The 72,089-nt window shown below is 44.9% G+C and overlaps 1 protein-coding gene across 1 annotated transcript; it reads right to left on the bottom strand.

The window, feature by feature from the left end:
- Positions 1–23,748: 23,748 nt before the first annotated feature.
- ANKDD1A (ankyrin repeat and death domain containing 1A) lies at positions 23,749–59,074 on the bottom strand (the record flags this gene model as incomplete). Its single annotated transcript, XM_082648445.1, is given in 17 exon segments — positions 23,749–23,810; positions 24,793–24,864; positions 24,867–24,896; positions 26,861–26,960; positions 26,964–27,065; positions 29,804–29,899; positions 30,971–31,062; positions 32,483–32,581; positions 35,920–36,022; positions 38,897–38,995; positions 39,537–39,635; positions 42,987–43,085; positions 43,758–43,862; positions 48,641–48,757; positions 53,010–53,081; positions 55,511–55,614; positions 59,041–59,074. Coding segments are annotated over 17 exon segments (1,485 nt in total).
- Positions 59,075–72,089: the final 13,015 nt, after the last annotated feature.

Raw genomic sequence — 72,089 nt, 5'->3', positions numbered from 1 at the left:
TGCCTGAAATACTCCAGTAGCCTCCTAACTGGTCTCTCTGATTCTATTCCAGTCCCGCCTGCAAGTTTATTTCCTACAAAACAGCCAGAGTGGTCTCTCTCTTTTTCTTTTAGTTAAAAAATACTTGATTGTTAAAAAGTGCTAGCCATCATTAAAAAAAAAAAAAAAAAGAAAATCTACAAACGACAAATGCTGGGGAGGGTATGGAGAAAAGGAAACCCTCTTGCACTGTTGGTGGGAATGTAAATGGATACAGCCACTATGGAGAACAGCATGGAGGTTCCTTAAAAAACTAAAAATAGAATTACCATACGACCCAGCAATCCCACTACTGGGCATATACCCTAAGAAAACCATAATTCAAAAAGACATATGCACCCCAATGTTCATTGCAGGACTATTTACAATAGCCAGGTTATGGAAGCAACCTAAATGTCCATCGACAGACAAATAGATAAAGACATGTGGTACATATATACAATGGAATATTACTCAGCCATTAAAAGGAATGAAATTGGGTCATTTGTAGAGATGTGGATAGAGCTAGAGATGGTTATACAGAGTGAAGTAAGTCAGAAAGAGAAAAACAAATATCGTATATTAATGCATATATGTGGAATCTAGAAAAATGGTACAGATGAACCGGTTTGCAAGGCAGAAATAGACACAGATGTAGAGAACAAACGTATGGACACCAAGGGGGTAAAGCCGGGGGGTGATGGGATGCATTGGGAGATGGAGATTGACATATATACACTAATATGTATAAAATAGATAACTAATAAGAACCTGCTGTATAAAAAAATAAAATAAAATTCGAAAGAAAAAACAAGAACAGGGCAATGTGAAAAAATAAAAATAAATGGTCCTGGGAAAACCAGGCAGCTTCATGTAAAAGAATGAAATTAGAGCATTGTCTAACACCATACACAAAAATACACTCAAAATGGATTAAAGACCTAAATGTAAGGCAGGAGGCTATAAAACTCCTAGAAGAAAACATAGGCAGAACACTCTTTGACATAAACCGTAGCAATATTTTTTTGGATCTGTCCCCTACAGCAAAGGGAAAAAAAGCAAAAACAGGGCTTCCCTGGTGGCACAGTGGTTGAGAGTCCGCCTGCTGATGCAGGGAACACGGGTTCGTGCCCCGGTCCGGGAGGATCCCACATGCCGCAGAGCAGCTAGGCCCGTGAGCCATGGCTGCTGAGCTTGTGCGTCCGGAGCCTGTGCTCTGCAATGGGAGAGGCCACAACAGTAAGAGGCCCGCGTACCACAAAAAAAAAAAAAAAAAACAGCCTACTTAATGGGACAAAATATTTGCAAACCATGCAACTGATAAGGGCTTAATATCCAAAATATTTATACAGCTCAGACAGCCCAGCATCAAAAAACCACCAACCAGATTGAAAAATGGGCAGAAGACCTGAATAGACATTTTTCCAAAGAGGACATGCAGATGGCCAACAGACACAGGAAAAGATGCTCAAGATCATTAATTATCAGAGAAATGCAAATCAAAACCACAATGATGTATCACACTTCACTCCTGTTAGAATGGCTATCATCAAAAAGAACACAAATAACAAATGTTGGTGAGGAAGTGGAGAAAAGGGAACCCTAATACACTGTTGGTGGGAATGTAAATTGGTGCAGCCACTGTAGGAAACAACACTGAAGTTTCTCAAAAAACTAAAAATAGAACTACCATATGATCCAGCAATTTCACTACTGGGTATCTACCTGAAAACACAAAAACATTAATTCGAAAAGATACATACACACCATGTTCATAGCAGCATTATTTACAATTGCTAAGATATGGAAGCAACCTAAATGTCCATCAACAGAAAAATGGATAAAGAAAATATACACACAATGGAACACCACTCAGCCATGAAAAAAAGATTGAATTTTGCCATTTGCAGCAACATGGATGGACTTGCAGGGAATTATGCTTAATGAAATGAGTCAAAGAAAGAAAAATACTGTATGATATCACTTACATGTGGAATCTAAAAACTAAAACCACCTACTAAATATAACATAAAAGAAAGAGACTCACAGATATAGAGAACAAACTAGTGGTTACCAGTGGGAAGGGGAAGGGCCAAGATAGGGGTAGGGGATTAACAGGTACAAACTACTATACATAAAAATAAATAAGTTATAAGAATATACTGCAATAGAATTAGAAATGAAAAAGGAGAAGTAACAACTGACACTGCGGAAATACAAAAGATCATGAGAGATTACTACAAGCAACTCTATGCCAATAAAATGGACAAGCTGGAAGAAATGGACACATTCTTAGAAATGCACAACCTGCCAAGACTGAATCAGGAAGAAACAGAAAATATGAACAGACCCATCACAAGCACTGAAATTGAAACTGTGATTAAAAATCTTCCAACAAAGAAAAGCCCAGGACCAGATGCCTTCACAGGTGAATTCTATCAAACATTTAAAGAAGAGCTAACACCTATCCTTCTCAAACTCTTCCAAAATATAGCAGAGGGAGGACCATTCCCAAATTCATTCGATGAGGCCACCATCACCTTGATACCAAAACCAGAAAAGGATGTCACAAAGAAAGAAAACTACAGGCCAATATCACTGATGAACATAGATGCAAAAATCCTCAACAAAATACTAGCAAACAGAATCCAACAGCACATTAAAAGGATCATACACCATGATCAAGTGGGGTTTAGTCCAGGAATGCAAGGATTCTTCAATATATGCAAATCAATCAATGTGATACACCATATTAACAAATTGAAGGAGAAAAACCATATGATCATCTCAATAGATGCAAAGAAAGCTTTTGACAAAACTCAACACCGATTTATGATAAAAACCCTGCAGAAAGTAGGCATAGAGGGACATTTCCTCAACATAATACAGGCCATATATGACAAACCCACAGCCAATATCATCCTCAATAGTGAAAAACTGAAAGCATTTCCACTAAGATCAGGAAAAAGACAAGGTTGCCCACTCTCAACACTCTTATTCAACATAGTTTTGGAAGTTTTAGCCACGGCAATCAGAGAAGAAAAGGAAATAAAAGGAATCCAAATCGGAAAAGAAGAAGTAAAGCTGTCACTGTTTAAAGATGACATGATACTATACATAGAGAATCCTAAAGATGCTACCAGAAAACTACTAGAGCTTATCAATGACTCTGGTAAAGTAGCAGGATACAAAATTAATGCACAGAAATCTCTGGCATTTCTATACACTAATGATGAAAACCCTGAAAGTGAAATCAAGAAAACACTCCCATTTACCACTGCAACAAAAAGAATGAAATATCTAGGAATAAACCTACCTAAGGAGACAAAAGACCTGTATGCAGAAAATTATGACACTGATGAAAGAAATTAAAGATGATACAAATAGGTGGAGAGATATACCATGTTCTTGGATTGGAAGAATCAACATTGTGAAAATGACTCTACTACCCAAAGCTATCTACAGACTCAATGCAATCCCTATCAAACTACCACTGGCATTTTTCACAGAACTACAACAAAAAATTTCACACTTTGTATGGAAACACAAAAGACCGCGAATAGCCAAAGCAATCTTGACAACGAAAAATGGAGCTGGAGGAATCAGGCTCCCTGACCTCAGACTATACTACAAAGCTACAGTAATCAAGACAGTATGGTACTGGCACAAAAACAGAAAGATAGATCAATGGAACAGGATAGAAAGCCCAGAGATAAACCCACGCACATATGGTCACCTTATCTTGGATAAAGGAGGCAGGAATGTACAGTGGAGAAAGGACAGCCTCTTCAATAAGTGGTGCTGGGAAAACTGGACAGGTACATGTAAAAGTATGAGATTAGCTCACTCCCTAACACCATACACAAAAATAAGCTCAAAAGGGATTAAAGACCTAAATGTAAGGCCAGAAACTATCAAACTCTTAGAGGAAAACATAGGCAGAACACTCTATGACATAAATCACAGCAAGATCCTTTCTGACCCACCTCCTAGAGAGATGGAAATTAAAACAAAAATAAACAAATGGGACCTAATGAAACTTCAAAGCTTTTGCACATCAAAGGAAACCATAAACAAGACCAAAAGACAACCCTCAGAATGGGAGAAAATATTTGCAAATGAAGCAAGTGACAAAGGATTAATTTCCAAAATTTACAAGCAGCTCATGCAGCTCAATAACAAAGAAACAAACAACCCAATCCAACAATGGGCAGAAGACCTAAACAGATATTTCTCCAAAGAAGATATACAGACTGCCAACAAACACATGAAAGAATGCTCAACATCATTAATCATTAGAGAAATGCAAATCAAAACTACAATGAGATATCATCTCACACCAGTCAGAATGGCCATCATCAAAAAATCTACAAACAATAAATGCTGGAGAGGGTGTGGAGAAAAGGGAACACTCCTGCACTGCTGGTGGGAATGTGAATTGGTTCAGCCACTATGGAGAACAGTATGGAGGTTCCTTAAAAAGCTACAAATAGAACTACCATATGACCCAGCAATCCCACTACTGGGCATATACCCTGAGAAAACCGAAATTCAAAAAGAGTCAAGTACCAAAATGTTCATTGCAGCTCTATTTACAATAGCCTAGAGATGGAAACAACCTAAGTGCCCATCATCGGATGAATGGATAAAGAAGATGTGGCACATATATACAATGGAATATTACTCAGCCATAAAAAGAAACGAAATTGAGCTATTTGTAATGAGGTGGATAGACCTAGAGTCTGTCATACAGAGTGAAGTAAGTCAGAAAGAAAAAGACAAATACCGTATGCTAACACATATATATGGAATTTAAGGGAAAAAAATGTCATGAAGAGCCTGGGGGTAAGACAGGAATAAACACACGGACCTCCTAGAGAACGGACTTGAGATTATGGGGAGGGGGAAGGGTGAGCTGTGACAGGGCGAGAGAGAGGCATGGACATATACACACTAACAAACGTAGTAAGGTAGATAGCTAGTGGGAAGCAGCCGAATGGCACAGGGATATTGGCTTGGTGCTTTGTGACAGCCTGGAGGGGTGGGATAGGGAGGGTGAGAGGGAGGGAGACGCAAGAGGGAAGACATATGGGAACATATGTTTATGTATGACTGATTCACTTTGTTATAAAGCAAAAACTAACACACCATTGTAAAGCAATTATACCCCAATAAAGATGTTAAAAAAAACAGAATATACTGTACAGCACAGGCAATATAGCCAATATGTTATAATAAGTATAAATGGAGTATATCTTTTAAAAATTGTGAATCTTTGGGCTTCCCTGGTGGCACAGTGGTTGAGAATCCGCCTGCCGATGCAGGGGACACGGGTTCGTGTCCCGGTCCGGGAAAATCCCACATGCCGCGGAGCGGCTGGGCCCGTGAGCCATGGCCACTGAGCCTGCACGTCTGGAGCCTGTGCTCTGCAACGGAAGAGGCCACAACAGTGAGAGGCCTGCGTACCACAGAAAAAAAAATTGTGAATCATTATATGTACACCTAAAAGTTATATAATATTGTACATCAACAATACTTCAACTAAAAAAAGTTACCTCAGCTCTGTGCTGTCAGTGCCTCCACCTCCCTCCTCAGAGACAGAAAGGAGGATCAAGATGGCAGAGTAGGAGGACATAGAGCTCACCTCCCCCCCCCCAACAAACACATCAAAAATACATCTACATGTGTAACAATTCTTGTAGAAAACCAACTGGAAACTGGCAGAAGAACGCCTATATAACCAAACCTGCGAGAAAGATTTCCATGTAACTGGGTAAGACAGGTAAAAAAGCCATTGGATTGGGACCCTCGCCCTGGAGAGCAAGCAAGTTGAGCCACAATCTGGGTATCCCAGTCCTGGGGGTCTTGCATGGAGGACACAAGCCCACTTGCCTGCTGGGAAATCCACTGGGATAGACAGAAGGGCTGGAGAAGCCTAGACTCCACTCAAAAGGAGTATGCTCACGCTGGCTCACTAACAATCAGGGCAGAGAGAGCCTTGCACTGGCTGCTGCCACCTCACCACACTTCCCAATCCAAAGGGGTCAACACCTCAGCTCTGCCCACTCCACACCACAGCTTAGCGCTGGATCTGGCAGACGTGTCCTGAGAGAAGTCTGCCACAGAGGCAGCCCAGATCTCTGGTGGGCAGTGCAGCCACCTCAGTTCCTGCAGCCACACATCACAGCCCCCAGCCTCAGCCTGCTCCACAGCATAGCCTTGCAGTAGATCTGATACAAACACAACTGAGGAAGGGACACGACTTTGGGCTACTTCTGAGCAGAACTGTGGATGCATACACAGGTAGCACATAGGTCCCCTGTGACTGCATGGGCCTCACTTGCTCCAGCAACTACCTCATTTGCAGCAGGGCACGTGCCCAAAGGCAACAGAGCCTGACTGAACCCAACCCTCAGGGCTTCTACTTCAACAACTGAGGAGCAGACCCCACCCCTGACAGAGCTGTGACAGCCGCGGAGCAGAGGGGAAGTCCTGCCTCACACCCTGCACAGGCTTTAGATACTCCAACACCAACCACACACCCCTATCAAGGGGATAATGGCCAGCACTTCCTGAGGGAAGATGTGGCTGTCATCCATACCGAACCATCCCTCTCACTAAAAACACTGGACACACACGGTCTACACACAGACACTCCCACAAAAAAATGCCTCTTCAAGACCACAGTAGATAACTGTTTCTCCTAAATTCATAGAGACAGAGAATGTTAAGTCAAATAAATGAAAAGGCAGAGGAATGAATCCCAATTAAAAGAGCAAGAGATATCCTCTGAAATAATAATGAAACAGAGCTCACCAGTCTACTAGACACCGAGTTCAAAAAGGTAATAAAAATGCTAACTGAATTAAGAAAGATTATCATTAGAAACACAGATCACTGTAACAAGGAACTAGAAGCTACAAAGATGAACCAATCAAAAATAGACGATTCAGGGACTTCCTTGGTGGTGCACTGGTTAAGAATCCGCCTGCCAATGCAGGGGACACAGGTTCAAGTCCTGGTCTGGGAAGATCCCACATGCCACAGAGCAACTAAGTCTGTGCACCACAACTACTGAGCCTACGCTCTAGAGCCTGCGTGCCACAATTACGGAAGCCCACGCACCTAGAGCCCATACTCCGCAACAAGAGAAGCCACTGCAATGAGGAGCCTGTGCACCGCAAAGAAGAGTAGCCCCTTCTCACCACAACTAGAGAAAGCCCGCATGCAGCAATGAAGACCCAACACAGCCAAAAAATAAATAAATAAAATTTTAAAAAACAGACAATTCAATCGCCAATATGAAAACCAATGTTGAAGCAATCAATAATCAACTAACTGACACAGAAGAATGAATAAGTGATTCGGAAGACAGAATAATGGAAATCACCCAATCAGAAGAGCAGACAGAAAGACAAATGAAAAAAAAAATGAAAGCGACATACAAGCCTTATATAATGTAAAACATGCCAACCTACACATAATAGGGGTTCCAGAAGGAGAAGAGAGAGAGAAGGGGATCAAAAATGCGTTTGAAGTAATTAAGGCTGGAAACTTCCCAAACCTAAAGAAGGAAACAGATATCCAGGTACAGGAAGCACAGAGGCTCCCAAATAAAGATAAACCCAAAGAGACCCAGACCAAAACATATTATAATTAAAATAGCAAAATTTAAAGAGCAGATTCTAAAGGCAGCAAGAGAAAAACAAAGAGTCAGTTAAAGGGACCCCCCACCACATAAGGCTCAGTTGATTTCCCTGCACAAACTTTGCAGGCCAGAAGCGCGTAGCATGAATGTAGTCAAAGTACTGAAAGGGAAAAACTTGCAACCTAGGATACTCTACCCAGCAAGAGTATCATTTAGAATAGAAGGAGAGAGAAAGAATTTCTCAGACAAACATAAACTAAAAGAACTCAGCAATACTAACCCTACCCTAAAAGAAATATTGAAGGGTCTTCTCTAATAGAGGAAAGACAAAAGTCTACAGGAAAGGGAAAATCATAATAGGAAAGGCAAATATATAAAAAGATTGAAGATCACTTAAATAAGCCAGTACATAGATTAAAAAACAACTTAAAAAACTGTAAAAGTGACTTTAGGGCTTCCCTGGTGGCACAGGGAAGCGAATCCGCCTGCCAACGCAGGGGACGTGGGTTTGAGCCCTGGTCCGGGAGGATCCCACGTGCCGTGGAGCGGCTGAGCCTGTGCACCACAACTACTGAGCCTGCGCTCTAGAGTCCACGAGCCACAACTGCTGACTCTGCGAGCCATAACTGCTGAGCCTGCGTGCCACAATTACTGAAGCCCACGTCCCTAGAGCCTGTGCTCCACAACGAGAGGCCACCGCGATGAGCCCGTGCACCACAGCGAAGGGTGGCCCCCGCTCACCGCAACTAGAGAGGGTCCCGTGCAGCAGTGAAGACCCAATGCAGCCAAAAATAAATTAATTCATTAGTTTTTTTAAAAAGTGACTTTAACTATCAATACAATAAACAGTAAAAGGATAAGCATGAAGATGTAAAATAGGACATCAAAATCACAAAATGTGGGTAAGGGGAGTATAAAAATGTAGATCTTTTAGAGTGTGTTTGAACTTGAACGGCTATCAGTTTAAAGCAAGTAGATTTAGTTATGGGTCAACATACTTGACCCCATGGTAACCACAAATCAAAAACATACAACAGGGGCTTCCCTGGTGGCGCAGTGATTGAGAGTCCACCTGCCGATGCAGGGGACACGGGTTTGTGCCTCGGTCTGGGAAGATCCCACATGCCGTGGAGCAGCTGGGCCCGTGAGCCATGGCCACTGAGCCTGTGCGTCTGGAGCCTGTGCTCCGCAACGGGAGAGGCCACAACAGTGAGAGGCCCGCGTACCGCAAAAAAAAAAAAAAAATACAACAGATTCACACAAACCAAAAAGAAAGGAACTCAAACATACTACAAAAGAAAATCATCAAACCACAAAAGGAAAAACAAACAAAAAGAAATGAACAAAGAAGAGCTACAAAAACAACTGGAAAACAAGGATTAAAATTCCCCGCAAACAGAAGTCCAGAACTGGACGGCTTCACTGGGGAATACTACCAAACATATAAAGAACATATACCGAACCTTCTCAAACTATTCCAAAAAACTGAAAAGGAGGGAACACTCCCAAATTCATTCTATGAGGCCACCATCACCCTGATACCAAAACCAGACAAAGATACTACAAAAAATGAAAATGACAGGCCAATGTCTTTCATGAATATAGATGCGAAAATACTCAACAAAATATTGGCAAACTGAATCCAACAATACATAAAAGGGATCATATACCATGATCAAGTTGGATTCACTCCAGAGTTGCAAGGATGGCTCAACACATGCAGATCAATCAATGTGATGCACCACATCAACAAAAGAAAACACAAAAACCATGATCATCTCAATAGATGCAGAAAAAGCATTTGACAAATTCAACATCCATTCATGACAAAAACTCTCATCAAAGTGGATATAGTGAGAACATATCTCAACATAATAAAGGCCATTTACAACAAACCCACAGCTGACATAATACTCAATGGTGAAAAGCTGAAAGTCTTCCCAATAAATTCAGGAACAAGGCAAATATACCCACTCTCACCACTGTTATTCAACATATTATTGGAAGTTCTAGCCACAAAGTCAGACAAGAAAAAGAAATAAAATGTATCCAAATTGGAAGGGAAGAGGTAAAACTGTCACTATTTGCAGATGACAAGATACTCTATATAGAGAACCCCAAAGCCTCCACACAAAGACTACCAGAACTAATAAATGAATTCAGCAAGGTAGCAGGATAGAAGATTAATATACAGAAATTTGTTGCATTTCTTTATATGAACAATGAAATATCAGAAAGTTTTAAAAACTCCCATTTAAAATCATGTAAAAAAATACCTGGGTATAAACTTAACCAAGGAGTAAAAAGACCTATATGATGAAAACTACAGGATACTGATAAAGGAGACTGAAGATGATTCAAAGAAATGGAAAGATATTCCATGTCCTTGGATTGGAAGAATTAATATTGTTAAAATGGCCATACTACCCAAGGCAATCTACAGATTTAATGTGATCCCTATCGAACTGTCCCATGACAGTTTTCACAGAACTAGAACAAATAATCCTAAAATTTATATGGAACCACAAAAGACCCAGAACTGCCAAAGCAATCATGAGGAAAAAGAAAAAAGCCGGATGTATAACCCTTCCAGGCTTCAGACAATACTATAAAGCTACAGTTAAGAAAACAGCCTGGTATTGGCACAAAAACAGACATATAGATCAATGGAACAGAATAGAGAGCCTAGAACTAAACCCACACACCCATGGCCAATTAATTTATGCAAAAGAGGCAAGAATATACAATGGAGAAAAGATGGTCTCTTTAACAAGTGGTGTTGGGAAAGCTGGACGGCTACATGTATATCAACTGAAATTAGAACACTCCCTCACACCATACAAAAAATAAACTCAAAATGGTTTAAAGACCTAAATGTAAGACATGACAGCATAGAACTCCTAGAAAAGAACATGGGTGAAATACACTTTGACATAAATCATAGCAATATTTTCTTACATCAGCCTCTCAAGACAAAAGAAATAACAGCAAAAATAAACAAATGGGACCTAATCAAACTTAAAAGCTTTTGCAGAGCAAAGGAAACGATCGAGAGGAACCAAGATGGCGGAGTAGAAGGACATGCTCTCACTCCCTCTTGTGAGAACACCAAAATCACAACTAGCTGCTGGACAATCATCGACAGGAAGACACTGGAACTCACCAAAAAAGATGCCCCACATCCAAGACAAAGGAGAAGCCACAATGAGAGGGTAGGAGGGGCACAATCACAGTAAAATCAAATCCCATAACTGCTGGGTGGGTGACTCTCAAACTGGAGAACACTTATACCACATAAGTCCACCCACTGAAGGTTCTGAGCCCCACGTCAGGCTTCCCAACCTGGGGGTCCAGCAATGGGAGGAGGAATTCCTAGAGAATCAGACTTTGAAGCCTAGTGGGAATTGATTGCAGGACTTCGACAGGACTGGGGGAAACAGAGACTCCACTCTTGGAGGGCACACACAAAGTAGTGTGTGCATCGGGACCCAGGGAAAGGAGCAGTGACCCCATAGGAGACTGACCCAGACCTACCTGCTAGTGTTGGAGGGTCTCCTGCAGAGGCGGGGGTGGCTGTGTGGCTGTGGCTCACCATGGGGACAAGGACACTGGCAGCAGAAGTTCTGGGAAGTACTCCTTGGCGTGAGCCCTCCCAGAGTCTGTCATTAGCCCCACCAAAGAGTCCAGGTAGGCTCCAGTGTTGGGTTGCCTCAGGCAAAACAACCAGCAGGGAGGGAACCAAGCCCCACCCATCAACAGTCAAATGGATTAAAGTTGTACTGAGCTCTGTCCACCAGAGCAACAGTCAGCTCTACCCACCACAAGTCTCTCCCATCAGGAAACTTACACAAGCCTCTTAGATAGCCTCATCCACCAGAGAGCAGACAGCAGAAGCAAGAACAACTACAATCCTGCAGCCTGTAGAACAAAAACCACATTCGCAGAAAGATAGACAAGATGAAAAGGCAGAGGGCTATGTACCAGATGAAGGAACAAGATAAAACCTCAGAAAAACAACTAAATGAAGCGGAGATAGGCAACCTTCCAGAAAAAGAATTCAGAATAATGATAGTGAAAATGATACAGGACCTTAAAAAAAGAATGGAGGCAAACATCGAGAAGATGCAAGAAACGTTTAACAAAGACTTAGAAGAATTAAAGAACAAACAGATTAACAATACAATAACTGAAATGAAACCTACACTGGAAGGAACCAACAGCAGAAAAACTGAGGCAGAAGAACGGATAAGTGACCTGGAAGACAGAATGGTGGAATTCACTGCTGTGGAACAGAATAAAGAAAAAAGAATGAAAAGAAATGAAGACAGCCTAAGAGAACTCTGGGACAACATTAAACGCAACAACATTCACATTCAGAACAACATTCATCATAGGGGTCCCAGAAGGAGGAGAGAGAGAAAAAGGACCCGAGAAGGTATTTGAAGAGATTATAGTCAAAAACGTCCCTAACATGGGAAAGGAAATAGCCACCCAAGTTCAGGAAGTGCAGAGAGTCCCATACAGAATAAACCCAAGGAGAAACATGCCGAGACACATAGTAACCAAATTGGCAAAAATTAAAGACAAAGAAAAATGATTGAAAGCAGCAAGGGAAAAACGAAAAATAACATACAAGGAACTCCCTTAAGGTTAACAGCTGATTTCTCAGCAGAAACTCTACAAGGCAAAAGGGAGTGGCATGATATACTCAAAGTGATGAAAGGGAAAAACTTACAACCAAGATTACTCTAGCAAGGCAAGGAACTCATTCAGATTCCATGAAGAAATCAAAAGCTTTACAGACAAGCAAAAGCTAAGAGAATTCAGCACCACCAAACCAGCTCTACAACAAATGCTAAAGGAATTTCTCTAACTGGGAAACACAAGAGAAGAAAAGGATCTACAACAACAAACCCAAAACAATTAAGAAAATGGTCATAGGAACATACCTATTGATAATTATCTTAAACATAAATGGATTAAATGCTCCAACCAAAAGACACAGGCTTGCTGAATGGATACAAAAACAAGACCCATATATATGCTGTCTACAAGAGACCCACTTCAGAACTAGGGACACATACAGACTGAAAGTGAGGGGATAGAAAAAGATATTCCATGCAAAGGGAAATCAAAAGAAAGCTGGAGTAGCTATACTCATATCAGATAAAATAGACTTTAAAATAAAGAATGTTACAAGAGACAAGGAAGGACACTACATAATGATCAAGGGATCAATCCAAGAAGAAGATATAACAATTATAAATATATATGCACCCAACATAGGAGCACCTCAATACATAAGGCAACTGCTAACAGCTATAAAAGAGGAAATCGACAGTAACACAGTCATAGTAGGGGACTTTAACACCTCACTTACCAATGGACCAATGGACAGATCATCCAAAATGAAAATAAATAAGAGAAGCTTTAAATGACACAATAGACCGATAGATTTAATGGATATTTATACGACATTCCATCCAAAACCAGCAGATTACATGTCTTCTCAAGTGCGCACAGAACATTCTCCAGGATGGATCACATCTTGGGTCACAAATCAAGCCTCAGTAAATTTAAGAAAATCGAAATCATATGAAGCATCTTTTCTGACCACAACGCTATGAGATTAGAAATGAATTAGAGAAAAAAACGTAAAAAACACAAATACATGGAGGCTAAACGATACGTTACTAAACAACCAAGATTCACTGAAGAAATCAAAGAGGAAATCAAAAACTACCTAGAGACAAATGACAATGAAAACACGATGATCCAAAACCTATGGGTTACAGCAAAAGCAGTTCTAAGAGGGAAGTTTATAGCTATACAAGCCTACCTGAAGAAACAAGAAAAATCTCAAGTAAACAATCTAACCTTACACCTAAAGGAACTAGAGAAGGAAGAACAAACAAAACCCAAAGTTAGCAGAAGGAAAGAAATCAAAGATCAGAGCAGAAATAAATGAAATAGAAACAAAGAAAACAACAAAGATCAATAAAACTAAAAGCTGGTTCTTTGAGAAGATAAACAAAATTGATAAATCATTAGCAAGACTCATCAAGAAAAAGAGGGAGAGGACTCAAATCAATAAAATTAGAAATGAAAAAGGAGAGGTTACAACAGACACCACGGAAATGCAAAGCATCCTAAGAGACTACTACAGGCAACTCTATGCCAATAAAATGGACAACCTGGAAGAAATGGGTAAATTCTTAAAAAGGTATAACCTTCCAACACTGAACCAGGAAGAAACAGAAAATATGAACAGACCAATCACAAGCACTGAAATTGAAACTGTGATTTAAAATCTCCCAACAAACAAAAGTCCAGGACCCGATGGCTTCACAGGTGATTTCTATCAAACATTTAGAGAAGAGCTAACACCCATCCTTCTCAAACTCTTCCAAAAAATTGCAGAGGAAGGAATACTCCCAAGCTCATTCTATGAGGCCACCATCACCCTGATACCAAAACCAGACAAAGACACTACAAAAAAAGAAAATTACAGACCAATATCACTGATGAATATAGATGCAAAAAAACTCAACAAAATACTAGCAAACAGAATCCAACAACACATTAAAAGGATCATACACCATGACCAAGTGGGATTTATCCCAGGGATGCAAGGATTCTTCAATATATGCAAATCAATCAATGTGACACACATTAACAAACTGAAGAAGAAAAACCGTATGATCATCTCAATAGATGCAGAGAAAGCTTTTGACAAAATTCAACACCCATTTATGATAAAAACCCTGCAGAAAGTAGGCATAGAGGGACCTTTCCTCAACATAATAAAGGCCATATATGACAAGTCCACAGCCAACATCATCCTCAATGGTGAAAAACTGAAAGCATTTCCACTAAGATCAGGAACAAGACAAGGTTGCCCACTCTCACCACTCTTATTCAACATAGTTTTGGAAGATTTAACCACAGGAATCAGAGCAGAAAAGGAAATAAAAGGAATCCAAATCGGAAAAGAAGAAGTAAAGCTGTCACTGTTTGCAGATGACATGATACTATACATAGAGAATCCTAAAGATGTCACCAGAAAACTACTAGAGCTAATCAATGAATTTGGTAAAGTAGCAGGATACAAAATTAATGCACAGAAATCTCTGGCATTCCTATATACTAATGATGAAAAATCTGAAAGTGAAATCAAGAAAACACTCCCATTTACCACTGCAACAAAAAGAATAAAATATCTAGGAATAAACCTACCTAAGGAGACAAAAGACCTGTATGCAGAAAATTATAAGACACTGATGAAAGAAATTAAAGATGGTACAAATAGATGGAGAGATATACCATGTTCTTGGATTGGAAGAATCAACATTGTGAAAATGACTCTACTACCCAAAGCAATCTACAGATTCAATGCAATCCCTATCAAACTACCACTGGCATTTTTCACAGAACTACAACAAAAAATTTCACAATCTGTATGGAAACACAAAAGACCCCGAATAGCCAAAGCAATCTTGAGAACGAAAAACGGAGCTGGAGGAATCAGGCTCCCTGACTTCAGACTATACTACAAAGCTACAGTAATCAAGACAGTATGGTACTGGCACAAAAACAGAAATATAGATCAATGGAACAGGATAGAAAGCCCAGAGATAAACCCACGCACATATGGTCACCTTATCTTTGATAAAGGAGGTAGGAATGTACAGTGGAGAAAGGACAGCCTCTTCAATAAGTGGTGCTGGGAAAACTGGACAGGTACATGTAAAAGTATGAGATTAGCTCACTCCCTAACACCATACACAAAAATAAGCTCAAAATGGATTAAAGACCTAAATGTAAGGCCAGAAACTATCAAACTCTTAGAGGAAAACATAGGCAGAACACTCTATGACATAAATCACAGCAAGATCCTTTTTGACCCACTTCCTAGAGAAATGGAAATAAAAACAAAAATAAACAAATAGGACCTAATGAAACTTCAAAGCTTTTGCACAGCAAAGGAAACCATAAACAAGACCAAAAGACAACCGTCAGAATGGGAGAAAATATTTGCAAATGAAGCAAGTGACAAAGGATTAATTTCCAAAATTTACAAGCAGCTCATGCAGCTCAATAACAAACAAACAACCCAATCCAAAAATGGGCAGAAGACCTAAAGATATTTCTCCAAAGAAGATATACAGACTGCCAACAAACACATGAAAGAATGCTCAACATCATTAATCATTAGAGAAATGCAAATCAAAACTACAATGAGGTATCATCTCACACCAGTCAGAATGGACATCATCAAAAAATCTAGAAACAATAAATGCTGGAGAGGGTGTGGAGAAAAGGGAACACTCTTGCACTGCTGGTGGGAATGTGAATTGTTCCAGCCACTATGGAGAACAGTATGGAGGTTCCTTAAAAAACTACAAATAGAACTACCATATGACCCAGCAATCCCACTACTGGGCATATACCCTGAGAAAACCAAAATTCAAAAAGAGTCATGCACCAAAATGTTCATTGCAGCTCTATTTACAATAGTCCGGAGATGGAAACAACCTAAGTGCCCATCATCGGATGAATGGATAAAGAAGATGTGGCACATATATATAATGGAATATTACTCAGCCATAAAAGGAAACGAAATTGAGCTATTTGTAATGAGGTGGATAGACCTAGAGTCTGTGATACAGAGTGAAGTAAGTCAGAAAGAGAACGACAAATACCGTATGCTAACACATATATATGGAATTTAAGAAAAAAAAATGTCATGGAGAACCTAGGGGTAAGACAGGAATAAAGACACAGACCTACTGGAGAACGGACTTGAGGATATGGGGAGGGGGAACGGTGAGCTGTGACAGGGCGAGAGAGAGGCATGGACATATACACACTAACAAACGTAAGGTAGATAGCTAGTGGGAAGCAGCTGCATGCCACAGGGATATCGGCTCGGTGCTTTGTGACTGCCTGGAGGGGTGGGATAGGGAGTGTGGGAGGTAGGGAGAGGCAAGAGATATGGGAACATATGTATATGTATAACTGATTCACTTTGTTATAAAGCAGACACTAACACACCACTGTAAAGCAATTATACCCCAATAAAGATGTTAAAAAAAAAAGGATCATACACCATGATCAAGTGGGATTTATCCCAGGGATGCAAGGATTCTTCAATATATGCAAATCAATCAATGTGACACACCATATTAACAAACTGAAGAAGAAAAACCATATGATCATCTCAGTAGATGCAGAAAAAGCTTTTGACAAAATTCAACACCCATTTATTATAAAAACTCTCCAGAAAGGTGGGCATAGAGCAAACCTACCTCAACATAATAAAGGCCATATACGACAAACCCACACAAACATCATTCTCAATGGTGAAAAACTGAAGGATTCCCTCTAAAATCAGGAACGAGAGAAGGATGTCCACTCTCACCACTATTATTCAAGATAGTTTTGGAAGTCCTAGCCCTGTCAATCAGAGAAGAAAAAGAAATAAAAGGAATACAAACTGGAAAAGAAGTAAAACTGTCACTGTTTGCAGATGACATGATACTATACTTAGAGAATCCTAAAGATGCCACCAGAAAACTACTAGAGCTAATCAATGAATGTGGTAAAGTTGCAGGATACAAAATTAATGCACAGAAATCTCCTGCATTCTTATACACTAATGATGAAAAATCTGAAGGAGAAATTATGAAAACATTCCCATTTACCACTGCAACAAAAAGAATAAAATACCTAGGAATAACCCTACCTAGGGAGACAAAAGACCTGTATGCAGAAAACTATAAGACTGATGAAAGAAATTAAAGATGATACCAACAGATGGAGAGATATACCATGTTCTTGGATTGGAAGAATCAATATTGTGAAAATGACTATACTACCCAAAGCAATCTACAGATTCAGTGCAATCCCTATCAAACTACCAATGGCATTTTTTACGTAACTAGAACTAATCATCTTAAAATTTGTATGGAGACACAAAAGACCCCGAATAGCCAAAGCAGTCTTGAGGGAAAAAAATGGAGCTGGAGGAATCAGACTCCCTGACTTCAGACTACATACAAACCTAGAGTCATCAAGACAATACGGTACTGGCACAAAAACAGAAATATAGACCAATGGAACAGGATAGAAAGCCCAGAGATAAACTCACACACCTATGGTCAACTAATCTATGACAAAGGAGGCAAAGATATACAGTCGAGAAAGGACAGCCTCTTCAATAAGTGGTGCTGGGAAAACTGGACAGCTACATGTAAAAGAATGAAATTAGAACACTCCCTAACACCATACACAAAAATAAACTTAAAATGTATTACAGACCTAAATGTAAGACCAGACACTATAAAACTCTAGAGAAAAACATAGGAAGAACACTCTTTGACATAAATCACAGCAAAATCTTTTTTGATCCACCTCCTAGAGTAATGGAAATAAAAACAAAAATAAACAAATGGGACCTAGTGAAACTTCAAAGCTTTTGCACAGCAAAGGAAACCATGAACAAGACGAAAAGATAACCCTCAGAATGGGAGAAAATATTTGCAAACGAATCAACAAATGATTAATCTCCAAAATATAGAAACAGCTCATGCAGCTCAAAATTAAAGAAACCAACAACCCAATCCAAAAATGGGCATAAGACCTAAATAGACATTTCTCCAAAGAAGACATACAGATGGACAATAAGCACATGAAAAGCTGCTCAACATCACTAATTATTAGAGAAATGCAAGTCAAAACTACAGTGAGGTATCACCTCACACCAGTAAGAATGGGCATCATCAAAAAATCTACAAGCAGGGGCTTCCCTGGTGGTGCAGTGGTTGAGAGTCTGCCTGCCGATGCAGGGGACATGGGTTCGTGCCCAGGTCCGGGAAGATCCCACATGCCGCGGAGCGGCTGGGCCCGTGAGCCATGGCCGCTGAGCCTGCGCGTCCGGAGCTTGTGCTCCGCAATGGGAGAGGCCACAACAGTGAGAGGCCCAAGTACAGCAAAAAAAAAAAAAAAAAATCTACAAGCAACAAATGCTGGAGAGGGTGTGGAGAAAAGGGAACTCTCTTGCACTGTTGGTGGGAATGTAAATTGATACAGCCACTATGGAGAACAGTATGGAGGTTCCTTAAAAAACTAAAAATAGAATTACCATATGATCCAGCAATCCCACTACTGGGCATATACCCAGAGAAAATCATAATTCAAAAAGACACATGCAGCCCAACGTTCACTGCAGGACTATTTACAATAGCCAGGTCATGGAAGCAACCTAAATGCCCATCGACAGACAAATGGATAAAGAAGTTGTGGTACATATATACAATGGAATATTACTCACCCATAAAATGGAACGAAATTGAGTCATTTGTTGAGACGTGGGTGGACCTCGAGACTGTCATACAGAGTGAAGTAAGTCAGAAAGAGAAAAACAAATATCGTATATTAACGCATGTATGTGGAACCTAGAAAAATGGTACAGATGAACCGGTTTGCAGGGCAGAAGTTGAGACACAGATGTAGAGAACAAACTTATGGACACTAAGGGGGGAAAACCACGGTGGGGTGGGGATAGTGGTGTGCTGAATTGGGCGATTGGGATTGACATGTCTACACCGATGTGTATAAAATTGATGACTAATAAGAACCTGCAATATAAAAAACCAACCAAAAAAACTAATACTAAACTTTCTTTGGTTTATTTGTATGGAAATTTGTTAATATGAATGTTTCAGGCATTACATGAAATTTCTAAAAATCTTATATGTTCTAGTATAATGTTATAAGTCATAATTCTAGTTATTACCTTAAAAAGTGTATCTCAGAAATAACTAAATTACCTTGTCATTTGCATTATTATGGACTTTCATCAAATCTTTAACCGTGGTCATTTTTATGTCTTTTGTCATTTATAGACAGTTCTGGGTGTACTCTGATGCTTCTGCAAAAATGTTCCTATAAAAGGGTTTCATCTTCAAGGAATTCATGGAAAAGACTCTGACAAGTACAGGTTTCTGGTAACTGACTATACTGCTGAACTGAATGAATAAGCATTTTCAGAACTCTAATGGAAAAGTGATGAATTCATAAAAGTGCTAACAAAAGATCAAGATGAAAAAAAATTTATTACATGGGACTGAGTGAACTGATGAGGATGATTATAATTTTTGTGACTTTGTTTGAATAAAAAAAAAATCCCACAAGGACTCAGAGGCAAAAAATATACAAATCAATTTTCACTGCAAAGTAAAGGAGCTGTTACAGTGGAGGATTACTGGACTGAATGTCAATATTATGACATAGTATGAGCGTGTTTCGTGTTTGGTAATTGCAATCATTGTTGCTTTTGTTGTGATCATCCATTTACAATGCTTGGTGTCCATTTACTTATCTCTTGTAAAAATAAAATACAGTGTGTGTGTGTGTGAGAGAGAGAGAAAAAAATAGGAAACCATCAACAAAACAAAAAGACAACCTACGGAATGGGAGAAAATATTTGCAAATGATGCAACATACAAGGGGTTAATATCCAAAATATACAAACAGGTCATTCAACTCAACATCAAAAAACAAACAACCCAATCAGAAAACGGGCAGAAGATCTAAATAGACATTTCTCCAAAGAAGACATACAGACGACCAATAGGCACATGAAAAGATGCCCAACATCATTAATGATTAGAGAAATGCAAATCAAAAGCACAATGAGATATCACCTTACACCTGTTATAATAGCTATCATCAAAAAGTCCACAAATAGCAAATGTTGGAGAGGATGTGGAGAAAAGTGTACCCTAATACACTGTTGGGAATGTAAACTGTTCAGCCACTATGGCAAACAGTATGGAGGTTCCTTAAAAAACTAAAAATAGGGACTTCCCTGGTGGTCCAGTGGTGAAGACTCTGGGCTCCCAAGGCAGGGGGCCTGGGTTCAATCCCTGGTCAGGGAATTAGATCCTGCATGCTGCAGCTAAGATCCCTGGCACAGCCCAAATAAATAAAAATAAACAAATAAATAAATATTTTTTAGAAACTAAAAACAGAGCAGCTATATGATCCAGCAATCCACTCCTGAGTATGTATCCAGAAAAGACGAAAATTGTAATTCAAAAAAACACATGCACTATGAATAGTGCTGTTCACAGCAGCACTATTTACAATAGCCAGGACATGGAAATAACCCAAATGTCCATCAACAGGTGAGCAGCTTAAGAAGATGTGGTATATATATACAATGGAGTCTTACTCAGCCATAAAAAATAATGAAATATTGCCATTTGCAGCAACATGGATAGACCTAGAGAATATTATATTTAGTGAAGTAAGTCAAACAGAGAAATACTATATATCACTTATATGTGGAATCTAAAAAATAGTACAAATGAACTTATTTACAAAACAGAAACAGACTTACAGACAAAGAAAAAAACCCTATGGTTACCAAAGGAGTGAGGGAGGTGGGGAGGGACAAATTAGAAATATGGGATTAACATGTATAAAGTACTATACATAAAATAGATAAGCAACAAGGGTTTACTGTATAGCACAGGGAACTACATTTAGTATCTAATAAATACCTATAATAGAATATAATCAGAAAACTGAATCACTATGATGTACACTTGAAGCTAACACAATATTGTAAATCAACTATAATTCAATAAAAAATTATTGATCTAAATATTTTTAAAAGTTAAAAAAAAATTTTTTAAGTTTAAAAAAATTGTTTACAGGTTGATTGAGTAGGCAACAAGAGATCATTCATGAGAACCCTATAAATCAATCTTGTAAATCCTGTTTAAAAAAAAAAATCCACAATAGCTTGTTTGAAATTTTGCTATTGATTTCCCAAACAAAAGAAATAAGTATTGAACTTGAGAGATATATTTCAACGTTTAAACTTTATTTATGGACTTGCTTTTTTATCTCAAAAAACAAACAACAGGGCTTCCCTGGTGGCGCAGTGGTTAAGAATCTGCCTGCCAATGCAGAGGACATGGGTTCAAGCCCTGGCCCGGGAAGATCCCACATGCCACAGAGCACCTAAGCCTGTGCACCACAACTACTGAGCCTGTGCTCTAGAGCCCATGAGCCACAACTACTGAGCCTGCGTGCCACAACTACTGAAGCCCTTGTGCCTAGAGCCTGTGCTCTGCAACGAGAGAAGCCACCACAATGAGAAGCCCATGCACTGCAACAAAGAGCAGCCCCCACTCGCCGCAACTAGAGAAAGCCCGTGTGCAGCAACAAAGACCGAATGCAGCCAAAACCAAATAAAAAATAAAACAAAAAACAAAATTCATCCAGGTAAGTGATCCAAGTCCCATGTGGTATGAAATACCTTTCTCATATGGAATAGATGGTAGAAGAAGGTTCTCCATCTCAACACAGCATGTGCAGATGAAGGGTGCCACAATGGCAGGGAGGCTGTGTGCTGTGCTGGGGACTGAATCCCACCGCAAACTGTGAGGCCTCAGGCCAGACACACCTCTCAAATCATCAACCTGATGGGTTGGTTTCAAAGCCTCATTTTCTTTTTGTAAGTTTTAGTTTCAGTTATTTTTAAAAATAGACTATTTTTTTTAAAAACGGTTAAAGAAAACTGAGCAGATAGTACACAGTTCCCATACATCCATCTCACAGCATAGTTTCACCTTTGTTCACTTGCATGTGTGTTAGTATTATATAATGTTTGCAGGTTTCTCTGTAGGATAAATGCCTAGATGTGGGACTGCTACGTCAAAGGGTAAATGTATTTGTAGTTTCGTGGATAATGCCAAATTGCCTTTCAGAGGATTGTACCACTGTGAACTCCCACCAGCCATGTGTGAGAACTGGAGCCCCTTTCAGCTCTAGCAGTTTTTATTCTGTCTTCTTCCCAGGACGCAGGCCCAAAGGCTAACTTTGTGGGGAGCTTTTCTAAGATATGGGCTCCGAAACTGGCCACAGCCAGCTGTGCCACATGCAGGAGAGCTCACATTAGACAGAAACAGCTTTCAGGCAGAACTTCCCGGCTCAAATGACAAAATTTGAATAAGGTGTGAAGGTGAGTTAATAGTATCCTAGCAGGCTTCCCTGGTGGTGCAGTGGTTGAGAATCTGCCTGCTAATGCAGGGGACACGGGTTCGAGCCCTGGTCTGGGAAGATCCCACATGCCGCGGAGCAACGAGGCCCGTGAGCCACAACTACTGAGCCTGCGCGTCTGGAGCCTGTGCTCCGCAACAAGAGAGGCCGCGATAGTGAGAGGCCCGCGCACCGCGATGAAGAGTGGCCCCCACTTGCCACTAGAGAAAGCCCTCGCACAGAAACGAAGACCCAACACAGCAAAAATTAATTAATAAACTCCTACCCCCAACATCTAAAAAACAAAAAGGTTTAAAAAAAATAGTATCCTAGCAGTGTTAATTTCCTGGTTATGTAAGATGTTAACATTTGGGGAAGCTGAGTGAAGAGTATTTGGAAATTCTTTGAACTATTTCTGCAGCTTTTTCGTAAGTCTGAAATGATTTTAAAATTAAGAGTTTAAAACTTTAAAAGGTATTTTGAAAAAGAGGGAAAAAATGCGTGTGTGCCTCCTAGAACTGTCAAAATGTACAAATAAGCTGAGAATAGAAACAGTTGTGGAGTAAGCACAGCCTTCATAAAAGTCAGGGATTGAATTAAGGGCGGTCCTTCTCATAAGGGATGGATGGAGCCCTTCACCAGGTTGGGGAGACAGGAATGCTCAGTTTGGCCCCTGACCTCACCACCTGATGAGCTGCTTATCCACCCTGTGCCCAGAGTCCTCTCTGAAAAGACATCCCTTGCACCACAGAGGGCTGCTGTGAGGCTCCAGTGAGATGCAGGAGATGAAAGTAAACTGAGAGCTGCAAACGACGATACCTCTGGGAAGGGATTACCTGCAAAACCTGAGACAGGCCTCCATGAAAAAGATCACAAACACTTGCCTGCTGGTCCTAATATGGGTTTCAGTGGAAGCAGCTGGAAGTCTGTTTACAGTAATTGCTTTTTAAGCCCTTAAACGGTGGTCCTCCTCTGTTCAGTGGCCCCCACTCTGAGGTTCCATGCTCCTGAATGTCCAGTCCCTCCAGTTACATGGCTGTGCACCTCCTTGGGGCGCTAGAGTCATCGTTTGCTTTCTTCCTGATGCTTTCTGCCAAAGACAAGAATCCTGTTGCCTCTTGTTGCCTGAGCGCTGCCTCACAAGGCTAGTTTGATGTTTTAATTGCCTGCAAGAGTTTGTGTTAAAAGAAGATGCAGAGTAGTATTTAAGAACATGCTGGAAGAAGAACCAAGTCATCCCTAATTCCTCCCCTCTGAAGTGACTGTTTTCTCACCTTGTGTGTGGCAGCTGGGGGAGATCGACCACACAGGGGACTTTCCTCTTGCTCCTTGATAACGTGCTATCGACGCTTTTCCTTGCTGCCAAGTGACTGATGTACCTTCATTACTATGGAAGGCTGCCTAGTACCCCATCCTGTGGTTGCCCTGTAATGCACCATGGCAATGGAGGTTACAGAGTTTAAGCCTTTTTCATCATGAGCCAATTTTGTTTTTAATGAGGGATCATTACTAGAACCTGTTACTCCGCTTACCTGATGGTTCTACATGGTGCCCTGAATCGCAAATCCCAAAAAACGCTTTTGGGATTGACAGACTCAAATAGGTTGTGACGGCCTCAGAAATTTTATTTGACCAGATCTTACTGGTTCAACTCATCTTAAGCCAGTTTTGGCCCATAGGTCTTAATGTTTGTGAAAAACAAGCCTGCAGGCTGTTCCCACCCTACTCCAAACTGGAGAAAAAAACAAATCAATGTAGTATAGAGAGCTGGATAGGAAGAGATTGTAGCTTCAGTGGCGTTGGGGCTGTGAAGGTGATAGGGATCGTCTGGGTCACCCTCACGGCACAGATGGGGAGACTGGGGCCAGGAGGTACTGTGAGTTGCCCAAGGCTCCGTCTGGGTTCCAGGAGGAGGCAGGGCTAGGACCATCAATCTGAAAGGTTCAGAGCCAGCGCCACAGCGCCGTGGTCTGAGCAGCCTTGGAGGGCCCTGCTGCATTCCAGCGGGGCCATGCAACTCTGACTCGCACCCGGGGCTGCCCTGAGCAGCAGGCGGGCGGGGGGACACTTACCAGCCAGGTCCCTCCTGCCAATGGCGACGAGGCCTTTGAAGAGCACTCTGCTGGGGTTCTCACTGGCTGTGACCGGTGCCCGTGCTCCCGGTAGCTCTCGGTGCCTGAGTATCACGAGGGGAGAAAGAGAGAGAGAAGGCGCCAACCCCGCCTGCCTTACCAGAGCCAGGCCTGAGCACACCCCTTACCGCCACCAGAACATCAGACCCTCCTCTAAGCGCTAGCAGAACTCAGCCCATATATGGGGAGGGCATGGGAGGAAGGGGAGGAGCAGCCTCAGATGGGATGGGGGTGGAGTTTCGTGTCAGGGACACCTGGATCTCCCCAGTGCCAGGCTTTCCCCTGAGCATCCACCATCTATCCTATTGGTGTCACTGGGAAGAGAGAAAGAATTGGCATTCACTGTGGTACCACGATGCACACACGACTGTACAGTTCATCTCTCTGGCGGCTCACAATAACCTGTGACTTGCAAGCTAGCGGCCCTGTTCTTTCCCCCGAACCAGTGGTTCTCAGCCATAAGTGCTCACTGGAGACACCTGGGAGGCTTTAGCAAACACTGACACCTGGGTCCCCCTCCCCGTTCTGAGATTCCTAGTACTTGGGTCTGGGTGTGGCCTAGGCAACAGATCAGTGTTAAGCCTTCCCAGGTGATTACAATGTTTAGAAAATAAGTGCCCATGCTCTTCAGTGCTGGTGGTGGGGTTAGCTTGTTATTCAACTGTGACCAGGGCAGCTCTCCCAGCTAGGGACAGATGGGCTGGCTCAGCCATGGGGGCACAGCCATCAGGTCCAAGTCAGTCAGCCACTGCGTCCCTGATGTTCTGGTGTCCGTGGGCCCCCAGCAGGCACTTCCTCCTGGTGCTGCTCGTGATGTAGCAGTTTCATTTGACCCGTTTATTCACTACCCCTTGTCCCCAGCCCTGTAATTTACCAGTGCTCCTTTATCGTCTATGAAATCCGCATGGGTAATAGAGTTCACTTGTGGACTCCCCACTCTATTCCACTACCTGATTTGCCTATGTTTCTGTCAGGTATCTCTGTGTTAAATATTCTAGCTTTCTAACATTGAGTCTGGTTGAGTTAGACCCTCTTCGCTTTTTTCCTCCAGAATATTCATTTATATATTCCCTGTTTCTTCTTTCAGACGAACTGTAGAATCCTTTAGTCAAGTTTCAAAAACCTCCTATTTTGATTTGATTAAAATTGGATCAAAGCTTTAATACGGGGAAAATCAATATCTACATGACACTTCTTTTAGCTGGAAATACAGAATGTCATTCTACTTACCCAAGTCTTCTTTTATAGTTCAAATAATTTGTATTGTCTTACTCATATGTCATTCATATTTCTTCTTAGAAACACACACTATTGTAAATGGAGTATATTTTTACATACATTTTTAATATATATTATATATTTTTTTAAAAAATTTTTTAATATATTTAAAATATACATTTTTACATTTTTTTTTACATATATATACCTCTATATATTTTGCCCACTTATTGATGGTACAGAGGAATACTGTGGTGTTCGTGTATTTAATCATGTTTAGCCATTTCATTGAATTATTTTATTCTAAGAGTTTTTCCGTTGATTCTTCTGGACTTCCTGTGTGTGTGTGTGTGTGTGTGTGTGTGTGTGTGTGTGTGTGTATCTCATCTGAAATTAATAAATCTCTCTCTTCCTTTCCAGTATTTACACTCAATTTCTATTTCTGTCTCATGCCTTAATACCAGGGCCCGAATTTCCAAATAGATGTTAAATAATAGTGGCAACAGCAGCTCCTCTCCTTTTTACAGGGAGCACCTTTAGTTTCATGTGTGAATGATGGGTTTCAGCTCAAGCTGATTCGTGAAGAATGTGAAGTTCACAGGTCAATGTGGAGGGAGGGGCAGAGGGCCCAGTCTGTGTAAAGGCCTGGAGAGGGGAAGAGCACGTGATGTGTTGGAAGTGGCGTGTGGCTTGCTAAGGCTTTTCCCCCAGAAGCACAGAAAACTGAACACACCCCACGTGCCCCCACCCCTCCACCCGGTTGCTCTGGGGCACCAAGGCAAGGTGGTACCTGTCCACTGTTGCTCAATGGCGTGGACGTGGGCCTCGGTGAACTCCCAGCAATACGCCAGCTTCTTCCACTCGTGGGGCTGCAGGTACCTGGAGGCCAGTCACCACAGCACAGAGCGGAGCTGATGTGTTTCCTGCCGATGGTCCTGCTTAAAGGTCAAGCTCTTCCCAGAGGGGTCACAGAGGTCCCTGCATGACAGCTGGTCCTGTGGGGCAGATCCCAGAAGTGCAGCAGCTGTCTGGGGGAAATCCCTGCCAGGCTGTTCCTCGTGAGCCTGGACACAGAACTGGTGTCATCACAGGCCTGAGGCATAGTGTCCATTACTCTGGTTTCTGACTCTGTGCCTTGCTTTGAGTGTTGGAAACTGAGTTGCTTACACTGTTTCTTCATCCAGAATTCCTTTTCTCACCTCCCTGTCTCTCAATCCCATTGCCACAGTCAAAAGACCACCTGGGTGCCACCTCTTCCAGGAAGCCTTCCCATTTCTCTCTTTTCTTTGTGTTCATATAGCACGAGTGTCAGTAGAATGACTCAGCAGCTGTGGCTAAAACCAGGCAAGCCAAGAATCAGGCACGAACTAAACTTGCCAAATGACAACAAGTAGAGAAGGTCTGGATTACAGAATTCTTTCTATGCAAAGCAGGTGATAAAATGAGGTTACCAAAAATTATGTAATAACTTAAGTTAAACCCACAGAAGTATTACTCAGCCATAAAAAGAAACGAAATTGAGCTATTTGTAATGAGGTGGATGGACCTAGAGTCTTGTCGTACAGAGTGAGGTAAGTCAGAAAGAGAAAGACAAATACCATATGCTGACACATATATATGGAATTTAAGAAAAAAAAATGTCATGAAGAACCTAGGGGTAAAACAGGAATAAAGACACAGACCTACTAGAGAATGGACTTGAGGATATGGGGGGGGGGAAGGGTAAGCTGTGACAAAGGGAAAGAGTGGCATGGACATATATACACTACCAAACGTAAGGTAGATAGCTAGTGGGAAGCAGCCACATAGCACAGGGAGATCAGCTCGGTGCTTTGTGACCACCTAGAGGGGTGGGATAGGGAGGGTGTGAGGGAGGGAGACGCGAGAGGGAAGAGAGGTGGGAACATATGTGTATGTATAACTGATTCACTTTGTTATAAAGCAGAAACTAGCACACCATTGTAAAGCAGTTATACTCCAATAAAGATGTTAAAAAAAAAAAAAACCTGCTGTATAAAAAATAAATAAATAAATAAAATTCAAAAATTAAAAAAAAAAAAGCCACAAAAGCCCCTCGAAAGGATGTGGATGCAGACTTCTAGTTGTTAAAAAGCTCAGGTGACCACTGCAAAGTAAAGCAACTGTTACAGTGGAGGATTACTGGACGGAATGTCAATATTATGACATAGTATGAGTGTGTTTCGTGTTTATTAATTGCAATCATTTTTGCTTTTGTTGTGGTCATCCATTTACAATGCTTGGTGTCAGTTTATTTATCTCTTGTAAAAATAAAATACAGTGTGTGTGTGTGAAAAAAAAAAAGGTCAGGTGAGTTCTAGCATCTGCAGCTCTGAATCTTACATCCTGGTTAACTGTGTCTGGCCAGTCACCTGGGAGGTGACGACCGGGGAGCTTGGCTCTCTCCTTGGGTGGTAAAAACTGTTTCTTTCGAGCTGTGTTCTCAACTGCATCTTACATTGGGATCATCTGGGAGCTTTAAGAACCACAGAAGCTTGGCCCTTATCCCTTAGATTCTGATTGAATTGGTCTAGGGGTAGGAAGGAGGGATTTGTGATTCTAACTGCACCACTGCCTTAGTGTTGAAAACTTTTAAAGCCTGAGGTGGTTTAAAATTAAGCATAGAGATGAATCAGTTCATCAAACCGTTGGTATTAATATTTAGGAGTAATCTGTTGTATGTAAAGGGGTTGTAATATTTACGAGAATCCAGCACGTCAGTGAAAGAGAAAATCTTATGATTCCTATGGAAATTTATCAATTGATTGATTTCTGGACAGTGATTTTTTTGAGAAGTGTTAAGAGAAATTTACTAAATTTGTAAACAATATCAGAATGTTTATGATATTCGAGATTCACTTTATAGGTTTAATTTATTGGATTTAATGGGATAATTTAAAAATTTAGGAAGCATTTGAAGTGCTTGAAAAGAAAACCTATTATATTAAATTTATTCTTTCAGTTTAAAACCTTTAAGGTAGTTTAACTAAGCTTAAACATGGGACCAAACTTTAATCAAAAGGCTTCCTTGAAAGTGACTGTTTAAAATTTACTAGTTGTATAAATATAATAATAAGATTGTAAAAATAAATTTAAAAGTTTGAGGAAAAGTAGGATTTAAATTTTGTAAACAATTTAGTATTAATTTCTAAAACTGAAATAAATGCAAAAATTTATTTTCTGTGTATAAAAGCAACCATTAAGGACAACAAAAAATCTCTCAACCCACCCCCATTTGCTGACATGAAGCTGTAAATGCAGGACCTTACAACTGCCACTCCTCTTTCCCAAATCCACAGCAGATATCACTAATCAATCGCAGCACACTTTCCTTCTGGGCTCAGAAAGTTGCCTGAATAGAACACCCCAAGCCACAATTCCAATCACCTGGAGCTGACAGTGAGCTGGAAACAATTTGCCATTTCTTTATTCATGCATGAATGCATTCATCCATCAACCAGGAGCTGCAGCAGGGTCTACTAGTATCTCCACACTGGCACGGACCTCAGTCAGCCTTATTTCACTGTGGTTTGGGTGTTCACCCATCTCTGGATGCCCTCAAAGAACCCTAGTGTTAGGTAAGGCAGGGATTATCACTCGCTTGGAAACTGAGGGGCCCCTGAATTGGTCAGGGCTGGGGTTCAAAACCAACTCCACCTGAAGCCATGGCCACTCCCTTTCCAACATGGAGAGACCAAGCACCGGGTCTCAGTACCTTCTCCCATCTGTAGAAGCAATCGGCTTTTATGATCATTTCCACCAGGCTGACATGGTTGATGTGGGTGGCCACTGGCAAGGTGGTTTTTCCTTGCTGCGGGTAAGAAGGGAGAAGGGAATCCAGAGTTCCTATAAGAGGGTATAGGGTGGCCTCTAGCACTGACTACAGACCCTCCTACCCAAAGAAAGTGGTTTCCAGCAGTCTACACTGGAGAGCAGAAGGGTTTTCTGGCAGTAATTCTGGGTGTGGAAAAGTCACAGGTAGAATAAGGCAATAATTCCAGCAACCACCTCTTGTGTTCTTCTAGAATAGGAGGACTTAAAGCTTATAAAACTCAGCCTGCATAAGTCTTCAAGGTCACCTGTGAGATAGATGTTACCAGCCTCATGTCTCAGATGAAACCAGAACCCAGAGAAGGGGCTTGGACTCCTGTGTCAAGTTTGCTGCCTCCCCTCAGGTTTCCAGCCCTTTGCTCCAGGCCTCTGGCAGAGTGCTGGCCTCCACCACCTCCAGGGACCTGCGGGGAGATGGGAAGCTCCTCTTCAAGCTTGGCCAGCTGCCCCGGGCCCCAGCTTCCCTCCCAGGAAGCCGGAAGCCCTTCCCAGGTCCAGCCTCAGGGCCTGTTCCCTGCTCCCATCTCTTTCCCACACCATCCCAAGGGCTGGGCCACGTGTGCAAGGGCCCTTCCCCTCATGAGCCTGTGACCTCTTCAGCCTCATACTAAGCCTTCAGCTCTTCTCAAACTTCTGGCCACCTGAGGAGGTGGCCACCCCAGAAGCACCGTGACCCAGGAAGCTTCCCCCAACCCTGTTTCACACGTACGGAGTTGTGGGGTGGTGACATGCTATTCCTCTAGCTCTCTTCCCCTCTCCCCAGCAGATGACTCAAGGAGCTCAAAGTCTGATGTGGGCCATGAAACAGAAGACAAACATATCACAGGCAAGGACCAGGAGAGGGGTGGGCCAAGTGCTGAGGGACCTCAGAGGACACAGGGGAAGGTGATGGAGGGGCAGGAAGGCTTCCTGGAGGAGGTTGCCTTTGAGCTGATATATAACAGATGGGAAGCCTTGAACATTCTGGGAGCAGGAGGCATTTGCATCAGGATCTCTGGCAAAGAGGGAGTCATGAAAGCTTGCAAGGGAGGCTGGTTGTGAGCAGAGGTACCTTATCTCTCAGGTTTAAGTTAACCCCAGCAATGAGGAGAATACCCACTATGTCCTGCCAGGCGTGCTCAGCGGCAAGGTGAGGGGTGTCTACTGCCTCTGGAAAAGAAGCCAAGAGGACGGAGAGCAGAAAAGCATGTAGAGATGGTCTGTGGCTCAAAGCCAGGACAGGACCAAGGTGGGTACACTCCCAACTGGGCCTTAACAGAGTTTCTCTAAGAAGTTATGTGGGGCTTCCCCGGTGGCGCACTGGTTAAGAATCCACCTGCCAATGTAGGAGACACAGACAGGTTTGAGCCCTGGTCCAGGAAGATCCCACATGCTGCAGAGCAACTAAGCCCATGTGCCACAACTACTGAGCCTGTGCTCTAGAGCCCATGAGCCGCAACTACTGAAGCCCAGGTGCCTAGAGCCCATGCTCCCAACAAGAGAAGCCACCGCAATGAGAAGCCTGCGCACCACAACGAAGAGTAGCCCCCGCTTGGCACAACCAGAGAAAAGCCCACATGCAGCAACGAAGACCCAACGCAGTCAAAAATAAAAATAATAAAATAAATTTATATAAAAAAAAGAAGTTATGTGGGAGGGTAAACTGGATTTAATCATAAACATAATACTCAGCAAACTCAGTAAATAACAAAAAAGTAGAAAGAACAAAGAAAAAATACCACTCGCTATCCCACCTAAGTCAACCTTTGTTAACAGTCTTAGTACATTTCTTCTAGTATTTTCTTTAAGGCAGAATGTTTTTAGTTTTATGGTTTTACATATTTGAGATCATCCTGTATATACATTTTGCATCTGTATAACTTCCTGCATATTATAAACTCTATAAACACCATTTTTATATAACTCCATAAGAGCCTATCTATGCCTATACCATAATTTAACCGAGCACTTCTCTCTTATTAAGTATTTGGGGCCCTTTTTGAAATGAAAACTGATAGACTGCTACAACAAATATCTTGTTACATGAGCTCTTAATATATATCTTGAGGCTCAATTCTCAGACATGCAAATACTGACCATTTCAAAGGTATATGTTATATTCTGTCAAATTGCTTTCCACCACTAGTGGTTGTGTGTGGCGGCCCTGAGGATTGTATGGTTGGGGGGTGGATTGTGGGGATGGGGATTTTAAAACGCTCCTGATTGATCACAACTTCAGGACTCAGAGGCCTCTTGTTATACAAGATTAACCCAGTCACCCCTGCCCTGGGAATTTTCCCTAAGGGGGAAAAAAAAAAATCAATGAAAGGAAAAGGTTGCATGTAGCAAAATGTTTACCACAGTGTTCTATACATCATGACAGAAACTTGGAAATACTCAAATGTTCAAAATAGAGGAATGGTTGATAAAATAATGCTACCTTCAACAAATATTCAAACAACTTTTGACAAGCTGAAAGAGCGATTCCTCAATTCTGGGCCAGGCTAGTAGACCACAGTTAAGCCCTGCTAACCTGGGAGGGTGCCCAGAGGCTCCATGGGGCCCAGATGGTTTCTGCAGCCACTAACATTGTCAGCGGCGTCCAGGTCACTGCCGGTGTCGATAAGGAGCTGCACCAGGACGGGGAAGTTGTGCCTCACGGTGATGTGCACAGGAGAGGCGCCTGCTGGGGGCGGTGGAGAGGCACAGATCAGTTGATGGGCCCCTCCCAGGACTGCCCAGCTGCAGGCTGGTGCTAGAAGATGGGAGTTGGGAGGAGTACAGTAAGTTCCCTACGTACGAACCTTCAAGTTGCGAACTTTCAAAGATGCGAGCATGCGTGCGCGTGTCCGATCACATAAATTAATTCACATGTCTGGCGTACATTGTCACATGCGTGCATCCTCTACTAGTCGTGCTTTTGTGTACTTTACTGTACAGTACTGTTGCTGTGCAACACGAGGAGCTTACTGATGAAGACCTGATGGAACTGGAGGCTCAGAGAAAGGACAAAGAGACACAAGAGGAAGAAGAGGTAACTGAAGAAACGAAGTGATTCACGACGCAGGAAATGGCAAGGGGATTTTCTTCATTTGAGGAGGCACTGTCAGTTGTTTTTTTTTTTTTCATTTGACAACTTGTATCTTTTTTTTTTTTTTTTTTTTCGGTACGCGGGCCTCTCACTGTTGTGGCCTCTCCCGTTGCGGAGCACAGGCTCCGGACGTGCAGGCTCAGCGGCCATGGCTCACAGGCCCAGCCGCTCCACGGCATGTGGGATCTTCCCAGCCGGGGCACGAACCCGCGTCCCCTGTATCGGCAGGCGGACTCTCAACCACTGCGCCACCAGGGAAGCCCCACAGTTAGTTTTTGAGGCACAGGACCCGAACACAGAAAGGTACACGAAAGTTGCAGCAGCCGTTCAGAATGCAACCCAGTACTGCTATGTCATCTATGATGAGAAAAAAAGAGCTACTACCCAGACATCACTGAATCATTTTTTAAAGAGGGTAGATAGAATTGAATCCAGCAAGGAACCAGAACCTCTGCCGTCAAAGTCAGGCATGAGTGAAATTGCAGCTTGCCCTCCGTCTCTTATTGCTGACGATCCTTCAGCTCTACCATCTCCCACCTCCTCTCCCCTCTCCAGTCAGTGACTCTTCTTGCCTGTCCACTCAGTGCCAGCCCCTGTATGCCAGCTGTTGTACTGTACTACTGTACTTTTCAAGGTACTGTACTGTAAGATTTAAAATGTTTTATTTTGTGTGTTTGTTTTTTATGTATTATTTGTGTGAAAAGTATTATAAACATATTACAGTACAGTACTATATAGCCAATTGTGTTAGTTGGGTATCTAGGCAAACTTTGTTGGACTTATGAACAAACTGGACTTACAAATGTGCTCTCGGAACGGAACTGGTTCATGTGTAGGGGACTTACTGTATAGATAGTGCTTCTGAGTTTGGACCTTCTCACTTCTCGGATGACATGAGTGGCCTGAGGAATTTACAGCCCACAGCCTGAATCCCTTGGGCCACAATCGATCCTCATGGTGGGCGGGAGCCTGAAATCCCAAGTTTGAGAGCTTGCCATGCCAGGAACTCACTACGTGACTTTGGGCAAGTCATCTTCATCTGGCAAGTGATGCTTGCTGAGGTCCCTTCTAGCAACAGCACCTTAAGATTCTCTGCTATCTCATTTACTCCACACATGAACCTAGCAAGTATATAGGAATGGTATTCTTATTCGTACTTTCACCTTACAAATGAGAACACTTAATAAGTTCATAAAACTTACATGACACACCCAAGGACACGTAACTAACAGAGACCCTGTGTTACTGGACTTTCTACCCCCGGCATCTAGGTAGGTGCTCAACCACTATTTATGTATGAAATGAATGAATGAGAGAGCCAGCCGGGACCGGAACAGAGGTCTCACCCAAACCCAACATTTACCCAAGGCCTCACTCAAGGCTGGAGGATTCCATCTCCAGTGGTTCCCTGTGAGCACTGACTACATGACTAAGTGGAGATACTGCCACAGCAACCTTCTGTCTAGGTATATGGTGACACACATCTAGTAGAACAGTACAAAGCCAGAAAAATCAATGGGATAGATCTATACTTACTGTGGAAAAACACCCTCACATGTTGAGTACCAAAAGGTGACAGAACAGAACACGCACACATACAACAAAAATGCCCATGACTGCCATTACTAGTTTAGGCCAGAAAAAAACAGTTTACGGATATTGGAAAAGAAGATTTAAACTATATGATTACTTGTAGGCAACGTGACTGTATATCTACACAGGTCAAAATAGTTATTATACCCCCACCAAAAAAAAAAAAAAAACCTCTAGCAAAATCAATGAAAATCATATAGAAGATAAAAATACCAAAATCAGTAGCATTCCTGTATTGAATGCCCACAAGAAACGACATATTTTAAAAAGAGTCTATTTGCAATGACGGTCAAAATATATAAAGTACCTATGAAGAGTATAATTGGAAATGGCTATTACAAAGGCAAACAAAAACCATAGAACATCACTGAGGGATTCAAAAGAAGACATAAAGAAATGGCGAGACATGTTTGTAGTGAAAAAATAAAATATTACAAAGATGACCATTTTCTCTTATATTATTTACAGGCTCATGTAATCCCAAACCCAAATAGCAATAAATGACAAAAAGTATTCTGAAACACATCTAGAAAAAAATTTAAAAACCTAGGTAAAACTACCACAGGATTTCAGCAGTGTCCTCAGATCATTGCTAGATAACTGTGAAATCAAAATCAGGCCAAAAGAAGGTCTCCTGTGAGAGTGAATGGGCAGACACTGGAAACTGGTTCAAGTGCACAACGCGGATGAGCTAGGAAACTTATCAGAGCTCTAATGGTGGCTCTCCAGGAAGCAGCAGGCCACGGAGATAAAATAACCAAAGAGGCTGGATATGGCCTCCATCATCCTGGAAATAGGTCTGTGGGAATGTGGTAGGAAAGGGGAGTGGAAAGAGAGCAAGTACTGCTTTTCATTGGTTTACATTTTATTTATAGAAACCTAAAGAACCAGAAAGAACAAAAGGTATCTGGTGAAAAGCCTTCTTCCCACCCTCAACACCCGTCTGCTCTGTTCTCCCCACTCCAATGGTAACATCTTACAAAGCCACAGTACAATATCCCAACCAGAACACTGACATTGATAATACCCACCATCTTACTCAGATGTCCCCAGTTTCACTTGTAGTCATTTGTATACATGTGTGTTCTATGTAATTTTATCACACGTGTAGGTTCGTGTATCCCTTACATAGTCAAGATGCAGCACAGTTCCATCACCATAAGGGTCCCTTGTGTAGTCCTTTTATAACCACACCCTCCTCCCTTCTCTGCCCCCCGCCCCCACCCCTAGCCCCCCGCCACCACTAATCTGTTCTCCATTTCTATGTTGAGAAGTGAGGTCCTGGGAGACTCGGCAGTGTATCCCCTGCCTCCCCACCTTCCATCCAGGCCCCACACGTACGTGATCAGCCACGTTAGTGCTTCCTCCTGCATGGACGAGGGCCCAGGTCATGTCCTCAGAGCCACCGAGGGCTGTGTAGTGGAAGCAGCTCTGCTTTTTCTAGAGGGAAACAGGCATCAATGCAGCATCCTAAGGACCCCTCACAGCAGGGTTTACAAAGCACTTTGAGGTTCATTATCCCGTTCACAGCTCACAACCCCCATGGGACTATTATCCCCATTAAACCCTGAGGCAGGAGAAATCAATGACTTGCCTAGGCCTGGTGACTAGTAAAAGGAGTTCACTATGGTCTCTGGATTTTCCTCACCTCCAGTCACAGACTCCGGAACAAAGGCCAAAGCCTTCACAGTTCCTTAGCCAGTAAAGACACGTGGAGTATAGATGCTGAGGAGATGGTTTTCAAGGAGGGGGACCAATAAGATTTACCTGTACAGGGCAAATCCCACCCAGCATGTACTGTCCAGCTGGAGCTGGTCTAAGCACATCCACAGAGGAGCCTGGCAGGGCCAGAGGGAGGGCTTCCTCCTGGATGAGACTTCGTCTCAGGCAGGACCCACTAGGTAACCAACTGTCCCAGATTGCCTGGGACTGAATGTTCCCTGGATGTGAGACTTTGTTTTAAAATCAGGACAGTATGGGCAGACCAGGATGAGTTGGTCACCCTCCCAAAGTCGAGTCTGAGCAAGTTTACAGGGTGGGTGGGAATCCATCCACCTCCCCGTGGGAAATGCAATCACTTTGGGTTTGCCCCCTCCTCAGAGACCCTGCTGCACGACACTGCCAGAGGTGGGAGTGTCAGAATAGACCGTGGCCTCTGCCAGAAACCTCAAGTCAAGGCTGGAGCACGAGAGCCAGTGAGGTGGGCAGCTCCAAGCCACCAACGACCACCAGCTGGATCTAACCCCCTAAGTCTCTAAGCTCCTGTGCTGTTACTGCTGGGGAGGTGGCCATGGCATGACCTGTCTGTGCCCCCTCCCAGTGCCTAGTGCTGGGCACAGAGAAAGGGCCTTTCTGACTAAGGAGCAACACCTTGCTGATGGAAGTGAAACAGGAGTGAAGGGGGCAGGGCACAACCTTTAAAAGAATGACATATGGGCTTCCCTGGTGGCGCAGTGGTTGAGAGTCCGCCTGCCGATGCAGGGGACACGGGTTCGTGCCCCGGTCCGGGAGGATCCCGCATGCCGCGGAGTGGCTGGGCCCGTGAGCCATGGCCCCTGAGCCTGCGCGTCCGGAGCCTGCGCTCCGCAATGGGAGAGGCCACAACAGTGAGAGGCCCATGTACAGGAAAAAAAAAAAAAAAGAATGACATAGCCACAGTACATGATGAAAACTAATGAGAACCAACTAGGTCCAAGATGGCAGAAGATTCGACCTGCAGTAGACCTTGAGCCTCATTATATGCTCACTGTAATACCTTAGCATGCTAAATGACACACCCACCAGCGCCATGACAGTTCTGAGGCTAAAAAGTGGGCAGTGGCCCAATTTCTGGAAATCCCCGCCCCTTCCTCAAAATAGTTGGAATAATCCTCCCACTCATTAGCCTATGAAATTACTCAGTCCATAAAAACTAACCACGCCATATTTTGAAGCCTCTTGCCTCTTGCCTTCCGAGATAGTCCACACTCTGTCTGTGGAGTGTGTTTCTCTCTAAATAAATCTGATTCTTACCTATCACTTCATCTCCAAATTCTTTTGCAATGAAGAAAGAACCTTAAATTCACCAGCAACAGAAGGACACGGCTGGTGCCCTGGGACAGCTACTTTCCCCCTCTTGGCTGTAATGTCCCCCGCTATGTCCCTGGGGTAGTAGTCTCCACACCTTCCAGGGGAGCAAATTAAATGTTTTGTGGTTTATAAAGCATTATTCACATTTAAGGGAATTTACGATTTATATTATTATTATATTTACATTTGCCATTTTTCTTTTTCTTTTCTTTTCTTTTTTTTTTCCGGCTGAGCTGTGCAGCTTGTCAATCTTAGTTCCCCGACTCGGCAGTGAAAGTGCAAAGTCCTAACCACTGAACCACCAGGGAATTCCCTTTGCTATTTTTTTTCTGAATGTCTCTTGTTTTTTTTTGTTCTGTTTCCCCTTGACTGCCTTCTTTTGTGTTAAATATTTTTAGCATATCATTTTCATTCCTCTGTTTTTAAACTATTTTTGCTATTATTTATATTATTCACTATTAATATTATTTTTGCTACATTATTGAAATTTAGAAAAAGAGAATTCCAGACTCTGCAGCTGTTCAACCAGCCAAGAAAGAGTATTTGTCACTGATCTAAAAATAAAAAGCAAAACAAAACAAAAACACCAACCTCCTACCTAAGGAAAGGCCACAACCCCCTTTTCAAGGACACAGAGAATTTCTAATGGCCAACTCATAGAGTGCAATGGTAAGGGAGAAAGAGGCCTGTCCCAGAGTCACACCCAGGCTCCAGCTCTAATTGCGGTGTGGGCCTCATGTTGCGGACACGCCACCCCTACCCCCGCTGGGCAAGGCAAATGTTTCAGGCCATGAACTCTGGAGTCAGGGGAATAGGCTTTTCAGACTCAGCTTTGCTTCTTACCAACTTGTGACCTGGGGAAGTCACTGAACCTCTCTCATCTGTAAAATGGGGGGAATTTTTCTGAGGTAATAATTATGAAAGGGCTTTGTGAACTGTCACGTGCCCAGCAATAAGACACTAATGGGTACTGAGCTCCTATTATGTCCCAGGCAATATGCTAGGTATTTAGCCTTCATAGCAATATAAAATAGTAAGTATATATCACCTCCAATTTATAGTTGAGAAACGAGGCTCAGAGAGATTAAGTAACTTGCCCAAAGTCACAGAGCTCAACAGCTGAGCCTGTTCCCTCACAGCCTTGTTCACACAATGTTCAGGAATCATCGTGGCTCCTACAGTTGACACAGTCACGTCTCTGCAGGCAGCCGAGGGCACACACCAGTCGTGAGGAGGCCCGGCTACCTGGGTGAGGGCGTTCGCGCTACTCCCGGCCCCGAGGAGGAGTTGCACACAGTCGGGGTGGATCCCTTCAGCAGCTGCGTGCAGGGCAGTCAGACCTTCCTGAAACACGGGGGAGTGGTGTGAGGCTGGCAGGAGGCTGAGGCCAGAGCCCAAGACCGGAGGACACCCCTTCTGCCAGGGCTCCAGGGCTCTTTGAGCTCTCCCCTCCCTGCTACTGCAGACATGACCTGGTGATCTGTGGTTCCCTGAGCCCCGCCCCTGATTCTTACCTTGAGGGGCATATGGTGCATTCACTCCCTCCGCCACAGCTCTGCTCATGTTCTCCTTGCCCTCCAAGCCCCCTCATCCCCGCTCTGTCTATTCCCTCCTACTCCATCCTGGCCACAGTGACCTCTCCCTTCTTTGAACGCACACTGTGCGTATGACTGCTCCGTGATCCCTCAGGCCTGGTGCCCCTCCGAGCCTGGAGTTTTGTGCTCCTGCTCATCTTTTCCTCATAGGCTGTTTGAGAACACGTCCTCGCTCCTGGCTTCAGAGCCCCTACCAGGGGAAACCAGGCTGCACCATGGGCTGCGGGCTCCTGGAAGGCAGGGGGCAAGCTAGTGTCACACATCTCTGCATCCTCCAGGTGGTGACTCACCGCATTCCTCTCCTCCAGGTCCAGCCTGATGTCCATAAGCTGCTGCAGCACGGCCAGGTGGCCCCAGCGGGCGGCCGGGTGAAGGGCTGTGTTCCCCTCCTGCAGGGAGAAGGGCTCCTGAGGGGTCAGTGGAATCACAGACCCTTGCAGGCCCTGGGGACCCGCTGGAGCTGAGATCCAGAGAGGGGAGACATGTCCAGGGTTATAGAGCAAGTTGGTGACGAGCTGCAGCCCTGCACGCTGGGCCAATGCCACCCTGCTCTGAGAACTGTGCCAAAAACTACCAAAAACCAGGGGCACTTTCAAGGGCCAAGTTCTGGTCTCTTTTCGTACACTTTAAGACGGACATATTACTTAAAAAAAAATTTTTTTTAAATCCCTATTTTTCCATGCTCCAGTCTAAAGCCAGTCCCAACTCAGTGACCCCGGATACATCCCCTCTCTCTGCTCAGGCTACAGCCCCAGAGACTCTCCTTGTGCTCAGGCTGTGCCCAGCAGCCACACGGTCCAATCGCTCACCTCCTGTGCCTTTGCTCAAGATGTCAGCTTCTCATTGAATAGTGCAGCCCACCGTGACCACAATACTGAAAACCACAACTCCCACCTCCTGTTCTCCTGATCCCCTTACCCTGCTCCACTTTTCCTGTCCCCCCATAGCACCGACCACCTAACACCCTCTACAATCCACTTGTATACTATGCTTGTTGTTTATTGGCTGGAAATAAGCATCACAAGGGCAAGGATTTTTGTCCATTTTGTTCACTGAAATTTCCCCAAGTGCCTAGAATAGGGCCTGGGCACGTGACAGACACTCAGTAGATATTTGTTCAATGATAATACATAACGTGATGGAGAGCTTGACCTGTGTCTCCTGGAACTCGAGAACCAGAGGATTGGGAGCAGCCTCACCCTTGAGAAGTCTAAAGGTGACAGTGACAGAGCCAAGAGAGGTGGCTCCACTGGGCGGGCAAAGGGCACAGTGTTCTTTGTGTTGGAAGTGGTCCTACAGAGGGCAGCCTATCTGGGATCGTCTTTAAAGGGAACTTGCTGCAGGAGGGTAAGGGGCTCCAGGGAGGAAGAGGCAGCTGGACATGGCCAGCCCAAGAAAAGGTATGTCCCTACAGAGGAACCACAGATGGGGGACCAGGACAAGGACCCTGGAGGGACCCACAAAAGCACCCAGAAGGGAGGACCCAGCTTCAGCCATGTATCATGCCCAGAAGGCCATGGGGACGATCGAGCTGAACCAGTGCTTTCCTCTGCCCTGGCCTGTCTCAGTACCTTCCCTGTGTGTTTAGGCACAGATATCTATAAAGGGCCCAATGAGGATGTGAACACATACAGAAGCCAAAGCAGTACTTAAAGTAGTTAAAAATATACCCCGCCCCCATGATAGATAAACACATACACATAAACAGCTATAACTATCTTACAGGGTCAAGGAGGAAACATCTACATTTCCTTTATGGTCATCATTATATTATATTAATAAATAAAATTAAGTTTAAAAAATCCCCTCAACAGCTTTTTTCGGCTCTTCTCCCACCCGCTCCGTGGTCGGCTCGCCACAGCAGGCAAGGGTCAGGCTGTGGGCGGTGTAGCCACAGTCTGAAGTCTCTGTGTTCAAAGAGACCGGAAGGAAGTGTGTGAACATTGGGGTTTGGCACGTGCCCCCAGTTAGCAGAGCTGTGGAAACAGGGCAGGGCTTCCCTCTTCCTTCTGGATTATAAATATCTACTTCCTACCCTTTGAAGCTGCAGATGGCATGGACCCCCTGCCCAGGGTCCTCACACTCTGCCCAGGCAGGACAGGGGGCTGGGTGGAAGGAGGCCTTGGCCTTGGGCCTGGCCTCTCCCCTCCACCCGTGGGGACATCCAGCCTCTCCACCTCTGTGGGGCCCTGTCAGCCTCTCCTTGACATTTCCGGAGGAATTAATCACTCTCTCCAGGCTCTCAATGCCTCCCTACCACAGCACCTGCAGCGTGAGGTATGTTGTCATCTGTTCTGACAGGTCTGTCCCCCTACACGGGCTGGCGGGTCCTAGCACGAGTCAGGCCTTCAGTGGCCCAAAGCCTTGAAAAGCGTGCTGTGCCCTCTCCCCAAATGAAATTCAAAATGAAAACATTCCTCATTGGAAAATACAACACTTAACAGGGACATGTAATTTTAAAAGCTGCTTCCTAGCATTTCTGATTGCAAGGTTCTGGGTGAGTTCACCAAAGCTGAACTTTTCTTGCTTTCTAGTTTGGTGCTTCTGCTCTCTTGGGGCCCTGAGTACATCATTTTTTTTTTTTTTTGCCTCCTGGGTAGATGTGTCCTGGTGAGGGTCATTCTTTACCCCTGTCCGTACTCCCAGTTCCTGGCTCAGGGCCTGGCACAGAGCACAACCTGCTCTGCCCATGTTTCTGAAATGAAGGAAATCAGCCTGATCTGAATCTCAGAACCTAACTTAGCCTTTTCATCCTGAAAGGCTGAGTGTGGGTGGACAGATTTGGTGCAGACCCCCAGGGCTCAGGGCCGCAGGAGGCAGCCTGATGAAGGAGGAGCACAGCGGGGCATCAGGATGCTGGCTCCAAACCCAGCTCGACCTTTGTCTTGCTGTGTGACCTTGGCTACAGTATCCCCTTCTCTGGGCCTGAGCTTCCACATCTGTAAAACGAGAAGGTTGAACTGGCCCTTGATCTAAGATCCTGTGATTCATTGGTCTGTGAGCTCTGTCACTAGCTTTGTAAACAGAACTCCTTGTATCCTAGCCAAGCATATTAATCAGAAAATTAACAGTGGAATTCTTCCCTTTGTTGGAAGCACTGTTTAGAATTTGCTGCAACACATTTGCCTAATGATTCGCAATGGTCCATTGATACAAGTCATTTGTAGGGTAGTCCCCTTGGGTCCCAACCCCTCATCTATTCTCAGATAGGTGAATTCCTGCTTATAAGCTCTCCACCCTGAATGAACTGCTCCCTCCTCAGCGGTCTCATCCTACTTTTGCCATAATCATAGTAGATTACTAAAACACAAAGAAAGCAAATAACCAGCAGGCATATGGCTATCGTCCCCCAACTCCTCCCCATTCCCCCCAGCAACAGACATCCCCAGTGGAATCACAGCCCCACTCAAACCCACTCCAGGCATCACTACCAACCAATCAGATTTGCCATCCTGGCTCCCCACAATGGCTCACAGCTCTCTCCTAGGATTGTGGTTGAATTCCTTGATTAAGAAACTGTGTCTTGGGCATCTTTGTGCTCTTCACCCATAGCACACGGCTGGCCCATAGTGTGTGCCCAAAAAATGCCTGCTGCATGAGCATCAGACACACGCTGGTCTTTGGGCCACCAGCCCCTCTAGCACGCTGCAGTTGGCAGTAGACACAGGTGAGCTGCCCGTGACCACCCCGGTCAGGAGCCCAGAGCCCGGCCCTCCCCCTGGGACCCATGGTTACAGTACCTTGTCTTTGACACTGTGGTCACAGCCAGAGCCCACAAGGAAGTCCAGAGAATCCAGCTGCCCGTGCTCTGCAGCCCGATGAAATGCTGTACTTCCCAGCTGGCGGGGGAGGAGAAGAAAGTGAATCTTCCTCGCCCTGCCCACCTGGCCTCAGTTTCCCAACCACCCTGGGCTTGCAGTGCTCCAGACACTCTCCCCCACCTTGCCTTATACACCCTGCCTGGAAAGTCCAGACCGTCTTCCCAACAAGACCCCACTTGGTGGGTCCCTCCCCCACTGAAATCCTCCTGTGGCTCCTGAATAAAGGACCCATTTCTGAGGCTGCGGGTTGAGATCTCCATGAAGGCCCTTAACAACCTCTCAGGCCTTCATTCCCAAGATTCTAACCCATCTGAACTCACACACCAAAAGCCCTTTTCCTCTAAAGCTCTAGCAATTGTCTCTCCTCCATCTGGAATGCCCCTTGCTTTCTAATCTTACTGATGAAATCTATTCATTTACCAAATTCCACCTCCTCCAGGAAGCAGAAAGCACTGTCTCCCTTCTCTAACCTGTCTAGTCCATATCAGAGTCTCTCTGAGGGAACTGACCATGTGCTGCTGGCGTCCTGCTCATTTGTGCCTAATGCCCCTTCTAGACCAGCAACTCCCTGAGGTGGGGTCCAGTCTGCACTACCCATGGCTCAAGGGATGCACTCAAGGAATGTACAGGAGAGGCCCCAGGAATCCCAAGCCCGATGGGAAGGACACACAGCCTTGAGGCCACACTCACCTTGTCAGCGTGGTCCAGGGCCACGTCCTCCAGGTCCTCTGTTATGAACGCCAGCACTGGCACATGGCCTTTTGGGGCTGCGCAGTGCAGTAAGGTCAGGCTGTCCTGGAAACAAGCCCAGGGTGGTCCCTGCAGTCTGCGAAGGGAGGCCTTGCTCACACACTGGCTGTCTCCCAGACAATGAGTGTTTGTGATCAGAACAGCTTTCCAAAGGAAACCACACTGAAAATGGGGATAGGCCCCTGGGACATCCACAGGACCCACTTAGCCTCACGGGGGCTGGTGGGACTCAGGATGCCAGAGTTCAAATCCCAGCTCCAGCATTTATCAGCTCTGGGGTCTTCGGCAAGTTACCTATACCTCTGTGAGCGCCCATTTCCTCATAGGTCAAGTTAGGATAATACAGGCTTATTGTGCTTCGCTTTATTGAAGGTCTCTTAGCCCCAGAAGCAATATTTAAGTGAGGGAGGTTTGCAAATCCTATGTTTATAGTCCAGAGCTTCTACCCTGGCCTTGCATTACAGCTAGATTATTTGGAGTACTTTTCTAAATAGATTGTAACCATCAATGGGTCATAAAAATCAATGGAACAGTCTTCTACATCTTGACAGTGGTTTGGGTTACAGAGGAGTAGCACTTGTCAAATTTCAGTGTGTAGGGACTTCCCTGGTGGTGTAGTGGATAAGACTCCACACTCCCAATGCAGGGGGCCTAGATTCCATCCCTGGTCAGGGAGCTAGATCCCACATGCACGCCGCAACTAAGAGTTCACATGCCACAACTAAGGAGCTGGCAAGCTGCAGCTAAAATGAGGAGCCCTGGAGCCGCAACTAAGGAGCCCACAAGCCACAACTAAGACCTGGTGCAACCAAATAAAAAATAAATAAATAAATATTTTTTTAAAGACTCAGCTTGGTGAGTCTGGTGGCGCAGTGGTTGAGAGTCCGCCTACCGATGCAGGGGACGTGGGTTCGTGCCCTGGTCCGGGAAGATCCCACATGCCGCAGAGCGGCTAGGCCCGTGAGCCATGGCTGCTGAGCCTGCGCGTCCGGACCCTGTGCTCCGCAACGGGAGAGGCCACAACAGTGAGACCACAAAAAAAACACAAAAAACAGTGTGTACCGCAAAAAAAAAAAAAAAAAAAGACTCAGCTTGTATTTCATTGTATACAAAGAATTTGAACTCTAGTTAATGATACGCATGCTGACATATTTAGAGGGAAATACATTGATGTCTGCATTTATTTTGAAATACATCCAAAATCTACAAAGAACTCTAAAAACTCATCAATAAGAAATTACCCCAATTAAAAAATAATCTGCACACAAAAGAAGATATATGGAATGACAAATAAGCACATGAAAAAATATATGACATCATTAGTCATTATTGAAATGCAAATTAAAACGACAAAGAGTTTCTAACAATAGAGTATGGAAAGGGAAAAATGCTAACATTCCAGTGGAGAAACCTGGCCGACACCTCTTTAACCAAGTGATCAAGCCTGATATTATGATTTATAATAAGAAATATATATTCGGTCTTTGTCCTGGCTCCTGGCACAGAGCTCCTAAAACCCTAGGAATCTCCTAAATGGTAACAGTGATAAAGGTGTCTTTTATGATGTTAACGAGGTGACTTGAAGCCCCTAAGTAAATAAAGGATGGGGGGCTGGTTGCCAGGGGAACCAACAGTGATTAGAGGGTTGGAACTTCCAGTCCCACCTCCTCACCTCTGAGGAGAGGAGAGGGAATGGAGGTTCAGTCAATGACCAAGGGCTGAGAATTTAATCTATCAAGTCTATGTAATGAAGCCTCCATTAAAACCCCAAAAGGACAGGGCTTGGAGAACTTCCAGGTTGGTGAATCAGATCACATCCATGTGCCGGGTCCCAAACTCCGTGGGGACACAAGCACCTGCGTTCAGGACCTTGCCCTATGCATCTCTTCATCTGGCCATTGATGATTCATATCCTTAATATCCTTCGTAATAAACCAGAAATATAGTAAGTAAACCGGTTACCTGAGTTCTGAGAGCCGCTCTAGCAATTAACCGAACCTGGGGAGGGGGTCGTGGGAACTTCTGATTTACAGGCAATTATATAGCTAGGCAACCACCTGGGCTTGTGATTGACATCCAAAGCGTGGGCAGTCTTGTAGGACTGAACCCTTAACCGGCAGAATCTGACACTATCTCCAAGTAGTGTCAGAAGTGAGTTAAATTTGTGGACTCCTGGTCAGTGTCCACGGGGAACTGAGTTAACTGCTTGGTGATCTGGAAAAAACACATATCGGAATTGGTGTCAGAACTGGATCAAGAGAACATCACCAGTGACGAATCACAATGGTATCACATGCCCCCTGATAGGAGGTAATGAGAAGGGCATTTGACCTGTGGGGTCTTCTTCCCCAAATTCCATAACCCCAATCTAATCATGAGAAAAACATCAGACAAAACCAAATTGAAGGATATTCTACAAAATACTTGACCAGTACTCTTCAAAAGTGGCAAGGTCATGAAAAACAGGATGGACTGAGAAACTGTCCCAAGATCAAGCAACAGGACTGTGCTACTCTTCACATCAAGAGGAGGAATCCGATATTTTCCTCCCCCTGAAACGAGGCTGACCCTGTGATGGGCTTTGACCAGTAGAATGCAGTAGAAATAATATCTCAAGAAACCTTGCTACTTCTACTCTTGCTCTTTTGATGTTCTGGGGCTGTCACAGAAGGAAGTCTCCATGAATGTCAGCTACCACCTGGAGACACTGGCCACACCATCCGCGACGTTCCCTCTTCCTGCAGAGGCCCCAGACATGTGCTGACCTCATAAGTGAGCCCAGGCAAGGCCGGAGGAACTGACCAGCCAATGATATTATGAAAAATCATAAATCAATGTTACTTTAAGCCACTACATTTTAGAGTAGTTTGTTACCAAAAACAGAAAACTAATATGGAGTGGACCTGCTTAACTAGAAGATCCACTACTCAGAGCCCTGCCCTCCACACACACTTAAGACCTCACCTCCCTCATTCTAGAACACTGAGGCTCATTCTGTGTTGATAGCAAATTTCATCGCAACAGCTACTGGATTCTGCAAGACCGCTGAGACTCTCTCTAAGGCTAAGCCAGACAGGCAGGACTGGACAGGAGGGCCCTCAGCTTGAAACTGGGCTTGGATCCCACACTCTGGGCTTGGATCCTGTGGCCCATAGCCTAGGGGTATCCTTCAATGAGAGCTGTCAGACATTTCTACCACTGCCAACAAGATCCTAACAATGGTATAGGGCAGACCTCCTGTGTGCCATGGTCCTTTTTGGTGTCTGGTGAACACCCATCTATTATCTCACAGTTCTGGAGGTCAAAAGTCTAAAATGGGCTGGGAGGGCTGCTTCTCTTCTGGAGTTTCTAGGAGAATCCATTTCCTGGCCTTTCCAGCTTCTAGAGGCTACCTGCATTCCTTGGCTTGTGGGTCACATTACTCCAACCTCTGCTTCCTTCAATCACATCTCCTTCTCTGACTCTCCTGCCTCCCTCCTTCTTTCCCCTAAAAGGACATGTGGGCACATGTGGATAATCCAGAATAGTCTCCCCATCTCAAGGTCCTTAACTTAATCACATCAGAAAAATTCCTTTTGCCATGTTAGGTTCTAGAGTTCACAGGTTCTAGGGATAGGGATATGGACATATTGGGGCGGACAGTATTCTGCCTACCAGAAAAGAAAAACAATGATATTGAAATAGAATTATCAAAATATTAAAACCCAAATTTTTTATCTAGTAGCATATATGCTTTATTGATCCATTAAACAACAAGATCTAGTGAAAGGTCTAATAACTACCGCCATGATTTCAAAGTAATGATATGAGCGTAAACAGTATTTTGAGATAACTGCAAAAACTGTAATGTGATATGAAAAGAGCTACATTTTGTCTTAGAGACAATGTCACAGGTATATTAATTCTACCTGCATTCATCATGGAAAGAAATGCTAAAATTTTAAGCAGAGGGCAGTTTAAAAAAAGAAAAAGGTCCTTGTTTTCCCTTCAAAGTTCATGGATCCCCAAATTCTGTCTCTCTAAGGACCAAGGTTGAGAACTCCTGGCTGAAGGTATTTGGCCCAGAAATGTTTGCATTTTCATAAGGGCCACCAACCCCCTAAAAGTTGAGACACCAGTTCAGGGATTCTGGGCACTCTTGACTCCCTGGGGCTCTCCTCCCTCAAACCATAGCACACACCAGTGAGCAACGGGGGACTGCCAGGGTCGCTAACGTGCCAGGCACTGGGCCAGGTACTTTAGACACAGCACTGCAGTTACTTCTGCCTCAGCTCAGAGATGGGTACTAGCACTCTTATTTCCAAATGGGAAAAGTGGGGCTCAGGGTGGTAAAATAATTTGCCCAAGGTCCCAGAGTTTGGTAAATGGTGCTTGGCTCCTTCTACCTGGCCATACTGACCGCAAGGGAGCCGGGGCCCCGTGGGAGGGAGAAGGCCCTACCTCCTTCTCATTTAATCTTCTGAGGGTGTTTCTTTAATTCCCCGTTGTGAACAAGAGGCTGGCCAGAGGACTGGGGACTGTCTCAACATCACAGAGTGGTAAAGAGTAGGGGGATCAGAAGCCAGGGGCTTTCAATGCTGATGAAAGAGGCGTCCCCAGGCCCTTCTCCCAGCCCCAGTGGAAGTAGTGAGGGTCCCAGCTTCACAAGGCTGAGCTCAGCTGGGGTTTCAGGACGCTTCTCAGAGGGTCGAGGCAAGCTGGGGCAGGCAGAGGCACATGAGGGGACAGAGGGGGCAGTGATGGGGACAGGCAGCAGAGGTGGGGGCAGCCCTGTGCAGCAGGAGGTAGAGAGCGGGCAAGTGGGCTGCCAGCTGAGGCCTTACCTTGTTCTTACAGTGGATCTTGGCCCCGGAGTTGACCAGGATCTGGAGGATCCGTAAGTGACTGAACCAGGCAGACAGGAGAAGCGCATTCATCCCAAACTTGGGGAGAGGACATGGCTGGGGGTGGGGGTGGGGGGTGGAGGGAGGAGACTATGAGGGGGCGTGGCTGTGCCACCTGGGCCCAAGTGTGCTTTGCACAATCGTGTAACCATAAGGGACCTTAAGTGCCACCCAGGCCGGGGAGCTCTGGGCCTTAGGAATTTAGAGTCCAGGAAATTGTTTTAAACAGAGGCTGATATACTATTGCAAACATTTCCCCCCCTCCAGTTTTACTGACAAATAATTGACATACATCACAGTATAAGTTTAAGGCACACAGCATGATCGTTTGATTTACATATATTGTGAAATGATCACCACAGTAGGTTCAGCTAACAGCCATCTTCTCACATAGATACAATAAAAAGAAAGAAAAGAAAAAAGGGAAAAAGATTTTCTCCCTGTGATAACTCTGAGGATTTACTCTCCCACCAACTGCAAACTTTTGTGGGGATACCGAATACACCTTAAAAATAAAAGAGCTGCCATCTCCTCTCACCACCAGTTCACAAAGATGGACCGTTTTACCACAAAAAAGTTTGAAAGGAGCTGATCTCAGAGGATACTCTTTCCAAATACAGCTTCATGAAACATACACTGCATTGTTCCAATTTTCTGATTTGCTGTGACTGGTGAAGACCTCACCCTGGACTGGCATTTGAGAATCAACTGTTTGAATCTCCTGCGAAACATCCTCTAGGCAGATGGCTTAGGTCTGCGCACATGAAGGGACGGCATCTCGCCGCTGCACAAGACAACCACTGCACCTCAAACACTTCTCACCGTGAAAAGTCCCTCCTCATGCGGAACTGAAATCTGCATCCCTGTGCTTTCCACCCTACTGGCCCTTTGGAGCAACTGAAAATAGATCTAGGCCTTCTTCTGATGGCAGCCCAGATCCTATTTGCAGGATGCTCTTCCTCAACATCTGCAAAGTGTTTCCAGGTCACCAGAGCCCCTGCACTGCCCTCCACCTTCGTGGGGTTCTGCATCTGAGGGCAGGCTTCATCCCCACCTCTACTGAGTCTTTCCTTCTCTGTGAAGAGCACCCCCAGGCCTCCAAACTCACCTCCCAGGATGCACTGACAGCCAGCCACCCTCTTAGAAGTGGTTTTTCTCTGTCTTTCCTTGAGTGTGGTGGGATGTGGCAGGGTCTGAGCAGAACAGAGGCCTGGGAGATCATCACCACCTTCTGCCTACAGACCGCACTGGCCTCCCTCAGCTTTGGACAGCCCCAAAGTTTGTCTCTAAGTTGGGCGTTCAAAGACCAGAACATATTTTCCCACAGAAACAGGGTCATGTGTGGCTCTGGGTCCCCTGGTGAGGCCAACGGCCTGTCATTCATAGAATGAGCCCACAGGGTGACCTGGTACTGATGGGCCACAGAATCTCCCCACAAGCATAAGCAGGCTTGCAGTGGGAAAATGCTCCCAAGTCCAGCTGGGAGCAGAAATGCAGAGCCCACGTCAGGAAGGGCTAAGGGATCAGTGTCCCCTGATGTGTCCTCATCCCCAGCACACTCTAAGCTGCCAGAAGAACAGGGTTGGCCTAGTCCTGAATCAGCCTCAATTTCACAGTCTGGACCTCTGGGGGAAAGGGTGCCTCACCCCAGCACCTGCACAGAGCACCCTAGTCACAACCACTTCCCCACTTGGCTCCACAAAGAGCTCCTGGGGGAGCACCAGGAAAAGGGGTCTTAGTGGTTGGCACCAGAATCCCTCTTAGGGACAGAACTGGGTTTGGGTAAAAGCTGTGACAAGTGGTTGGGATGAAAGGTGAAACCCAGAAAGGACTGACTGGGCATGATGGCAGGAATTTGGAGGCAGGGCGGGGACGGTGCAGACAATAACAGCATTGAAAGTAGGGCAGGGGAAGAGGCCAAGCCCAAGACAAGGAAAGGACCAAGGGACTTTAAAGAACAGGAATGGCACAGAGAACAAAATTGTGGTTGCCAAGGGGGAGGTGGGGAGGAGGGAGGGATGGGCTGGGAGTCTGGGGTCAGTAGATGCAAACTGTTACATATAGAATAGATGGACAAGGTCCTACTGTATAGCACAGGGAACTATATTTAGTGTGCTGGGATAAACCATAATGGAAAATAGTATAAAAAAGAATGTATGTATATGTATAACTGAGTTACTTTGCTGTACAGCAGAAATTAACACAACATTGTAAATCAACTATACTTCAATTTAAAAAATAAATTTAAAATAAAGAAAAGAAAGCATATGGTAAAGGAAAGAAAATAATAAAGAACAGGAATGTCAACAGGATTTTAGGATTTTTACATTGTTTTTGTGTGTAATGTAAATCCCCTCCACCTCTTATTTTGGAAAGCCTGCCCCACATCAAAGTGTGTGAATGGGGTCTCTATGGAAAGTGGGGAGAAGGACTGTGATCCATGTCAGGGGTGATGCCAAGGGAGAGACAAAGGACTATGTGCAAAATTTCAAGAGGACAGCGAAAACCGAGCAGAAGCTGGAAGTAAGAGTCAAGAGTGACCACGAGAATTTAAGCCCTTCCTCCTGAAACCTTGGGAGGGTGCTGGACCCACCACAGCACCTCAGATGGGGACTAGAGTTGGTCTCAGCTAGAACCAAAGAGGCCAGGAGACCCAGCACTGGCTCAGAGCTCAGCTACTGGTAGAATATCAGTAACTGGGGGCTGGCTGACTGACGAAGGACAGAGTCCAAGGGGAGAAGCCCACAGGAGCTTGGGAATGAAAAGGGTCAAGGCTCAAGGCTGGGGGAGGAGAGTCATGGGAGACAGAGCCTCTTGCCAGTGGGAACCCCAAGGTACCTCACTGTCCTAGTTCCAGGAGCTATCTAGGACAGAGCCCCGTGGCTTTTCACTAGAGACCTTCCCCCCAACAACAGGATTTCCCTTCTCCAGTGTCTCCTCTACCCTCCCCTCCTGTTATTAAAGTAGGCACGCTTACCAGCCTTCTTATTTTTCAAAACGTATTTATTGCTGTTTGCAAAGGAAACAGAGAAGATTTGTAAGCACCCTCTCTTACTATTCTCCCTCATATCTTCTTTTCTCACTCAGTCCCTCAAGGAAGAAATAACAGAGCATGGTGGTGATAGTAAGGGTCTTTTTTTTTTAATTAATTAATTTATTTATTTTTGGCTGCGTTGGGTCTTCCTTGCTGCACGCGGGCTTTCTCTAGTTGCGGCGAGCGGGGGCTACTCTTCGTTGCGGAGTGCGGGCTTCTCATTGCTGTGGCTTCTCTTGTGGAGCACAGGCTCCAGGCGCACGGGCTTCAGTAGTTGTGGCACATAGGCTCAGTAGTTGTGGCTCACGGGCTATAGAGCGCAGGCTCAGTAGTTGTGGCGCATGGGCTTAGTTGCTCCGCGGCATGTGGGATCTTCCCGGACCAGGGCTCGAACCCGTGTCCCCTGCATTGGCAGATGGATTCTTAACCACTATGCCACCAGGGAAGTCCCAACAGTGAGGGTCTTTGTGGGCAAAAGGCTGATGCAAGAAGTTCCAGTGGTTTATTGGGACGCTCAGACTGTGGAAACCAGACACTCTCTTTCCAGGGTCATCTCTAAATGAGGCCTAAGCAGGAGCAGGGAGGAGATGGGGTGAGGGAGTGGGGAGGTAGGTGTTGCTGCCCCACCCCCAGCCCTGACTTGTAATCAAGCCCCCTTCATGGTGGGTCCTCAGAGCAAAGAGAAGTCAGGACAAAGAAAAGTATTTCCATGGAAGCTAAGTTTCTGCAGAAAAGTTTATAATTTTTAAAAAATGTATCCCTGTCAAATGCCGTTGTCAGATTCAGCTCTTTATCCAAACCCGTAGAGATAAATTTGTAGACCTTGTTATTATTCTGCTCTCTCTCTTAGCAGTGTGCTCCCTGCCAATTTGTTAAGTAAGACTGTTAGTCTTTATCCAGGTTGTGGGTTAGTGTTTGCCAAGGCAGAGCCCTGTGGCATATCATGAGAGACCTCCCTCCCAATGACTTTACTAATGAGGCCTTTGTCAACCCACCCAATTACCTGTTCTATAGCCCATATTTCTCCCTGTTCACATGACATCACGAGGGACTGAAAAGGCTGAGAACTGAAAGGCCCTTGAAATGAAGAGATCTTTATGACTGTGCAAAGGGAAAGTAGGATTGGTACAGTGTCATTGGCCCCTGAAGACTCACCCACTGCCCAGCCTGCACCTGTTCGTCTGTGTATCAGTGACAACCTCGGCAATGACAGCTGGCTCATAGACCCAGATGCCCCTGCCCCACCCTGAGACAGACAGGAAGACAGACATGCACACACACCAAGAGCAGCCGCACAGCCTGCTCGTGCCCTGCACCCGCAGCCCGGTGCAGGGCCACCCTGCCCACCTGCCAGGAGGGAGAGGAAACCTGTGAGGCACCAGCTGGCTGCCTGGCCACCTCGCACAGCCTCCCTACCTCTCGGCCAGGACAGCTGGTCTGCGGGGTGGAAGGACCTTTGCTGGCTCTGGTGACCAGTCGGCTGGGGCCACAGCCCCACTCTGACCCCCTCCTCTTCCACTCTGCAGCTGCTGAAATGAATGTAGTAAAACACCATGTCTAGATCCGTCTGTCCCCCACCTAAAACTCTTCCCAGCTTCCCACTGCTCTTCGATCAAACGCCTAAACCTTGGGCCTATGAGGCCCTGCATGGCCTGGCTACTGCTTCTCAGAAATGCCAGACAACATCCTGTCTCTAAGTCTGTTCCTGTTGCTCCCTCTGCTGGGCACCCACCTGTGTCTGAGGATTATTTTCCAAGTCCCTGAGGAATCCTGAGTGCCTGGGTTCTGTCCCCTCCTTCCTTCAGAAGAGGGTTGAAGGGTTCTGACCTACCCCCCACCCCCAAATTCACTGTCAGACCGCCCTGGCAGTTCACCCTGGTCTCTGGCCCTCAGCACATCTGAGCAGGCCTGGGGGAGGCCAGCCTCCAACCCATGAACCCACTTCCCTCCACAGTTTTCAGCATGTGATGGGGCAACAAAAGAAAACACTAATTTTCTGTGTGGTCTCTCTGGGGACGAGCTGTCCCTTCCTTTCCCATTCTGTCCCCTCTGCCTGAAAACACTGCCCTTTTTCACTGGCTCCCACAAAAATGCCACTTCCTTGGGAGGACTTCTGGCCGAGAGGGCCCCTCTGACGCCCACATGCTTTCAAACTGTGACAGTGGGAATGAACTATTTGTGAGATACTCTATTTAATGTCTGTTTTCCCCCACCAGACTATCAGCTCCAAGAGGGCTGGGACCATGTCTGCCATGGGTTCTGCTGTCCCTATCACCTAGCACAGTGCCAGCACAGAGTAAGCCCTTAATACTTATTGAACAAATGAATCATTCAACGAGTAAATGAATGAATGAACCTGTCATTAGCATCCTATCATCCATAAGATGCAAGTCCAACTTGCAAGTCCATGTTTCCTTGCAAGTGCTTGTCCAGGAGATGAGACCAAGGCTCCAGTCATCAATAATGTGCTGCGTGACCTAAGGTGACTTGCTGCCCTCCTCTGTACCTGCCTCCATCTATAAATAGGACCAATCCTCCCTGCTCTCCTCCCCTCTCCAGGGGTGAGTGAGAACCACCAGGAAACAGGTAGATGAGTGCTCTGAAAACCAAAATACACCAGACACACCCTAGAATTCCTGCTACTATTACTGAGCCCTAGGCAGGCTGTGAAGACCCAAGTTGTACCCCTGTCACATCAAACCAGACAGAGGATAACTGCTGCAGTCAGGAACCCTGCCTCCAACCCTTTCAGCCTCCACTGACCTCTCACCCAGGCCCTGGCATCTCCTCTAAGATGCTCCTGACAGCTAGAAGCCCCAACACACGGAGAGGCTACCCCACGTGGTACCCAGGCCCATCCCCAGTGTCCCCAACCAGAAGAATGGCTTGTCCCTCTGCCCCCTTCTCCAGCGGGGCTGCGAACCACCCCACCTGCACCCTTCCCTGAGGCCTGGTCTGCCTCCCCACCAGGCCAAGGGCAGGCCTGGGCCCACAGCAGTTTTACACACTCAGTAGGCACAGCGGGCCCTCAGAGAACTGAACTGCCTAGGAGACATTCAGGCCAGGGAGGAGCTGTTCCCCAATCCTCCTTACACAGTGTCGGGGGTCCTCCGCCCTCATCCTGCACCCCTTTTTGTCCACACAGTGCTTCCTCTGGAGAGGCAGCTCCATGAGGCTGCCCGCCGGAACCACGTTGGGAGGATGCCTCAGGGACCTGGCGGTCCAGTGGTTAAGACTTCGCCTTCCAGTGCAGGGGGTGCAGGTTGGATCCCTGGTCGGGGAGTTAAGATCTCACATGCCTTGTGGCCAAAAAACCAAAGCATAAAACAGAAGCCATATTGTAACAAATTCAATAAAGATTTTAAAACAAAACACTGTAAAAAAAAAAAAAAATTGCCACTGACACATCAGCCTCCCTTGGTCCAGAACCCCTGGACTTCTGACCAGAGGCACCAGGCCACCTTTGTCTCTCCAGGTGCCTGTCCCTATCTGCCAGCCTCCGACTCCTGACCTTTGACCCCCGCCCTCCTGACTCTAAATCTGTTTCTTGGAGGAGCCTTCTGGATGGGTCACAAGGATTAAGAGTTAAGAGCACTGGAATCCTGACCCTGACTTTGGGCCTCAGAGATTTTGAGACAAAGTGGACAAGGAGGCCAGGGCCTGAGCCTCCCCCAAGTTAACATGTGCCGATGTGCCTGCCCCAGGCTCCGGGAACTGTCCCTCCTGTATGGAGGTGACACTATAGCATTATTCCCAGCCGGAGCCCCTTTACACACGTGATTTCTGGCCCTGATGTGTACTCTCCTCCCGATCGGCTCCTTCATCCTCCCAACGTGGTTCCGGTGGGCAGCCTCGTGGAGCTGCCTCTCCAGAGGAAGCACTGTTGGGACAAAAAGAGGTGCAGGATGAGGGCGGAGGACCCCCGACACTGTGTAAGGAGGATCGGGGAACAGCCCCTCCCTGGCTTGAATGTCTCCTAGGCAGGGGGTCTTCCAGCTCAGAATGGTGGGTGGATGCTTCTCCTCTTTCTTAATGTTGGAGACTTCCCCAGACAGGCTGCTTCTCCTTCCAGCGTACCTCATGTCCACGTGACCAGGACTCGGCAGAACCCTAAAGCTGGGAGACCGTGGGCAAGACCACCCACAGGAGCCAGGTGTGTGCCCCTCCCCTCTCAGAGGTGCCCTGTCATCCAGTTGTCCTGACTGCTATTGCTGTTCTTGAGGAAGGGAATGCAATTCATTCCCACTGGAGTCGATAACCACCTTTCCCACGGCTCCATCAGTGAAGACGGCAGCCAGGATTTACCGAGCCACCCACTGCGTCAGGCCCGGGCGAGGCCAGAGGCGTGTGTTCACCCGGCTTCTTTGTTCTCGTCCCTCCACCTCTTCTCTCCTCATCCCCTAATCCTAACCAGCTTTCGCCTCCTGGTTGTGGGGCCCTCTCTGATTGCCTTCTCTGTGGTCTCTGCACTCCTCTCATCCTTGTCGCTGCACCTTCATCTCAGTCTCAGACTAGAAGGAACCTCCAAGCCCCGCTTCCAGCCCCTTGCCATGGCCAGCGGTGGGCTCAGAGGGTCGGTGGCCAGGCCAGGGGGACTCAGGCCTGACGACGTGGTCCAGGGCTCATCTCACCAGAACCCCATGCTGCTGTCATCCTGACTGCTCGGGATGTCCGGTCTCTTTGGCTGGACCTCAAGCTCCTTGGGGGCTCTGGCCACACCTGACACTTGCCAGCCCACTCACACTTCACAGTGGGCCCAAAGCTGAGCACATGGAGGAATCCACAAAACTCTGCTTCCATGAGTGACACTGAAAATCCCCAAGCTGACAGACGCTTGTCCCCACTTCAGAAAGGCTTAGATACACAAGCACAAGGGACAAATATTGGGCTGGCCAAAAAGTTCGTTTGGGTTTTCCCGTAACATCTTACAGAAGAACTCGAATGAACTCTTTGGCCAACCCAATATTGGCTGGCCCTTTGCACAATCAGTACAGGGCATGTAATTTGAGGTTTTATTGCTGCTGAGCCTACATCCTGCACATTTGGTCCACTGCAAATGTCCAGACCCAGCCCCTCTGTGTATCCAGGGACAGGTCGCCAGTGTCTTGGCAGGGAAGGCTGGGATGCATTAAAGTGACAGAGAAGCCTGCCATCAATTTGTTTTTTCCAGATAAATTCCACGTGGCTTTCCAAATACAGGAGAGGGTTTGGGGCTTTCTGAGGCCTCACAGATGCAACCTATGGACCTCAGAGCTGCTGCCCTGTGGCTGAGCCATTTCCTGGCTGTGTGACTTAGGTTACTTAATTTTTCTGTGCCTCAGTTTCCTCATCTGCAAAATGGGGACATGAGCTGCCCTGCAGGGTTATTGTAATGATTGGATATAAGTATGTGAAAAGCTCCTAGCATGGTATCTGGCAAATAGTACCATCGTCATCATCACTATTATTCCTCCAGAACAAAGGGTCAGAGAATAAATTCTGGCGGCCAAAGACCTGGGGGGTGGTGGGGCTTCCTTCGTTCAGGGCTCTCTGAGCCAGTGAAGCCCCAACCAAGGAAACACCCTCCCTACCCACCTCCCTGCCCTGCTTTTCTCCACACCACTCCTCACCACTGGCCTATGCTATATTTACATATTTATTAGCTTTATTGTCTGCTTCCCCCATTATAATATAAGCCCATGAAGGGAGAGATTTTTGTCTGACTTGTTAACTACTATATTCCTAAATTCAGGCCCTGGCATATATTTGCTGAATGAATAAGTGACACACAAGTCATTAAGTCTCTTCAGGGCTTTTGAACTATATAACATGTGGCCCCAGTTGAGACTCATTTGTTCCCTGGAAAACCAAACCACAAGCTCAGGTAAATGGCAGGAAAGAGGTGTATGGGGACAGGGGGAGCTTCATGTCAATATTTCAGGGGAAAGGGGGAAACATCTCCTTCCAAGTGTGGTCCCCATTGATGGTGCCACCCTTCCTCACCCCTAAAAGGGTCTGCCTTTCCCATAGGGGAGGAGAGGGTCCTTCTGGAAGAATCCCTCTCAGATCTCAAACACCTCCGGGAAGCAACTGTGTCCTGAGCATTCCGTTCCTTAAACTCTTGGACGAAAACCACCACGATCCAGGTTCAGCAAAAGATCTGGCAGTTCAGGCGTAAGCTTAGGGAAGCTGGGGTTTAGTTCCCGCACTGCCACTTTCTAACAGCAGGAAACATCCCCCTTGGGGGCCTCAGTTCCACTGTAGAATCAGGGGAGGGTGAAAAAGTGATCTGTAGAGATTCCTACCAGCTCTGACTCCTTTTCTCTTGACGGAAGCCTGGGAGAGTGGCCTGGTTTGTGTTGGCAAATAGCCAAGAGCCTGAAGGAGAGCATGCAGGCCCTGGAGAGCGCCAGTGAAATCAACTTCAGTCTCATCTCTTCCATGCATCTCAATCCATGCATCCTCTTTCTGGCCACAACAGACACACACTGCACTCTGGCCTCTGAGCCTGTGCCTATGCTGGGTCCTCTGCGCAGAATTCCCTCCCGCGCACCCCAATGATCCATTGCTGCACGTTCTTTAAGGGGCCTGCTCAAGTGATGTCTGCCCCAAGCAGAACCCTGTACCTGTTTGAAAGGCTTAGCACCTGATAGAACCCCCACTCCCATCTGCATCCCAGTGAGGAAAATGGCACAGTCCTTCTCTCCCTTTACCAGGCAGTGCAGCCAAAAGTCCCCCAAGCTGGCTGATGTCCACAGGGATGCCACTGCCTGGCCCAGAGGCCCTAGCAGCCAGGCACACTCCTGGAGGGGGCTCTGAGGTGCCCTGATCCCCCCTGCAGCACACCATACCTCCTCCACTCCCCATCCAGCCCCGACATTCTAAGGGAGCTGGGACCCTCAGCATTTCGACCACTTTAAGGCTGTGTGACCTTGGGCAACTTGTTTAACCACTTTGTGCCTCAGCTTTCTCTTCCGCAAAATGGAGATAACAGTAGGTTCTACCCAGAAGGCTGCCGTGGAGATCAAATAAAGTGCTGGCACACAAAGTAAGCACCCAATAAAGGATCGTATTCCCATCTTCTTTCGAGTTAATGTCTTCTCCACCCAAGCTCCCCACTCCAGGGCGGGGAGCACCCCCAGTCCCAGGTGAGCAGCCAATGTCCCCTCCGCCAGGTGCGAGTTCCTCTCGGGGCCACAAAGAAGCCCAAGACGCAGGTGGCCACGCGGACCGCGCAGATCTCAGGCTCGGTCGCCCCCGCTGGGTTACGGCGCATCCTCTCGGGCCTCTACCCGCCCCTGTCCCGGCCCCCACCCCGCGGACTCACGGCCCTGGGTCTCCCACGCCAGCTCCTCCTCCATGCCGCCGCTGCGGAGCTCCTCTGTGTTCTGCCTGGTCGCGAGCGGCCCGTCCGCCCGACTGGGCCCAGAAGCTGAGGGAGGAGGAGCTGAGCTGGGGGTGAGGACGAGGCTCCCGGGAGCGTCGGAGTGCAGGCGGCAGCCATTCCTCCAGAGCCCTCGCCCCTCCTCGGCTCTTGGGTATGATGCGGGCGCAGCTGCTCCGACCTCCCGACCGCCTCCCATCCCGGGCCAGACTGCGGGTCTCTCTACGGGCTCCCTCGACCAGCCCACGGCCCAGCGGTTTGGAGCCACTTGGGGCTCCGCAGGTCCCCCTGGGAATGTCTCCTCTGCGAGCTGTCCCAGCCTCCCGGTCCCAGATGCACGACCTCCCGCAGGCCCCTGGCTCGCGACTCAGGAGCCTGGTCTGGCGCCCCCAGGAGCTGAAAGTCAGACCCCAAGCACTTGGGTGGGCATTTAAGGAACAGTAACCTCAGCAAGCCTGCAGGCATATGAAGAGATGGTCGGATTTGTTCATAATCAGAAAAATACAAATTAAAATGACAGTGAGATACCACTTACATCGATTAGACTGGCAAAAATTAGAAAAACTGGATAATGCCAAATGGTGGTGGGGAATGAGAGGTGTCATGGCCAGGTGCACTGCTGGTGGGGGTAGCCTGGGGCAGCCATTCCGGCAAAGAGTCTTGGCAGTAATGAGGGAAACTAAACACAGCGAACTCTGACCCTAAAAGCCAGTTCCTTCTCTTACAGGCTCATCAGGGGACATGTAAGAGGATTCTGTTGCTGGGTTGTTTTGTGGTTACTGGGAGCTGGAAACAACCTAAGTGTCCACACTGGGGGAGTAGATGGATAGGTAAAATGTGGTACTACTATGCAACTACAGATGCAAGGACCACGTGTATTTACAGCAACATGGACTGAAACACCAAGTGCTGAGCAGAAAGAGTAAAACAACCAAATGAGACCTAAAACACAATACCAATAAAAATGCTTGCACACAAAACAACACAGATTTGCAAAGGTACATACAGTACAAACAAAACGATACACATTAAACATATCAGAATGGGTGGTACTTCAGACCCTGGGGGATGTCCATGTCTTCTCTTCTTTGCCTTTTAGGCATTTACAGCCTCTTTAGATTTGGGGATAGTGGGGTCCCACGCATCTCTATCCCAAGGCAAGAAGTCATTGCTATTTCTTGTGGGATCAGAGGAGGACAAATATCTTTCAGTCATTAGTGTAGATCAGAAAGGCTTCCTGGAGGAGGAAGTACTTGGAATGGCCTTTGAAAAATAACATAATGATAATAGCTAACAGTTAATGAGCCCCATGGTAAGACTTTGTGTGGATTATCTCATTTTGTCCCCCAAACCACCCTATGAAATGGACATTATCACCACCAGATTATGGGGAAGGAACTGAAGCATAGAGAGGGTAAATAACTCTTCCTACCCCCCACAGTCAGTGGTGAAGCCAGGGTTCTAACCCAGCTGGTCTGATTTAAGAGCCACAGCATGAACATCTGGTAGGTGGAAAGGACATTGATGGAGCCAAACCTGCAGACAGCTGGTGGTTGGTCACTCTCCAAGCCCTGGCCTCCCTGATGGATGCAGAGGTGCCAGGGAGCAGTTGGCTGGCACAGCTGCCCAGCTGCCATCCTTGATGTCCATGGTCTTGAACCAGCAGAATGAAGTGACTGCTGCTTTATCATCTTCCTCCTGCAGCCACTGCTGTCTGGAGATAGTCTGTGTCTCCACACCTTCCCTGGGGCACCTGGAGGTGAGACCCAAGTGACCATGAGTCAGCATTAGAGAAACCCTTGGGAAGTGGGTGACTGACAGAAGCCTGGCTGTCCCCACCAGACCAGCCACCCTGACCCAGGCTAGGCCACACCCATCCAGTGCTTCTAAACCCAGAAGTTTCTATGGGCTTCCTCTAGGAGGCCTCCCCAGCCTTCAATGATCCCACATTCTGGCCAGGGATTTTTAAATTCATTATCCCACTTAATCCTCACAGCAATTCTACAAAACAGACATTGTCACCCCTATTTAATGGATGAGGAAACTGAGGCTCAGAAGTGTCCAATAACTTTTCAAGGTCACAGCAACAAATAGTGGTAGAGGCTGGATTCAAACTCACTGCACCACACTGCCATTTCGGTCTGGACCAAACTGGCCCATTATCCAACTCCTTTTCATCCTTCAAGTTCAACTCCACAGCACCCACCCCTGGCCTCCAGCCTCCCAGGAAGGCTCCCTTGTAGATGCCATAACTAGCTGGTGATCTAGGTCAGTCCCTTCCCCTCTGTGGGCCTCGGTCTCCTAAAACCACTGGGTTGGAGGTGGGGCCTGTGAGCCATCCAGCCCTGATGGTCCATGGTTGGACAAGGCACAGTGATCTTTCCTAAGATCACTCAAGTGGGTTGAGGGCCTCTAGCACTGGTGACAGGTTTCTCCACAAGATGGCCCTCCTGGTTTTTCTCTGTTCTTACCTTGTATCTTAAGAAATTAGAGAGGGTTTCTTTGTTTTACAAAATAGAACTGTGACTTGTGTTTCACAATCTACCTAGTTGATTTCATGCTTCTTTGTTATTTGGGTGACATTCTGTTAGAAAGACAGAATCCCAGGCCCCACCCCAGACTGACTGAATCAGAACCTGCATTTCCACAGGACCTCTGGTGATTCCTGCGTACATCAAAATATGAGAAGCACTGCTCTAAGCTGTCAACGCTACTTCATTCCAATCCATCATTTTCAGGCTTTTATGCCTATTTTCCCAAGCAGGTCTAATTAATCTCTTTGAGCTGTCGTCATTTCTTGAGCAACAGCTGTGTACCAGCCACTGTATCAGTTCTTTATCAGCATTATTTCCTGTACTCTTCCCAACCTCCCTATGATGCCTTTTCTTCCAGAGAGAGGTCACAATTTGTAATTTTGGAACACACAAATAACACCGGGTCCACCTATTCCCACTCAGAGCCCAATGCCCTTTCATTTCATACTCAAAAGAATCACTAGCATGGTTCCAAAGCCTTGAAAAATAATGCAGGGGACTTCCCTGTTGATCCAGTGGGTAACACTCCGTGCTCCCAATGCAGGGGTCTCGGATTCGATCCCTGGCCAGAGAACTAGATCCCGCATGCATGCTGTAACTAAGAGTCCACATGCTGCAACTAAAGATCCCACATGCCACAACGAAGATCCCGTGTGCCGCAACTAAGACCTGGCACAGCCAAAATAAATAAATAAATATTTTCTAAAGAAAGAAAAAGAATACAAGTGATATTGCCTTTCTCAACAGTTTATTTAACATAGGCTCACTGCAGAAATTATAATAATTTCACAAGCTATTAGCATACAGGATAATGTCTCTTAAAAAGCCAATAAAGAGGGAGCCATTTTCAAGAATACAGCATTGAGAGAGAAGTGCATTGTTGAGACCATCTGGATGGTCTACATGAACCCAGTTCAGGCCTCTATATAAATTCTTAAGAATCTCGTGGGTGGGTGCAGAGATCTACCGGTTCTGCAGGCACCAAGAGAAGCCTGAGGATGTCAGCTCCAAGCCCCAGCAAGATATAACAGACTTCACTTTGGATTAGTTCACCCACTCCTGCTTCATTAAAGAGGATTTTGAAAAGAAAACCCCAATCAAGTCCCCTTTCCAGCCCCACTTTGTTCCAGAATTGAACAGAAACAGTTTCCTGTTCCAGCCGTGTGGCTAAAAGGGTCTTGGTGCTCTGGCCAGGTGTCAGACCTGTGCCTCTGAGGTGGCAGAGCCGACTTCAGGACATTGGTCCACCAGAGACCTCCCAGCTCCACATAATATTAAACAGCAAAAGCTCTCCCAGAGATCTCCATCTCAACGCTAAGACCCAGCTCCACTCAACGACCCAAGCTACAGTGCTGGACACCCTATGCCAAACAACTAGCAAGACAGGAACACAACCCCACCCATTAGCAGAGAGGCCACCTAAGATCATAATAAGGTCACAGACACCCCAAAACACACCACCAGACATGGTCCTGCCCACCAGAAAGACAAGATCCAGCCTCATCCTCCAGAACACAGGCACCAGTCCCCTCCACCAGGAAGCCTACACAACCCACTGAACCAACTTTAGCCACTGGGGACAGACACCAAAAACAACGGGAACTATGAACTTGCAGCCTGCGAAAAGGAGACCCCAAACACAGTACGTTGAGCAAAATGAGAAGACAGAGAAACACACAGCACATGAAGGAGCAAAGTAAAAACCCACCAGACCAAACAAACGAAGAGGAAATAGGCAGTGTACCTGAAAAAGAATTCAGAGTAATGGTAGTAAAGATGATCCAAAATCTTAGAAATAGAATGGAGAAAATCAAGAAACATTTAACAAGGACCTAGAAGAATTAAACAGCAAACAATGATGAACAACACAATACATGAAATTAAAAATTCTAGAAGGAATCAATAGCAGAATAACTGAGGCAGAAGAATGGATAAGTGACCTGGAAGATAAAACAGTGGAAATAACTACTGCAGAGTAGAATAAAGGAAAAAGAATGAAACGAATTGAGAACTGTCTCAGAGACCTCTGGGACAACGTTAAACACACCAACATTCGAACTATACAGGTCCCAGAAGAAGAAGAGAGAAAGAAAGGGACTGAGAAAATATTTAAAGAGATTATAGTTGAGAATTTCCCCACTATGGGAAAGGAAATAGTCAATCAAGTCCAGGAAGCATAGAGAGTCCCATACAGGATAAATCCAAGGAGAAACACGCCAAGACACATATTAATCAAACTATCAAAAATTAAATACAAAGAAAAAATATTAAAAGCAGCAAGGGAGGGCTTCCCTGGTGGCGCAGTGGTTGGGGGTCCACCTGCCGATGCAGGGGACGCGGGTTCGTGCCCCGGTCCGGGAAGATCCCACATGCGGCGGAGCGGCTGGGCCGGTGAGCTGTGGCCGCTGGGCCTGCGCGTCCAGAGCCTGTTCTCTGCAACAGGAGAGGTCACAACAGTGAGAGGCCCCCGTACCACAACAACAACAACAAAAAAGCAGCAAGGGAAAAACAACAAATAACACACAAGGGAATCCCCATAAGGTTAACAGCTGATCTTTCAGCAGAAACTCTGCAAGCCAGAAGGGAGTGGCAGGACACATTTAAAGTGATGAAAGGGAAAAACCTACAACTAAGATTACTCTACCCAGCAAGCGTCTCATTCAGATTCAATGAAGGAATTAAAACCTTTACAGAGAAGCAAAAGCTAGGAGAATTCAGCACCATCAAACCAGCTTTACAACAAATGCTAAAGGAACTTCTCTAGGCAGGAAACACAAGAGAAGGAAAAGACCTACAATAACAAACCCAAAACAATTAAGAAAATGGTAATAGGAACATACATATCAATAACTACCTTAAATGTAAATGGATTAAATGCTCCAACCAAAAGACACAGACTGGCTGAATGGATACAAAAACAAGACCCGTATACATGCTGTGTACAAGAGACCCACTTCAGACCTAGGGACACACACAGACTGAAAATGAGGGGATAGAAAAAGATACTCCATGCAAATGGAAATCAAAAGAAAGCTGGAGTAGTAATTCTCATATCAGACAAAATAGACTTTAAAATAAAGACTATTACAAGAGACAAAGGAGGACACTACATAATGGTCAAGGGATCAATCCAATAAGAAGATATAACAATTGTAAATATTTATGCACCTAACATAGGAGCACCACAATACATAAGGCAAATGCTAACAGCCATAAAAGGGGAAATCGACAGTAACATAATCACAGTAGGGGACTTTAACACCCCACTTTCACCAATGGACAGATCATACAGAATGAAAATAAATAAGGAAACACAAGCTTTAAATGATACTTTAAACAAGATGGACTTACCTGGTATTTATAGGACATTCCATCCAAAAACAACAGAATACACTTTCTTCTCAAGTACTCATGGAACATTCTCCAAGATAGATCATATCTTGGGTCACAAATCAAGCCTCAGTAAATTTAAGAAAACTGAAATCATATCCAGTATCTTTTCTGACCACAACGCCATGAGATTGGATATCAATTACAGGAAAAAATCTTTAAAAATACAAATACATGGAGGCAAAACAATACACTACTTAATAACCAAGAGATCACTGAAGAAATCAAAGAGGAAATAAAAAATTACCTAGAAACAAATGACAATGAAAACACGACGACCCAAAACCTATGGGATGCAACAAAAGGAGTTCTAAGAGGGAAGTTTATAGCAATACAATCCTACCTCAAGAAACAAGAAACATCTCAAATAAAAATCCTAACCTTACAGCTAAAGCAGTTAGAGAAAGAAGAACAAAAAACCCCGAAAGTTAGCGGATGGAAAGAAATCATTAAGATCAGATCAGAAATAAATGAAAAAGAAATGAAGGAAACAATAGCAAAGATCAATAAAACTAAAATCTGGTTCTTTGAGAAGATAAAAAAAATTGATAAGCCATCAGCCAGACTCATCAAGAAAAAAAGGGAGAAGAGTCAAATCAATAGAATTAGAAATGAAAAAGGAGAAGTAACAACTGACACTGCAGAAATACAAAGGACCATGAGAGATTACTACAAGCAACTATATGCCAATAAAATTGACAACATGGAAGAAATGGACACATTCTTAGAAAAACACAACCTTCCAAGACTAACCAGGAAGACTAGAAAATATAAACAGACCAATCACAAGCACTGAAATTGAGACTGTGATTAAAAATCTTCCAACAAACAAAAGCCCAGGACCAGATGGCTTCACAGGCGAATTCTATCAAACATTTAGAGAAGAGCTAACACCTATCCTTCTCAAACTCTTCCAAAATACAGCAGAGGGAGGAACACTCCCAAACTCATTCTATGAGGCCACCATCACCCTGATACCAAAACCAGACAAAGATGTCACAAAGAAAGAAAACTACAGGCCAATATCACTGATGAACATAGATGCAAAAATCCTCAACAAAATACTAGCAAACAGAATCCAACAGCACATTAAAAGGATCATACACCATGATCAAGTGAGGTTTATCCCAGGGATGCAAGGATTCTTCAGTATACGCAAATCAATCAATGTGATACACCATATTAACAAACTGAAGGAGAAAAACCATATGATCACCTCAATAGATGAAGAAAAAGTTTTCGACAAAATTCAACACACATTTATGATAAAATACCTCCAGAAAGTAGGCATAGAGGGAACTTACCTCAACATAATAAACACCATATATGACAAACCCACAGCCAACATTGTTCTCAATGGTGAAAAACTGAAACCATTTCCTCTAAGATCAGGAACAAGACAAGGTTGCCCACTCTCACCACTATTATTCAACATAGTTTTGAAAGTTTTAGCCACAACAATCAGAGAAGAAAAAGAAATAAAAGGAATCCAAATCGGAAAAGAAGAAGTAAAGATGTCACTGTTTGCAGATGACATGATACTATACGTAGAGAATCCTAAAGATGCTACCAGAAAACTACTAGAGCTAATCAATGAATTTGGTAAAGTTGCAGGACACAAAATTAATGCACGGAAATCTCTTGCATTCCTATACACTAATGATGAAAAATCTGAAAGAGAAATTAAGGAAACACTCCCACTTACCACTGCAACAAAAAGAATAAAATACCTAGGAATAAACCTACCTAAGGAGACAAAAGACCTGTATGCAGAAAACTATAAGACACTGATGAAAGAAATTAAAGATGATACCAACAGATGGAGAGATATACCATGTTCTTGGATTGGAAGAATCAACATTGTGAAAATGACTACACTACCCAAAGCAATCTACAAATTGCTAATCCCTAAGTTGATAGGGATTCAGTGCAATCCCTATCAAATTACCAATGGTAGTTTCTACAGAACTAGAACAGAAAATCTTAAGATTTGTATGGAGACACAAAAGACCCCGAAAAGCCAAAGCAATCCTGAGAAAGAAAAACAGAGCTGGAGGAATCAGGCTCCCTGACTTCAGACTATACAACAAAGCTACAGTAATCAAGACAGTATGGTACTGGCACAAAAACAGAAATATAGATCAATGGAACAGGATAGAAAGCCCAGAGATAAACCCCTGCACATATGGTCACCTTATCTTTGATAAAGGAGGCAAGAGTATACAATGGAGAAAAGACAGCCTCCTCAATAAGTGGTGCAGGAAACTGGACAGCTACATGTAAAAGAATGATATTAGAACACTCCCTAACACCATACACAAATATAAACTCAAAATGGATTAAAGACCTAAACATAAGGCCAGACTATCAAACTCTTAGAGGAAAACATAGGCAGAACACTCTATGACATAAATCACAGCAAGATCCTTTTTGACCCACCTCCTAGAGTAATGGAGATAAAAACAAAAATAAACAAGTGGGACCTAATGAAACTTAAAACTTTTGCACAGCAAAGGAAACCATAAACAAGGCGAAAAGACAACCCTCAGAATGGGAGAAAATACTTGCAAATGAAGCAACTGACAAAGGATTAATCTCCAAAATTTACAAGCAGCTCATGCAGCTCAATATCAAAAAAACAAACAACCCAATCCAAAAATGGGCAGAAAAACTAAATAGACATTTCTCCAAAGAAGATATACAACAGATAGCCAACACACATATGAAAGAGTGCTCAACTTCACTAATCATTAGAGAAATGCAAATCAAAACTACAATGAGGTACCATCTCACACCTATCAGAATGGCCATCATCAAAAATTCTACAAACAATAAATGCTGGAGAGAGTGTGGAGATAAGGGAACCCTCTTGCACTGCTGGTGGGAATGTAAATTGATACAGCCACTATGGAGAACAGTTATGGAGGTTCCTTAAACAACTAAAAATAGAACTACCATACGACCCAGCAATCCCACTACTGGGCATATACCCTGAGAAAACCATAATTCAAAAAGAGTCATGTACCACAGTGTTTATTGCAGCTCTATTTACAACAGCCAGGACATGGAAGTAACCTAAGTGTCCACTGACAGATGAATGGATAAAGAAGATGTGGTACATATATACAATGGAATATTACTCAGCTGTAAAAAGAAATGAAATTGAGTTATTTGTAGTGAGGTGGATGGACCTAGAGTCTGTCATACAGTGTGAAGTAAGTCCAAAAGAGAAAAACAAATACTGTACGCTAACACATATATATGGAATCCAAAAAAAAAAAAAGGTTCTGAAGAACCTAGGGCCAGGACAGGAATAAAGACGCAGACCTACTAGAGAATGGACTTGAGGACCCAGGGAGGGGGAAGGGTAAGCTGGGACAAAGTGAGAGAGTAGCATGGACTTATATATACTACCAAATGTAAAACAGATAGCTAATGGGAAGCAGCCGCAGAGCACAGGGAGATCAGCTCAGTGTCTCGCGACCACCTAGAGGGGTGGGATAAGGAGGATGGGAGGGAGACTCAAGAGGGAGAAGATATGGGGATATATGTATATGTATAGCTGATTCACTTTGTTATACAGCAGAAAGTAACACACCATTGTAAAGCAATTATACTCCAATAAAGATGTTTTATAAAAAAAAAAAAGCCGGGCTTCCCTGGTGGCGCAGTGGTTGAGAGTCCGCCTGCCAATGCAGGGGGCACGACTCGTGCCCCGGTCCGGGAATATCCCACATGCCGTGGAACGTCTGGGCCCGTGAGCCATGGTCGCTGAGCCTGCACGTCCGGAGCCTGTGCTCCGCAACAAATGATAGATTAATTACACTATTGTTCCAGGCAGGGGCAGATGTAGAGCTCAAAGCCCAAATTCAATTGAGGTGTACCCTTTCTACCAGTTTTGGTTTCTCAGGAGAGACATCTTTGCCAACAGACAGCTACATTCAGCTATCAACGCAAAAATAAAAGTCCCTTGTTGCTAGAGCATGTTGCTAGGCAACGATGGCACCTGTATTATCTGGCAGGCAGGTATCCTTCTAGGCTGCAAGGTTTGTCACCACCGCTGATAAAGGAGTAGTCTTTACCAGGGCAGGAGCTAATGCCCCAAGATCTTCGGAGAGCTAGATCAGCAAAAGGTAGCTTTGCCCAGACCGAAACTCTCATATATCCCCCGCAAAACTCTCGGTATTTATAGTTTAAATGCCCCTTGCCATAGTGGCTTCTCCACACATTCTTGCTGATAAGCCCCCATTGGGGCCCCTCAGCAGCTGAGCTACGAAGTGCTTATCAACAGCAACAGATGAGATGAAGACATCCTGACACAGCTTACTTCACTCATATCAAAACAACTTTACTTCTAAAAACAACTCTTTTTTTCTTGTCTTTGACACAAACAAGTAGATTAAAACAGCTGCGCGTAAGTCATGAACAAGTGGGTTTGAAATCATATCAAACCAATACACAAGTGGCAAGGATTTCAGGGAAATTCAGACACTGAAAAATGTCCTAAAAACTGTATTTCAATATCTCTTTCCCCAAAGGTCCACTCATCCCAGTAGGGCCCCTACTTCTTCCAAATCTCCTCTGCCGCTCTTCTCCTTAACCAGACTGTTTGTAACATCCAAATGTTCTCTGCGCAGCCTTGCTTTTCATATAGAACAGTTTTGTCTGCTCTGAGCCTGCGCGTCTGGAGCCTGTGCTCCGCAACAAGAGAGGCCGCGATAGTGAGAGGCCCGAGCACCGCGCACCTCTTCCTGCCACTGGGATCTCCTCCACTGCCCCAACAGCCCTGTGGGGTGCCCCCAAGCAGCCAGTCTCCTCCTTCAGAGGCTGTGAAGACTCCTAGCTTAATACTTTTGAATATGTCATGTGAATGTTTGTTTACTGGCTTGTTAGCTACCTCCCCTACTTCCCTTTAAGCACTTTTGTTCACCATTAAATCACAGGGAGGGACAGCGGAGGGCAAGTCTCAACTGTACAGGACTCTCTAAGTTGATGGGAGCCCTGAACGAGAAGGTCTGAAGTTCCAGGTGCCCCAGGCAACATTTGGGAAGAGTCCAGAAATGCCTGGATTTTATTCCTAGCTCTGACCTTGCTGGGTCTGGGGGCTGCTCCAGGTGTTAGCCTGTGACCATAAGACTTCTTCCAAGCCCAAAGGACTGTTCAGAAGGGCCCCTGGGGGCGCAAGGTCTGGGCTGTGAGGACTCCTGCTGGGGCAAAAGGATCAAGACAAAGCAACTGTTTCTTTTCTCCTAATGTTTTGTTTAGAAAAATTTAAACCTACACAAAAGTTGAAAGAATAGTACCACATATTAATATTTTGCCATATTTATCTTATCTAAGAGATATGAGTCTTGTAAATACTACGGAAATTTTTAAATATACTCAAAGATAGAGAGAATAATATAATGAACCCCACATACCTATCTATTATCCAGTTTCAACAATTAACAATCCATGACGAACTTTCTCCTCCTCCTGAATTATTTTGAAGCAGATTCATAAATACCATTTTATCCATAAATGTGAGTATCTCTATAAGTAAAGCCTCATTTTAAAACATAATAAAAATACCATTTTCACACCTAAAAATTAACAGTAATTCCTTAATATCATCAACTATTCAGTCGGTGTTCAACTTTCTCCAATTACTATAGTTTATTCGAATCAGAATTCCAACAAGCTCCATACACTGAAATTGGCTGATTTGTCTCTTAGTCTACAAGTTCCACTCCACTCCCTTTCTCTCCCTCCCTCTCCCGCCCTCTCTTTCTCTCTCCTTCCCACCCTCCCTCCCTCCCTCTCACAATTTATTTGTTGATTCACTGTACTGGGTCGTATAACCTGTAGAGATTCCCACAGTCTGTTTTGCTGATGACTTCCCTAGGATGTCATTTAACACGTTCCTCTGTCACCTGTGTCTCCTATAAACTGGTAGATTGATCAAAGCTTTGTAAGTGGAGTTTTGGAGAGGCTCCTTTCTATCAGAAAATACACAACGTCTTGTCCCTCTTTGTGTGATGTTAGCGGCCGTTGATGATTTCCTAAATCCATTTTTTTAAACCACTCTGATATTGTGATTCATAATAAGAAATATACATTTGGTCTTTGTCCCTGTTCCTGGAGCAGAGCTCCTAAAACCCTAGGAATCTCCCACGTGTGGAGAGCGAGAAAGGTGTCTTTTGTTATGCTAGTGAGGTGATTTGGGAAGCCTCTAGGTGACCTAAGATTGGGGTCTGGTTGCCTGGGGAACCAATTGAGATTAGACAGTGGGAACTTTCAGTCCTCTTCCCTCCCCAGCCTCTGAGGAGGGGAGAGGGGCTGGAGTTTGAATCAGTCAACAGTAGTCAATTATTTCATCAATCATTCCTATGTAATGAAGCCTCCATAAAAATCCAAAAGGAGGGCGTTCGGAGAGCTTCCAGGTTGGTGAACACGTGGAGATTCCAGGAGAGCAACGACCCGGAGTGGATGGGGAAGCTCCACACCCTCTTCCCATACTTGCCCTGTGCATCTCTTCCCTCTGGCTGTTCCTGGGTTATATCCTTTTATAATACATTGGTAAACATAGGGATGATAACTGCTACTGGGTTGGTCTTATTTCTGGGATCTTTCAGTGGATAGGGCTAGGAAATGTTTGTTCATTTGTTTTTCTTCTGATAAAATGCATCATGAGTTCATACTCATGACTATCAACTCAAATTCAAGACAACAGGGTTTTACCTAACATCATCAAAATTACATCTGTGTTTTCCTTCTCCCATGTTGGAAATCCTGCATTCACTTTACCCTATAATCTACTCACAGCAGTCTCGGAATAACAATTTCAACATAATAACCAATAACATGATTCCTGAAAACTGTTTTTAAAGTTTGTCTGGTCATTTGGATATATCCCACTAGGGGCATACAGTTGGCCCTCATATCTGCAAGACCTGCATCCAAGGATTCAATCCACCCCAGATCGAAAATATTTGGAAAAAAATTCCAGAAAGTTTCAAAAAAAAAAACTTGAATTTGCTGCATACTGGCAACTATCTACATAGCATTACACTGTATTAGGTATTACAA

The sequence above is a fragment of the Grampus griseus genome (assembly GCF_964374135.1).
Source record: "Grampus griseus genome assembly, chromosome: 2".
Taxonomy (NCBI): Eukaryota; Metazoa; Chordata; class Mammalia; order Artiodactyla; family Delphinidae; genus Grampus; species Grampus griseus.
Note: the sequence above shows the minus strand (reverse complement) of the source record. Positions and strands in the feature narration are given on the sequence as shown.